The sequence below is a fragment of the Euphorbia lathyris genome, chromosome 2, assembly GCF_963576675.1.
Source record: "Euphorbia lathyris chromosome 2, ddEupLath1.1, whole genome shotgun sequence".
Taxonomy (NCBI): domain Eukaryota; kingdom Viridiplantae; phylum Streptophyta; class Magnoliopsida; order Malpighiales; family Euphorbiaceae; genus Euphorbia; species Euphorbia lathyris.
In genome coordinates, this window is record NC_088911.1 from 115,732,684 (window position 1) to 115,804,772 (window position 72,089).

The following is a 72,089-nucleotide window of genomic DNA, read 5'->3' on the forward strand; positions in this document are numbered from 1 at the left end:
TACTACTTCCAGCTTGTGTTGATGGAATATTTGAATTAGCACGGCCAGCGCTAGTTATTGGTTGACTCGACGGTGTTATTAGTGGTGTTTCAACCCCTGAGGAGGGGTTCTGTTCTTCACCTGTCATACTCTTTTCAACGTGAATAGAAACCCTTTATTTGATTAAGGCTCCACCTTCACCGCACCAATTGATGACAAGCGGAGAAATTCTGATCAGCTTCCGTCCCTGTGGGGGCGTCGTTGGGTTCGACGGGGGGAAGCTCCGATGCCAAAGTCAGTAAGATGGAACAAGAGAGCAAACTGAATTGACAAAGGATAAGTGAATGTGTACCTTGATAGCCTAAGACGTAGGCTATATATAGCTAGAAAGTTGTAACCTACAGTAACTAGAAAGTCTCCATTAATGTTCCATTAATGGCGGTTACAAGTTACCTTTAAGTCGGCGGTTAGCTAATTGATAGCTCATTAATAGTCTTTATGGCCAGGTCGGCCCAGCCGTTCTAATGGCGAATGAGTGTTCAAGGAGATTCGCCTCATAGGTTCTCTGGCGGGTCTCTTTTGATGGGACCTTGGTGATCCCGTGATCCGCCAGCCGGATCTCTTCAATACATGGCGTTCTTTAGGTGAATATCCCTTTTGGTCCTCGGAATAATATCTCAATGTTATCAACCAGATGCCAGGTTTGCCAGTTTCGTCTTCTTGCGCCAGGTTGCTCTTCTTGCCAAAAGTCAGATGGTCCATGCGTCTCGAAAAGGTCCTTAATACGGATTTCCAAGACTTCTGATTTGTGTCATACCTTGTCTGCCAAGTTGACGGATCATTGACGCTGACTTGGTTATTACTGCTTGACTCAGTAGCTTCGCCTTCAAGCTTCTCTGAAGAAGATATTTCTTTTCTTAATGCTGAGTTGCGTTCTTACTCAGCGTCTGCTGTGTGACTTACTTACGCTGACTTTGTTCTGTCTTTCTTTTATAGACTTTCAGTTCCTGTTCTCGTTAGTTAACTTACTCAACATTGAACAAACTCATTAGTACAATTAAATCAAAGCACTTAAATTTAATTGTTTTAATCACGGGAATAATTTTGTCAAATCAAAATCACGTGTTTCAACAAACTCCTCCATTTTGATGTTGGCAAAAATATTCAATTACGGAACTCAGTGTTGAGGTTCCCCATGATAGTTGACCTTTTTCATTCTTCTGAAATTACTCCCCCGTAAGGGTTGCATCTACTGACTTAGTTCAATTCTAAATCTTCTAAGATTTAATCGAAGTGAGCCTAAGGTCAGCTTTCAGAAGTAGGTCAATACTTGGAACCTTCTGTCATTTACTCAGTTTTAATACTCGGTTAAGTTCGGGTGTCAGAGTTGGGTTCAGTTATCAGAGTTGAGGTATACTGAGTATATTTTACTTATTTAATTTTTATGTTCACAAGTCTTAATTGATTGTTGTTCAATGAGTAGTTACATGAGACAGATCGGCATATAAACACAACAAGTAAGCATCGCATATATAAAGACAGTTTGGATAAAAGATGCTTATATATATATAGATAGTCAGCTCATGCCAGATACAGATTACAAGTTTCAAGCTAAGTCTAGTTCTACTTCTTGATATTGACTTGAACTTGGTTAGTTTTGGCTTTGGGCTTGGCAGTTCTTTGTTGCTGACTTTGGTTGCCCGGGACAGCAGAAGTTGAACCAGGCTTCGGTTGAGTTTGACGTTGAGTTCCGTCAGCTGGCTTCTTAGCTTTATCTTTCTCCCCCGTTTTGCTAGCATCATTGGACGGAAGGGGAGGAGCATAGAATGTCCCCTGTTGAACAGCACGAGTCAGCATGGTGGAATACTGTTGCATGTGACTCGAACTTTCCCTTAGACCCGTAAAGACATGCATGCCATCGGCCATACTTGAAGAGGGGATTTTAATGTGGGCGCTGAGCATACTGAGTAAAAACTCAAGAGACTTCCCTATCCAAGTAATGGAGTCCGTCATCTGTGCATAGGATTGATAGTACATCCTGAGCAGTGAAGAATCATACGAATGACGTTGAGCATTGATGTGCCGAACATGCGCAAGTGTTGAGCGAGTGCAGTGCAAAATGTCATTGGTCTTTACTTGGTCAATGTCCATTTCCTCTTTGCTCAGGTTGAGTAGGCGAATGGCTTCACCAATCTGTTCAATAGAGCATTGAGAGGTGGAGGAGATAAGTTCACGAGCTCTGGTTAGCTCGGCGGTCAGCTGGTTGAAATACTGAGTAACTTCAGTAGAAGTTGCAGATGATGAGTTCGCAGCAGATATGGCATTGATCTTCCCTTCAATGGAGTCCATGTGATTTACTATCATCAACTGAAGTTCCGCCAACCTGACCATGAATTCTTGCTTGGGCTACTGAGAGACCAAGGAGGTCATAACACTCATCAGCTCCCTAAGACCTTTGAGTTCGGTCAAAAGTTGCGTGACGGATGAAAATTGAGTAGATTCAGCAGGAGCGGCCCCAGCAGTATTGGCTTGAGACTGATCAATTACTTGAAGAAGAATATGAGATGAGTTGATGATTCGTCGGCCTGACTCAGAGGCATGCAGAAAGTTGTAGGAATCATCTTCAGTCTGTTTTGGCGTGGTCTCAGGGGCCGTTTCGTTGTCCACACCGGATGTTGGAGGATTATGGTGTTGTCCGAAAGTGGAAGTGCCAGCTTGATCAGTGGCTGCACTTGTATTATTGAGGCCAGCAGTAGGAGCTGACTGGCTTACTATCTGCTTGATAGGAGTTGGAAGAGTTTGATCAGCAGAATTATTATCCTGCTCAGTGTCAGTCTGAAGTTGAGTGGAAATTTGAGGTTGAGGCAACTCAGAGCTGTCTTTAGCAGGAGGAGTTTCCTTTGCTAACTCATTGTGTTGAGCAGCTGGAACTTCGAGCACTTGCTCAGTGGAAGGTGGAGCAGAGGTGTCGGCAGAAGTTTGACCCTTAGAGACTTTAGGGTCGGCTTGTTCCTCAGCTTGAGAAATAGAGGCTTGTTTTTCCTTGACTTGATCAGGAGTGGGTTCAGTGATGTCGGTGAAGAATTGGAATTGAAGTCCTGTTAAGTCAGCGATGGGGTCTCTCAGCGGAGATTCATCCAACAAGTCTATGACGTTGGGCTTTTGGGCTTTTCTCTTAAACCGCTTTTCGTACTGCCCTTTTTAGTTATGGTTTGAGGAGAAGGGTCAGCAGCAACAGATTCTGATGACTCAGAAGAGAGATCAAGTCCAAGGTCAGCATAGAGGTGCTCCACAACCTTGTCCTTCACTGGTGACTTAACTCTTTGCTAATCAACTTGCTCAGCAGCAACTGTGTTGCTTGGCTCAGCAGAACCCATCTTATCAGCTTGAGGCTGTTCGGCAGTCCAGCCTTGTTCTTCCTCCTGATCACAATATGTCTTTTCCAGGTCGATCTCTTGAGCTCACAGGAAGTGAGAATCCTTGGTGATGACGAAGTCAATGGGGTCGGCTTCAAAAGGTGTCATCCCAGAGGTCTTCTTCCTCTTTAGGGGTTGCTCAAGAGTCTCCTCACTTTCTTCTTCAGGGTTAGCTCTTTCCTTCCTTTTCTCAGCTGACTCTGCCTTCTTCTGCACTGACTCAGCATGTGCAGTTTTCTTTTCACCAACCACCACCCTGATTTTCTTGACAGTTTTGTTAATATCTTTGGCTAGTGGGGTTGAGGATTGGTCAGCTTTTCTTCTTCTTCTTCAAAGGAGTCGTTTGGTCAATGCGAGGGTTTTCACCGAGGATGATGACCTCGGGCATTGGTTGGTCAACCCGACCATGGGTCTGTTCCTGACACTCGAAGGAAGTCTCGTGATATTCCTGCTCAGCAGGAGATGGAGGATTGATGTCGGAGCAGTTGTCGTCGTATTGTTCACCGGACATATTCTGGGAATCGTTCGACATGGTGTTCTTGAGGATTTTTGAGAGAGTTAGAAGATTATGGAATTGAGAGAGAGAGATCGAGTGCGAGATGTTTCAAGCGTAAAGAGAAGTTAGTGGGAATTCGTCCACTATTTATAGCCGGAGCGTGTTGATCTGATAGGTTAGAATGGCGGTTTGATTTTGAATTAATCAACGGCATTTAATTCTGACATTAATGACACATTCGGCACATGGGTTTCTAATCATTATGCTTACATCATCCTAGGTGGCGACATAAATACGCGTGCAAGTATTCTACTCAGTATCTAAGATACTAAACGTTTGGTGTTCTGAGTTTAGCGTAGAAGGGGTTCTTACCATGTGTAGTAACTCAGCATTTAGCAATCACTCAATATATATATGGCAACTCAGCAAATAGTGATTTTATAGCATTCATATCTACTCAGCATGTGACAGTTACTCAACATGTAATAATCACTCGGCATGGTGTAATCACTCAACATTCAATTTACTCATAATTTTATTGAAGAGGATCAGACATACCGATAGCTTCCCTTAGTATGCTGAACTGCTCACGAGCCAATGACTTCGTGAAGATATCTGCAAGCTGTTCACCTGTTGGAACATAGGTCAGCTTGATCTCACCTTTGAGTACATGATCTCTAATGAAGTGATGCATTATGCTGACATGCTTCATCCTGCTATGTTGGATTGGATTCTTTGACAAGTCAATGGCACTTTTGTTGTCACATTTGACTTCTATTGTTTTTGTTTGAACTCCATAATCATCCAGCTGTTGCTTGATCCATAGGACTTGTGCAACACAGCTACCAGCAGCAATGTACTCAGCTTCAGTTGTTGACAAGGCAACTGACGACTGCTTCTTACTGAACTAAGACACTAGACAGCTTCCAAGGAAATGACATCCTCCTGAAGTGCTTTTCCGCTCAAGCTTGTCTCGTCCATAGTCAGCGTCAGTGTATCCAACGAGTGTGAAATCGTTCGTGTTGGGATACCATAAACCTGCATTCACTGAGCTTTACAAATATCTAAGGATTCTTTTTACAGCTATGTAATGAGATTCCTTAGGGTCAGCTTGATATCTTGCACAGTAACATACTGAGTACTGAATATCTAGCCTACTTGCCATTAGATAGAGTAGAGAGCCAATCATACCTCGATATAATTTGCTATCTACTGACTTACCTTTTTCATCAGTACAGAGCACCGTGTCAGTACCCATTGGGGTAGATATTGGCTTACAATTTTCCATTTCAAATTCCTTCAATATCTCCTTAGCATACTTAGTTTGACTAATGAAGATGCCATTCTTGCCTTGTTTGATTTGAAGTCCAAGGAAGAAGTTGAGTTCTCCCATCATTGACATCTCAAACTCAGTTTGCATCTGCTTGCTAAATTCTTTGCACATAGACTCATTAGTAGCACCAAAAATAATATCATCTACATATATTTGTGCCAACATGGTATCTTTACCCTTTTTCTTAATGAATAAGGTTGTGTCAGCTTTTCCCCTGACATAGTTTCTGGTCAGCAGAAAGCTGGTCAGCCTTTCGTACCAAGCACGTGGTGCTTGCTTCAGGCCGTACAGAGCCTTTTTGAGTTTATAAACATGGTTTGGAAATTTTGGATCCTCAAACCCTGGAGGCTGACTAACATAAACCTCTTCGTTTATAACTCCATTAAGAAATGCACTTTTAACATCCATTTCGAACAATTTAAAGTTCATAAAGCTAGCATACGCACACAATATTCTTATAGCCTCTAATCTAGCTACGGGTGCAAAGGTCTCACCATAGTCAATACCTTCCTGCTGACTGTAACCTTGAGCTTGTGTCTGGCTTTGTTCCTGACTATGTTTCCCTGTTCATCTAGCTTATTACGGAATACCCATTTTGTTCCTATGGTCTTTTGATTCTTTGGTTTATTAGGCACTAAATCCCATACTTCATTTCTCTTGAATTGATCGAGCTCCTCTTGCATCGTATTTATCCAGAATTCGTCATTCTCAGCTTTTGAGAAGTTTCTTGGTTCGAGGACTGACATGAAGGCTATATTGCTGAGATATCTCCTGAGTTGATTTCTAGTCATCAGGGTGTTCTCAGCAGCATCAAGAATGCTACTTTCAGAGTGTCCTCTTGGAACCTTGATCTCCTTTGGTAGTGTAGTGTCTTCAGGGATATGTGTTTCAACATTTTCTGCAAGATTATGTTGGTCAGCAAAGATAATTTCAGGTTCGTTCTTACCTTTGGTCAGCCCTTGAGGTTGTGACTCAGTGGCTCCATTTTGGTTCTCGGAAGCTAAGCATGTGTCATCTTCAGTAGGCTGACTTGTTTTCCCTGCAGGGTCAGTTTCATCGAACTCAACATGTACAGACTCTTCTAAGACATGAGTTCGTTTATTAAACACCCTATATGCTTTGCTGTTTGTTGAGTACCCTAAGAAGATAGCTTCATCAGCTTTTGAATCAAACTTAGCAAGGTTGTCTTTAGTATTTAGGATAAAACATTTGCAACCAAAGGCACGAAAGTATCCAATATTGGGTTTTCGTCCTTTCCAAAGTTCGTAGGGGGTTTTCTTAAGTATAGGTCTGACTAGAGCCCTATTGAGTATATAGCAAGCTGTGTTGACAGCTTCACCCCAGAAATACTTTGGAAGCCTATTCTCACTCAGCATTGTCCTTGATATTTCAACTAAGGTTCTGTTCTTCCTTTCAACTACCCTATTTTGTTGAGGAGTTCTAGGAGCAGAAAAATGATGGTCAATGCCGCTGACTTCACAGAATTCATCAAACTGTTGATTTTTGAATTCTTCACCATTATCACTTCGGATGTGAGCTAATTTTAGGTCTTTATCATTTTCAAGCTTTCTTACCAGTGTTGAGAACATCTCAAACGCTTCATCCTTGCTACTCAGCAGGATGATCCAAGTGTACCGAGAAAAGTCATCTACAATGACCAAGGAAAATCTCTTACCACCCAAGCTCAGCGGCTGGACTGGTCCGAAAAGATCCAAGTGTAGTAACTCTAGTGGACGCTTGGTTGAGTGAAATTTTTTTTTATTTTTTTTTCCTTGCTGACAAGCATTGCATAATTGATCATTCTCAAATCTGAGTTTGGGCAAACCCTCAACCAATTTCTTTCTTGCTAATTTGGCAAGGAGGTCCATGCTTACATGACCAAGTCTCCTATGCCATAGCCAGGAATTATCTTCCTTTGACACTAAGCATATATTCTTTGAAAACTACTTTTCTAGGTTTAGCATGAAAACATTTTCAACACGAGGGGCAGTTAAAATCAACTCATTCGTTTTTCCCTCGAGTATCCAACACTCAGTGGCGTCAAATACAACCTTTCTACTGCTGTCACACAGCTGAGCTACGCTCAGTAGGTTATATTTAAGACCCCTGACTAGGAAGACTGACTCAATAGTAGGATTACCACCAACAGTACCTGACCCTACTATCTTACCCTTTTTGTTGTCTCCAAAACTTACATTTCCTCCTCGTTTATGCACAAGTGTGATGAACTGAGTTTCATCACCAGTCATATGCCTTGAGCATGCGCTGTCAATGTACCATAGCTTTGACTTCTCAGCACACCTCAGGCTCACCTGCAATTGAACTAGTTATCTTTAGGTACCCAATTATTTTTGGGTCCTCGTTTGTTAGAGTCAACAGGTGATGCATCATATTTGATTTTGTCACGGCATACTTTTATAGTGTGGCCATCTTTCCCACAAAAGTCACAATAAACTACCCTTTGGGGGTATTTCCATTTTTGGTCAGCACGATGGTGCTGAGCATACCAACACACTTTTATAGTGTGTCCTTTCTTTCCACAACAGTCACACTGACTGTTCTGCTGAGTGTACCATCTTTGCTGACTAGTACCCGAATACTCAGTCTTTGAATAGAACCTTTTCTCAGCCGATGAACTCAGCTGGTTCTGTATTGATGTGATGTCCTTTCTCAGCTTTTTAGAGTCTGATTGGACTTCAGAGACAAACCCATGCATGATTTTCAAGTTTTCATCTTACCTGGTATTGTCCTGGAGAAGATGTCGGAGGTCACTGAGTTTGACCTCTTCAATCTCATCACACCGCCTGCTGAGTGCTCCTATTTTCTTGTTACACTTTTTGATAAGTGTATAGAGATCACTCAGGGCATTTATCATTTCATTTCTGAGCAAAAGTATAGATGTTACCTCAGTTGTATGTTCCTCATGTTCAGATCCATCAGAGAGGTCAGCTTGCTCAGAGAGACATTGGTCAGCAGATTCGTCAGCCATGAAACAGATATTTGCTGACTCGGTGGCATCAGCTTCTGACGAGGTTGACTCATCACTATCACTCCATGTGGCCACCATTGCCTTTCTGCTTCCCTTCTTGTCTTTCTTTAAGGTAGGACATCTTGATTTGATGTGCCCAGCTTGATGGCATTCAAAGCAAGTAACAGGCTTTGAGCTGTCTTTCTTGTGTCTGCTGTTACTAGACTCAGCTTTGTATTTATCGCTTCTTTTGAATGGCCTTTTGTTGTTCTTGTCATTTTTCCTAAACAGCTTCTTCATCTTCCTGGTGAACATGGCCATTTCCTCATCATCTGATGAGTCAGCTTCGGTTGAGTCAGCTTTCATGACAAGAGATTTTTGCTTCTTGTCCTCAGTTTTTTCTTTAGCCTCAAAGTTTTTCATGGAGATCTCATGGGTCAGCAGAGATCCGATGAGCTCATCATACTTGTACGTGGTAAGGTCCTGAGCTTCTTCAACGGTTGTCTTCTTTGCTTGCCAGCTCTTGGGAAGACTTCTTAGAATCTTCTTCACTTGTTCTTCTTCAGTGAAGTTCTTGCCGAGTCTTTTAAGCTCATTGATAATGTTGGTGAATCTTGCATTCATCTCCGAGATGTCTTCATTATCATTCATCTCAAATAGCTCGTACAATCGCATATGCTGATTCACCTTGGACTCTTTGACCTTGCTGGTTCCTTCATAGGTCACTTCCAGCTTCTTCCAGATTTCTTGTGCTGACTCACAACCTGAAATCTTATTGTACTCTGCAGCATCTAACGCACAGTGAAGCATATTGATAGCCGAAGCATTATTTTGCAATTTTTTAAGGTTATCTTCTGACCACTTAGCCTCACTTTTGACAGTTTTTAACCATCAATGGTTTCACAGGGAACAAATGGGCCTTGGACTATAGCTAGCCATGCACTCATGTTTGTTGCCTGAATGAAGTTTTTCATCATGTTCTTCCAGAATGTATAGTTTGACCCGAAGAACAGTGGAGGCCGACTAATAGATAATCCCTCAGGGAGTATCTGTGTTGTTTGATTTCCTGGAAGAAAACGAGTGCTGTTCTCAGCCATTACAGGGATCAGCTCAAGATAGTTTTATCCTGAATAGTGAGCTACTGAGCTCTGATACCACTTGTTGGTCCCGTGTAACGTAATAGGATTAGTTCCAATGGGGGGGTTAGGAACTAATATAACATTTTCGCTTAATAATGCTGACTTAATTAGATGTTTGATAGTTCAACTCAGTTTTAGGTCAACAAGGCTGAGTGTGATGTGAAACAGCTTTAATCAGATGCTGACTAGAGCTGTTTCAGTTGTGAGTTGGGAAATAACACTTAAGTCAGTTTCCAACTCAGCACTCAGATTACTCAGCTTCAGCTTTTACAGATTATTTACTGAGTAGTTTAAAGCAAGCAACACATACAAATATATATCAAGAGAAAGGGTTAGAGATTACTCAGTAGATTTATCCTGGTTCGGCCTCACCGCCTACGTCCAGTCCCCGAAATCCTTCCGAGCTTTTTCAATCCTCTACTGAGCTCTTTAAAGGTAGAGCACAAACCTTTTACAATAGCAACTGAGTATGCAAGAGTACCGTCCTCTATTCGTCTACTCAATCCTATCTACCACTGAACACTATAACCGAGTACTCAGCTTCACTCTTCTAACCTTATACAAATGATAAGAAATTGTTCTTAATACAACAAAGAACACTTTAGATGACAGAATCAATCTAGGCTTTTACACAATGATTGGAATTTGGTGTAAGAGCTTGCTTTTTCTTTTCAGACAGCTTCTATTTTGGATTATCACTCAGTGGAGATTTTGCTTGTCTGTATGTATATGTCTTGTATGTGTGTTTTGATCCAAGTGATGATTTGGCCTATTTATAACAATCTTTGGGCCTCAATGATTTGAATCCCGAAATAGCCATTGTGGGAACAACGATCTTCTTCGTCATCATGTGGTCAGCTTCCAGAGCTGCAGGCCAATCCTGTCTTCTATTTTTACCAGACGCCAGGTTTGCCAGTTTCGTCTTCTTGCGCTAGGTTTGTCTTCTTACGCTAGGTTTGTCTTCTTGCCAAAAGTCAGATGGTCCATGCGTCTCGAAAAGGTCCTTAATACGGATTTCCAAGACTTCTAATTTGTGTCAGACCTTGTCTGCCAAGTTGACGGATCATTGACGTTGACTTGGTTATTACTCAGCTTGACTCAGCGGCTTCGCCTTCAAGCTTCTCTGAAGAAGACATTCCTTTTCTTAATGCTGAGTTGCATTCTTACTCAGCGTCTGCTGTGTGACTTACTTACGCTGACTTTGTCTGTCTTTCTTTTATAGACTTTCAGTTCCTGTTCTCGTTAGTTAACTTACTCAACATTGAACAAACTCATTAGTACAATTAAATCAAAGAACTTAAATTTAATTGTTTTAATCACGGGAATAATTTTGTCAAATCAAAATCATGTGTTTCAACAGAAGACAATTCTCAAGGAGTGTCATGGGTCTAGTTGGGGAGGACACCCTGGTGTACACCATACTTTAGCCTCATTGGGCGCACTTACTACTAACCTCAAATGCATGATGATACAGAGTTGTATGTGAAGACATTCCTTGTGTGCCAAAAAGACAAGGTGTAATAGAACAAGATAACTAGTTTGTTGCAACCATTTCCAATTCCAGAGAGACCATGAGATAGTATTTTAGTGGATTCCATCACTTGCCTTCCGAAATCTGAGGGATGCAGCAACATTATGATTGTCGTGGACAAATTCAGAAAATAAGGATTTTTCATAACAGTTCAAACAAAGTTCAACACTGAGGATGTAGCCAGGTTGTTCTTCAAGCACATGGTCAAGTATTAGAGAATTCCAAAGATGATTGTGAGAAATTGAGACACACGCTTCACAAGTCATTTTTTTATGGAACTATTCAAATTGTTGGGGTCTGAGCTTAATTTATAAACAAGCTTTCATTCGAAGATTGGTGGGCAGAAGGAATGGGTAAATGCATTATTGGAATTGTTCTTACGACATTATGTTAGTGCCAACTAGAAAGATTAGGTCAAGGTACTTGATATTGCCCAAATTTCCTACGATTTGAGGAAGAATGAATCAATTGGGGCTAAGTCTATTATGATTGCCATAGGATAACAACGTACTACTCTTCAGGACCTTATTGTTGGCTACAAAAGCCAAAATCCTCCTTATTTTAGATTTGCCAAAAGTTGGCATGAAAAGAGAGAGTTTGCACAAACTTCTTTGGCCAAAGTTGGAAAGAGGATGGAGAAATGGGCCAATGCGATGAGGCGTCATCAGGAGTTTGAGGAAGGTGACATGGTTATGGTGAAACTTCTTCGCCATTAGAGCTAGAGAATTGTTAAGCTTCATAAGGGACTAGTGCTGTGATACGAGGGCCATTTTCGGTGGAAAAATGGGTTGGCAAGTTAACCTACCTCATCCAGTTTCCATCTCATTTGGAAGTGCACCCAGTGTTCCATATAAGCTACTTAAAGCTTTACCATGAAGATAAAGAGGATCCAAGCCAGAATGAGTCAAACAGACAGCCAACAGCTATAACGACTTAACATGAGCACGGGGTTGATGAAATTCTAGCACATTGACGGATCAAAACAAGGGGAGCCACCCTAGTTATGTGGAATATTTCGTTAATGGAAGGGAGGTCCGGGCAGTGAGGGTAGTTGGGAGCATGAGCTCACGTTATGAGACATCGGGGAAAATCAAAATTACCCCAAGAAGCAACATGGTCGTTGCTCATTAGAGTGGGGGAGGATGTTACGGTTGGGTATAATTCTCCAACAATGGAAAAATTTAGAGAACCTACATACCTATGCATGCAGGGCAGAGCATACCCATCTCCCACATAGTGTTGCTTATACCAACTTGGGGGCCAGGTGTAAGAGACATTCATATATTCCATTCACCACGAGCCCACTTGTCCATTCTAGAAGTGCACCAATTGTTTAGATGGACTTATGGGAAATTGATAAGCTTACTAACCTTGGGTTGTGTAAGGAAATGTTCATAGGTCTGGAGAATTAGCTAAACAACAAAACCTCAGGCCTAGAGTAGTCTTCCAACATGTAGCCAATAGATTGCGTGTGTGCAACACCGCCCGCAAGCTACTAGATCAGCCTAAAAGTTGTCTAAATCGCACACGAGCTTCTGGCATGCGACAATGGACTGCTAGAAACATCCAAGAGATGCCCACATGTGACCGTGGACTTCCCATGGCATGTAGATGACTCTTTCATGTGACCTTGGACTGCATGCATGTGACTTTCTGATTTAATCTCAAAATTGGATGTGATTTAATATTGACCATCCATTTAGGCCTAGGAGGTGTATAAATAGAGGATAGTAGCTTTGTAAATCACACATAAGAATTGACTATTATTACATAGAGTTGTACTAATATGTACTTGTAAAACATTCTTCGTATTAATAAAAAGAGAGATCAACCTCACTTTCTGTGCTTGTTAATTTATTTTCACTGCATTACCTTTTTTTTTTTTTTTTGCTTTGCTTTACTTAGTGAGCAAGATTTGGAAAGGCTGCCTAGCAATGAGATGTAGTATTGATAGTGTTGCATGATCAACAATTACCGATAAAATTGTGCCCGTGACACTTTTTAAGGGTGGCAGTGAAACGGAACATGGATTGAAGAATATAATAATGTAACTTTGAAAACTAAAGACTATTTTGATGTGTTTTTTGCAACTACGGGGAGAAGTGATGTGTTTTATAAACATACTCATTTTTTTTTATTAAACACGCTCATTAAATGAATGAAAGTTTAGAAATAATATTTTCAGATTTGACAAATACATTATTTTGAAGGCGTTGATTTACCCAACGCAGTAAGAAATAAATAATCTATATCCACAAAATGATTGGTATTTGCCGATCCCTTTAATAGTGACGGGAAACATGTTGAGTCCACCAAGATATTGTCCATCATTGTTAATATAGGGATATGCATTAACTCTTCATTTCCTTCGTGACTCTATTTTTCACTACATGGATGCATGTTCTTTATTTGATCTACATAAAACTTGATCACAAACGGACTATTTATTCGCATATCTCACATATTTGATAACTAAAGTATTACCATTTACAAATTTTAAAAAATTGATCTATGGTATTAGAATGTATCGTCTTAAAGAGTTTCAATAATATTTACGAATAGAGGGTAAGTAATATACTATTTTTCTTTTAACCAAATGTTTTATCCATTTGGTGATCTTTGATACAGTTTCTAATGAAACAATGTGATATTTGCAAGGATAAACATACGAGAGAAAATGTTATAAATCATATATATTTAATGGAGTACCAACAACACTATACAAATAATAACCTGAAAAAATGTAGTTATAACCATTTATTTTGTAAGCCTATTATTATAAATAGATTTAACCCTTTTATTTATAAACGCGCTATTATTAAAGTTGTTATACTTTTATAAGGAATATTTAGCAACGACCGTCATAGAAATTTTAAAAACGTCTCAATAAGATTACCAACATTTATTTTATTTCAATAAAATCACTTACCATTCCTTTTATCCCAATAAAATCACGTTCAACGTTTTCCGATCACTTTCTTGCCATCATCTACTAAAATGTCTCAATGACATGCCATCATCACCGCATATGTGCCATGTAAGCACCACAAGGCATTAAAAAACATTAACAGTGATATATTTTTTTTTTTTTTTGCTCTAATTGGAATCTACAAACTGTTCCAATCAATATTTTTCCAAACAAATAATGTTAACCATTAACGTGGCACCGAGCAACGTGAGTGGATGCCATTTCCGTATTTTTGGTAGGAGAATGACCGGAAACGGTTCGAAATGACTATTAAAACAAAAAAAAAATGATTTTATCAAAGACAAAATGAATATTTATAATCATATTGTTAAAATTTATGACGGTCGATATTAATTACCTTTTTATAAGTTGTTAATTATAGGGGTAAGATATTAAAATAGGCCTAAGGTTTTTAGAGAAGTGCCAATTTAGCCTTAACGTTTAAAATAGCACCAATATAGGCTTAACGTTTACAACATAATATCAATTTAGACTTAACGTTTATAATATAGCATCAATTTAGGCCTCACGTACAAAATAACACTAATATAGGCTTAACGTTTACAAAATAATACGAATTTAAGCTTAACGTTTACAAAATATATCCAATTTAAGCTAAACGTCACAATTAAATTAACCATATTATATTCTTTTCCTATTAACTTTATATGTTGTCTTTTTATTTAGTTCCATTTTCTTATTTATTATAATACAATTAATTAGTATTCTTGCCCATTAAAACCTTATATTTGTTTTTCATCAACATTCCATGACTCCTAAATTCCATGGTTCATGTAATATATGAAAACTAAAAGTAATTGAATATCCACAATATTTCGAACACTAGTTAAAATAATATTGATAAATGTCAGTGTTCGAAATATTGTAGATATTCAATTACTTTTAGTTTGCATATATTCTATGAGCAATGAAATTTATTAGTCATGTAATCATTGATGAAAAACAAATATAAGATCTTAATGGGCAAGAATACTAATTAATTGTATTATAATAAATAAGAATATAGAGATAACATATAAAGTTAATAGGGAAAGAATATAATATGATTAATTTAATTATGACGTTTAGCTTAAATTGTATATATTTTGTAAACGTTAAGCTTAAATTCGTATTATTTTGTAAACGTTAAACCTATATTGGTGTTATTTTGTACGTGAGGCCTAAATTGATGCTATATTGTAAACCTTAAGCCTAAATTAATATTATGCTATAAACGTTAAGCCTATATTGATGCTATTTTGAACGTTGAGCCTAAATTGGTATTTTCCCAAAAACCTTAGACCTATTTTGGTACCTTATCCCTTAATTATATTCTCAATTATGTTAATCTTCATATATATTTGCATATTAATCTCTGTATAGTTATTGAACAAACAATTTGTAATATAATATACCATGATGATGAGAAGAGAAAAGCAAAAATATCTAATCCCTGATCCAAATGTGAATTGGCCCTCACCAACATCAACCACAAGTCGAGATTTTTGCAGGATATACAAATCCACAAAGCCGTGTCCCACATCCCACTCATTCTTCTACCAAGCAATAAATACCAAAAGGAGAAGCTCAGAACAGTTTTAAAATTTGCCTGGATGTTTTATATTAAACAACTCCTACTCGTTTAAGCTTTATTTTATTGATGGCTGCACTCAGCTGTCACTCTTCTTCTTCATCTTCCTTGTACCCCAAATTTCAACCATCGCCTCTCTCCTCTCAAGCCTACTGTTTATCTTTTCTTAGTATCAGAGAAAATGGATCGTCCATAAGAGGAAGATCAAATTCACACTCGACAGTTTCAAGGCTCATGAAATTGACAATCACGAGTGCTGCTACAAAACCTGCAAAAACACCAGGTACTTTGATTTGTTTAATTACTATCAGGAAAATGAAGCATTATTCTTTCTCCGTTGTCGATCCTGAATTGCTTCTCTGCTTCTTTTCGAGTAAGCAGCTGAAGAAGATTGGAAGGTGAAAAGACAGCTCCTTGTGCAGAAAAAGGTAAGGAGTGTAGATGTAAAGGAAGCTCTGCGCCTTCAGCAAGAAAATAATTTTGTAATTCTCGACGTCCGGCCAGTAGCAGAATTCAAAGAGGTTGGTCTGCTTAATCATACCCTGTATAAAAAAGCATTAACCCTTAAGGAATGCATTTCTGATCCTGTATTTTCAATCTCAATAAACAAATGGTTATCCAAGTGCACACATACAATGTTCTGAGGCTGTTAAAATTGAAAGAGATTCTGAGGCTGTTAATAATATATTACTGCTTTGTCTCTGTATTATGCTGCAGGCTCATCCACCAGGTGCCATAAATGCGCAAATATATAGGCTTATAAAAGAGTGGACAGCTTGGGACATTGCTAGGCGAGCTGCATTTGCATTTTTTGGCATTTTCGCTGGCACAGAGGAGAACCCTGAGTTTCTAAAGAGTATGTATGATATATGCTTCTAATTTGTTGCAAAACTGTAAATGACTATTCACACAAATGATGAGATGTTACTATGAAATGGCAGCTGTGGAATCAGAGATAGATAAAAATGCAAAAATAATAGTGGCCTGCTCATCTGGGGGAACTATGAAACCAACTCAAAATCTACCTGAAGGTCAGCAGTCAAGGTATTTACACTACTCTGCTTCAATTAAATGTTTTCTTCAACATATTAACTTCATTACCTAGGCATTACATTACCGAACATTCAGTTAGACACCTAATTCAATGTTTTTGAGTTATGTTATTGGAGTTGTATAATAATGCTGCTGTATTGTGCAAGAATCATGCAGTATCACACTACTAGTAATTCATAAGAGGTTACCATATCATCACCGTGTTAATGTGATCTATATATTTCACATGATTATATATGCTATAAATGACAAAAACAATAATCGTGTCAAACGTCGTGTCAGAAATTGAAAGCTCTAGAGAATGTGAAGCAATGAAGATAGCCACGAAAATAGTTCAAATAGCCCTAAAGTACAACGAGTCAAGCTAGTTCAAATAGCCCTAAAGTACAACAAGTCAAGCTATTTGCGAGGTCAAATACAATGACAGATGCTTAACTTTGCCTATTGTTTCACTATGCTCAATAAACTTTAGTTTGTGCCATTAAACTAATTGAGCATTGATTTTTGTCCACTAAAGCCACTATTATGAATTTCCGACCAAGGCCATACCGGAAATTTAACGTGGCATGATTTGCATCAAAGTCTAAGAGGCACCGTCTCAGGTTCACTAATACCATGTAAGCAATAGAAATACTCTAAAACTTCAGTTATTCATAGGCCGTGATTAATTATTTTTTGTTGTTGACATGGTATTAGTGGAACTGACATGGTGTGGCCTAGTTCATGGTCAAAGTAATGCCACGTCATCTTTCCGGCATAGATTTAGCAACGACTTCAGTAAGAATCAATACTCAATTATTTATATGGCACAAATTGACGTTTAGAGACCGTAGTAAAACAGTAGGCAAAGTTAAACGACCTTTGTTGCATTTACCACACTATTTGCATTCAAATTCCAGACATATGATGAAGATGAAAGAAAACAGAACCTCACATTGCATAACCACTAAATATGATGCAAAGGTAACAAAATTCAAATTATACTTCTCAAGATGTATAATAAGCAAAAATTAAACTAGAAATGAAAGCCAGCAAAGTTTCCCAATCTTACATTTAGTTTTAGGAGGTATATGCAGAATAATCTCTTTCACATATTTCTGTCATGTTGAGATTAATTGTTTGCTTTGCTTGATGCCTCCGCCCCAAAATAGAAATGAATGCTATATATTGTTGCAGATCACTGATAGCAGCCTATCTATTAGTCCTCAACGGTTACAAAAATGTGTTTCACTTAGAAGGAGGCCTTTATACATGGTTCAAAGAGGGATTGCCAGCAGTTTCTGAAGAGGACGCACCATGAGTTTCAAAGATGGTTTCTCCACAGAAGCTCAAGTTTGATCCTTCTGGAGATGGTGTACTTATTTTTTTTATAGAGTGACTCTACTTTGGTCCATAGATTTGAAATAGCTTTTATTAATAGACTTAAATATTTTTTAAAAAAAAGGAGCTTGCATGCGAAATGATAATCATAAAAGTACTCTTAGTAGTTTTTATATGATCAATGAATATGAGATGATAACCAAAGAGCTAAATCGAAAGAGAGTTCAACCACCAACGTCCTGATCTGCTGTGAATGTAGTTTGTACATTGTGTTTTAAAGTTGGTGTTACCGTCACACCATAATAATACATCTTTATGTAACTGAACATTCATGAAGGAAAAAAGAATCAAGGATCCTTTAATTTCAAGATCATTTTCTGTGAATTCTTGCCAGTTTTTCCCTGCTCAAGTTGTCTAAAACGTATAGACAGAAGACAATATAAATGGTACTATTATTCAGACAAGATAAGGATACTATACATCAATGATTCAACAAATATAAGTTAAAAAATGCCTTAGATAGACATTCATGACATCCTCAGTTACTAATTTTAAAAAGGCAGGTCATTCAAGTTCCTAGAGAAAGTTGCCACTAAGATCTGCCTATAGTTCCAGCAACTTGTTCATGAAATTTGCTCGAAACGTGCAGGGAGGAGTAAAAAAGGGGACAACATTAATTAATTCTAGGTTTTGAAATTAGCATCTCACAATGCCCAATTATTCCTATGTCCATTAAGCCTTCAAAGAAGCTCTTGCCATAGCAAGAGCACCTTCATAACTTCGGTTTCCACCAGTGAATCCACTCATATGGACAAAAACACAGCCAGGGATACCTGTCACGTCAGAGAGTTCTTCATCTACTAAACCTCTCCAAGCAACTGGTAGAGGTTTCCTGCTATCAAACTTAACTGGTGAGACTGCGACTGCTTGTAACCTCCAATTCCGAGTCCTATCATCCTGTGGGTAATAGTAGCATCCAGAAACAAATGTGTCATAAAGAGACACAAAATATAGCATGTACATTGCACAAGTATCTCTATGAAATAGGGAAACTGTGGATTGAATCTGTTTGAGAATATTGATTCCAGAAACTTGAGATAAATTGTCTTTTATGAAGACACCAACTGGTCCATTATTCTCTAATGGCAAGCTCTGCATGTGCCAGCAGTAAAATGATTGAGGGCAAGTATGGATACCTGGTAAATAACATATTTGATTGAAGGATCGATCTTCATTTCTTCCTCAAGTTCAAATATGTGGAGCTTCCACTGTCAGAAAGAGTCGTTTCAATTAAAACTATAAAGATGCTACCAAATTCCTGAATTCAAGTTCTATGTCATGTCTACTATGAAATAAAATTGCCAAATCCTAGTTTGATATTCTCTTGAGGGAAAAGAAGCAGCTGTTTAATTAAGTTCCAAATTAGCTTGGGAACTGAGGCTTAACTGCACTCAATTGGATATAAACGATTAAGTGGCTGGAAATATCTATCAATCAAATTGACAAGAAAAATAATAAGGGAATCAGTGAATATATAACATTACTTACTACAGCACAAGATATAGACAGCTTCACAATTTCCCCACTGCAGTCGATACTTTTCCTCGAGGCAAGACATTCCCGCACAATTGATCGTGCTGGTAACCAAGAATTTGCATGAAAAAAAATACTCTGTAGAATTGAAATTGTTAAGAAGATTCAGTTACTAAAATTATGACACATTGGCATAATTTAATTCTGTTTTACAAGTCATAACTATGCTGCCCTTGCAGCCAACTGACAGGTGCATTGACAAGTTATTGTCAGAACATAATATTACCAAGCAAATGTATGCATGGAGCATATTAAAATATCATACCTCCAAAAATTCATTGCCCGCTAGCTCCATTGCATGTCTGAAGGCTTCATTCTCTCTCTCAGATGATTGATCAGAATCCAACCAGTCCAGATTTAATCTTCCCACTCTATGAGATAAACTTGTATTATTCAAGTATCTAGGGGGTTGATCTGTGTCGTATTGATTAGTTCCATTATCAATAGCATCAACTGCCTGAATATGAGCAGCAAGAGAAGGAAACTAGATAAGCACATGATGACGAAATAAAACTTCTAAAATGAATTTCAGGACATTCATTGCCAAATCAAGGGATGAGCCTTTTTCTTTTCAAAATAAACTTCAAGAAAAAGGAATAAACACGAACAGAACCCATGTAACAGAAGGACTAAGATGATGCCGAGATTTATAGGGTTGAAGGGAAGGACTACCTGTTGGGGACCGAAAAAAATACATATTTTACCCTGTAAACGACTCTGATTATGATATAATAATAAAAAAAATAGAACTCTATCAATAGTGTAAGAACCATCAGGAGTTTGAGGATACAAATATTTGAAGTATTCATCCTTGTGAAAAAGAAATACCATACATTTCCAGCTTAGTTCCACTACTTCGGGGTAGCATGTCAACTAGGAAATCGTTGATAACTTGATTCTTTTGCATTTGAATTCTTCTATCACTTGGCTTATCTACAATGCACTTTAACCCTAGTGAAGGATATAATCATTATTCCCATCACCAAATGTATGACTAAGAAAACTACAACTACACACACTGAAGTGCCACCTGTGATCACCTTCAGTAATGTTTTTTCTAGTTTTCAGTCAGGTTTAAAAGGGAATACATTAAATGAACATTTGGTATCGTTGCATATCATTTAATAAAATAACAGATGGATCGGATCATTCATTTTGTTATTCTCATAACTGAATGGTAAATATAATATATAATAAAGACCCCTTGCATCATTGCATTGGATGACTTATAAAAAATATTAATGTAGTAAGAATTTATAATAAAAGTATCGTAAATAAATCCAGCACAACCAATTCCATCAATCACTCTTAAAATATTGACAATATGCAATCATCCTCCTACCTCCACAAAATTTTTATAGACTGCTAGAAATAACCGATGCACATCTGGATGTTCTTCATTCAATTGAAGCTGTTTTGCAATTATCTCTGACCCGTAATGCTGAAGAGGGGAAAAAATCACCAGATTGCGATAAAACAAACATACAGAAGAAAAAACATTGCAGAGCACAACCTGAGAAAACCTATGAACTATTGTTCTTCCATCTATTTGTGTATAAATTGAGGGGAGAAAAAAGAAAATCATCGAGAAGAGTCACCTTGTACACAAGGCCAGCAGTACTAAGTTTAGTGGTGAAGCCATGACCAAAAACCTCGTCGAAACCATTCTGGTGATGGTCAAAACGACATTGAGTTGGATGATAACCGCCTCCAACATCAAGAACGGCATCAAGCTTGTCCAACACCTAACATTTGACAAAAGTTCATCAAATAAACATCGAACAACAAAAGAATGGAGCGCAGAAATTGGAAATGAGAGGAAATCATTGCGGCATTCAGGAAATAAACAGAGAGCAATTGATTGATTTAAACAGAGAAGAATAAGAAGAACCTGAGGATCTCTGGTACGGATGATTTGAGCATTGGAGAAGGAACTGGTGAGTCGAAGGATAAAGCAAGCAAGAGCTTCATCACAGTGAAAGGAACCATCGTGAGTACCCACTAGCTTAGTAATTGCTGATGATGATAACGAACGATGTTCATATGAACTGTACAGCTTCAGAGTTTGGCTTAAACATCGGACTGGCGCCGCAACCATGTTCTTCGTTCTCTTTGATTTTGCTATTCAGTTTTCCCTCTTTGCTAAATTTAATTGACACCAGAATAATTTATTTACGGGACAAAGTAACAAAATGGTCTCAAGTTCTTAGTAAAAGTGTTAATTTAACCAAACTAATAAAAATAGCTCCATTTTAGTCCTGGATTACTATGCTCAGCCACAATTTTCCACACTTACCTCGAGAAAAGGCTAAAATACCCTTTTATCAAATTTTAAAATTTTCAAATTCTCTCAAATAACCTAAGCTCTTTTTAATCTAATTCGGACTAATTTATTAACGAAAAACATGGATCAGGGAAGGAGCGGTCACGGAAAAGGACTCATGGTACGTAATTTGCATCGAAATTTGATTGATTTACGGTTCTATTTACTGAAATCGAATTTTTTTAAAAAAATCTGATTTCTATGTCGGGGCGTATGAACAATACGCCCCTACACAGGTAAGGGCGTAATGTTCATACGCTCCATCTATGGTGGAGGCGTGATACTCATACGCCACCACCACAGATAGGGCGTATGAATAATACGTCTCCACCTGTGTGGGGGCGTGATATTTATACGTCCGGGGTAATTTTTTTTAAAATTATAGTTAGAATGATTTTTTAATTTTTATTTTCTAGTTTAAAATATTTTTATTTAGTTAGAATAATATTTTTTATTTTCATTTACTCATACGCCACCACCATTCTCGCTCCAACAGCGAATGTGTAAGTTTTTTATCATTTATTTATTATTATTTTACCTATTTTTTTCTAACATATAATTTTGTGCAGTGGGTTAGCCGTTTGCAGACGTCGCTCAGCGGGCGATCGCACTCGTGCCCACTGAGCAGGCTCCACCAGTTAGGACTGATCTGGAGCAGATTATAGAGGAATGGAACCGGGCGAATTGACTTGTTGTAATTTTTTAATATTTGGTGAAGCTCTTAGCCTAGTGGTTGAGAGTTTACCTATGACTAGGGAGGTCATGAGTTCGAATCACATGGTAGAGATTTTTCTTTCTTCTTTAATGTAAGTGCATTGTGTGTAAAAAAAAATTTTTAAAAAAAAATTATAATTTAAATTATAATGTTAATAATTAAAATATTTTAAAAAAATTAGAATATTTATAATATTTATAATTGTTTAAAATAATAATAATTAAAATGTAAAATTGAAAAAAAAATCACATGTGGGCATGTGAACAGTCTTTCTTAAATCTATCACACACCGATCCATGGAGGAATGGAACCGGGCGAATTGACTTGTTCTAATTTTTTAATATTTAGAATTCTTTAGAACTTATTGTTTTTAACACATTTTAATACATATTTGATACTTCATTTATATTATTTAATTATAATGTTAATAATTATAATTCAAATTATAATGCTAATAATTATAATATTTACAATTTTTTTAAATAATTATAATATTTATAATTGTTTAGAATAATAATAATTAAAATGTAAAATTGGGAAAAAAATTCACACGTGGGCATGTGATCCATGGAGGAATGGAACCGGGTGAATTGACTTATTGTAATTTTTTAATATTTAGAATTCTTTAGAACTTATTGTTTTTAACACATTTTAATACATATTTGATACTTTTTTTTTATAGAAATTGGGACGAGACAGAACTTGGGCGGGGTGAGCACCTGTGGCCCAAGAACTGACAAACCCGCAATATATTAATAAACGAATGAGTGTTTGAACAAAAGAAGAGGAAGGAGAACAAACAAAAGAAGGGGGAGGAGAAAAGTTTAGGAAAGTAAAAAAAAACGCAAGTGAGAAATACTACAAATGTCATCATTGATAAACCTGTAGCAAAAAGCATGAGCTGAAGGCCATCAATTGATCACTGAGGAAGAGACTCCAAACTTTGCCAGTGCATCAGCAACTCTATTTCCTTCCCTAAAGATGTGTGAAAAAAGAATGTTCATCCTAGAGTAAATGCTGAGACAATGCAACCATTCTTGACGAATACTCCAAGGAACATCCATGGAACGATGTCTAAGCAGATTAACAACGTACATTGAGTCTGACTCCACCCAAAGATGATGCCAATTTTTCTCCCAAACAAATTCAATTGCAAAAAATAACAGCTCTCAATTCAGCCATATAAGCAAAAGAAGGAGGGGTAGAAAAAGCAAAACAGCATTTGGGAAATCCACGATGGTTGTGAAAATTACCTCCCACTCCTGCCTCGCCTGGAGTGCCAAAAGTAGAGTCGTCCACATTGACTTTAACCCAGTCCGGAGGAGGTTTAAGCCAATGGACCGGAATAATGTTGGGAGCCGGAGGCGGCCTAGGAGAAGCCAGAAGACGAGATAAGATAACATCATCTCTCCGTGAAGAGCAAAAACCTTTAGAAGTGGCAAAAGACTCTCGAATCATTCGAAAAAGGGTGATCTTCGAATGCTGAATAGAAGGAGAAACTTCTTTAAAGATTGCTTCATTCCTGCGATGCCAGATTAACCAGATGCAAGTGACATCTGCAACACGCCATCATCGACACCTGTGAGCCAAAATGAATGCTACGAAGAGAGCTGAAGAAGTGCATGAATTGTGAATAACGAGGCAAAGAGCAGTCAAAGTGAAACTCAAGGGCCCTCCAAAGAGAATCTGCAAAAGAACAACTAATGAATAGGTGGTTAATGTACTCAGCATCCCTACCACATAGAACACAACGAGAGGTAAAGGAGAATCCAAGATGCTGCAGGAGGTCGTGAGTCGGAACCCGGCCATGCAATTTTATTATTTAATTATAATGTTAATAATTATAATTCAAATTATAATGTTAATAATTATAATATTTATAATTTTTTAGAATAATTATAATATTTATAATTGCTTAGAATAATAATAATTAAAATATAAAATCCGAAAAAAAAATCACATGTGGGCATGTGAACATCACGCCTCACCACGTGGTGAGGCGTGTGCACCACACACCTCACCATGTGGTGAGGCATGATGGCCACACGCCCGCGTTCCGTAGAGAGAAAAAAATACTTTTTGCAGAGACTAAAATAATAAGAACAGTTCCGTCATTTCTCTAGGCTAAGTGTGTGAAAATGGGGCTGGGAATAACAACACCTTTTTAGTTTAGTGTTTATGAAATTATAAAATTTGGCTTTGGGAAGCGGAACTTGGGTCTCAATATTAGTGAAATTATACCAATTTAGCGACAAATTCCATTATTCAACATTTTTTTAAAAAATTGTGCGCAATGCACTTACATTAAACAAAGGAAAACTACATTAAAGACAAAAGAAAACCCTCAACCCATCCCATCCCATGTGATTCGAATCCATGACCTTTAGAATCATAGATAAGCTCTCAACCAATAGACCAAGAGCTTCACCAATCCATTATTCAACATTAAATTAATATAATTTCACAAATATTAGGTGAATTTACAAAATTAACTGAAACTAGATACTTATAGACACTCATAATCCAGATTGTAAAAATATTAGGCGCTAATCGAACGGACAGAGGACTTAAAGATTAATCGGGGACTAGTCGGAAATTAATTAGGGATTAATCAGCTTTGTATTTTTATGAAGCCCCCAAAATACTTTAGTTTTTAATTACGGTGGGAGCCAATCCCCTTGAACCTCTCATTTGGAGAAAGATGACCTAGGTGCGCCGCCTCTGCCCGCCGCCACAATCAACCACCCCGATTCATGGCAACTCAACACGATTCGATGTTTGAAGAACATGTGGGTATCATAGTTCTCTTCAATCCAAATCTCCGGTTCAAAACGACGGCGGAAACTCCTCCAGGACCCGCTAAGACTTTTTCGAAGGTACTTCAACGCAACATCTTGACAGCACCAACCTCCTCGACCTCAGTTTCTGAAATTGGGGGTTTTCGCTCAGTCAAAATTTCACAATCCGCCTACGAAAAGCGAATCGCTATATGTGCTCACTCCTTGATTGGGCGAATTATCTTAGCAAAAGGAGACAAGCCGTGGAAAGTAGCAGATTTGAAGGAGAAGCTCAGTTCCGAGTGGGGTTTACGGGAGACCTGGAGGCTAATCTCAATTGGAAAAGGCTTCTTCCAAGTTATTCTCAATTCAAAAGAATCGAAATACATGGCGTTAAGCAAGGGTGTTCTCAATTTATAGCCTGGCACGTTTCGACTGCAGCCTTGGAAAGCGGATTTTGATCCTTATGCTGAGAAATCAACCCACGCGCAAGTCTGGGTCCGTCTCTATGCGTTACCTTGGGAGTATTGGGACATTCAAATCCTATCAGATATCGCAAAGGGGCTTGGAGGCCTAATCAAACTCGACAGAGCAACCCTCGATGGTGATTTTGGTCACTTCGCTCGCCTTCTGGTCGACATTGATCTTGCTGCAGAGATTCCGACGCAGCTGGGAATTGAAAGAGAGGGGAAGCAGTTCTGGATAGATGTCTCTTATGAAAACTTACCAAGTTTTTATAAAATTTGCTCTAACATTGGTCATATGGCATACGAATGCAAACGAAATTTGAAGCCGTCTGAGCCAAAAAAGGGAAAACAAGACACAAAGGATAAGTCGGCACCAAAATTGGGATGGACAGAAAAGAAGGTTGGCAATGAAAACACTTCGGTGCCTATAACAGTAGCCACTGGCAGAATTATTACAGCTCTAGCTCCGCAGGCTCAGCCTACAGTCATTGAGGGAACTGGTAATTTACTTGATAAACCACATTGCAGCCCCCCTGAGGAGGAGGAACTATGGGACGATGACTGTGAGAGGGTCGTCTCACTAGGCAACTCGAACATTGAACCTTCAAAGGAGGTTGCCACGCCGAAATCCTCTGCGAACTCATCCAGCAAGAAGAGCATACCTAAACCCCCAATGACTGACAAAACTCCAGCTCGTTCTAAACGGGCCATCAAGCCCCCGGCTCGTTTTAAATGAGCGCTCTCTTCTGGAATTGCAGGGGTATCCTCAACATGGATACTCAGAGGTACGTTTATAATTTATGTGTTACTCATAAGCCTGACTGGCTCTGTATTTCTGAACCAATGGGGAATCTAAATGCTATTGATAATCGTTTCTGGGCAAAGCTGGGAATGGTTTTTGTGGCTCAAAATCAAAGGGAACCATCTTCCCTGTGGCTTTTTAAATCCGTCAATGTAAATTATCCGTTGTCTGTTATAACCTGCAGTGATCAGTTTATTCTTGTTCAGTGTATGCTCATGGGTACGGTTCAGTTTTTCTGTTTTGTTTACGGCAGTATTTGGGCCAACAGGAGGAAAATAATGTTTGAGGAAATAACAGCTCAATATACAGCGGTCCGGGGGAATTGGTTTGTGATAGGAGATTTTAATGCTGTTTTAGGAGCACATGAAAAAACTGGTAGAGCTCTAGCTACACGCCCTTGCAGAGAGTTTCGGGGGTTCATCGATGACGGGGAATGGCGTGATGTGCAAGCATCTGGTTCCTTTCACACTTGGTCAAACGGAAGCCAGAACCAAGCCCGGGTGGAAAGCAGGCTGGATAGAATCATTGTTTCTGGGGAATTTGCGGACTCCTGGTTATATAATGGTACGGTGCTGGTTCGTCACCATTCTGATCATCACCCCTTGCTATTCAAATTCTTTCTCAACCTCACCAGGCCATCACGTTTCAGATTTCAGTCTATGTGGGTGTCTCACCCAAGCCTTAGGGATGTCGTTCGTGATTATTGGATGAGTAATCACCCCAAACTCGGTCCTATGCAGTTGATTTGCCACAAATTGCGTGGCCTAAGGTCGATCCTTCGTAGATGGAATAAAGAAATCTTTGGGGACTTCAACAAAAATATCACTGACAGCGAACTGAAGCTAAATGACATTCAGCTTCAACTTGCTAACTATGGGTTCTCTGATGATCTGCACCGACAAGAACAGATTGCTCATGAAAATCTAGACAGGCACTTACTACAGAAAGAAATTTTCTTGAAAGAGAAGAGCAGAATCACCTGGCTGGAGGCTGGGGATAGAAATAGTGTCTTTTTTCACAGGATGGCTAACCAGAGGAGGGCAACGACTGGTATCTCTGCTCTCCAAATTGAGAATGAGCTATCTACTGAGCCGATCAGATCGCCAGCCACATCACAAGCCACTGCGCGAATTTATTTGCTAATCCATACACGACTCCCGCTAATCTGTCGCGGGTTCAGGAAGTCATTCCCTGTTTAGTAACAAATGATATGAATGAGGAGCTTCTCCGCTGCCCTCTTGACGAGGAAATCAAGCATTCTGTGTTCAGCATGAATCCAGGAAGCGCGCCAGGCCCGGATGGATTTACGGGGAACTTCTTCTAGTCCTTTTGGGACATTGTTGCGCCTGATATCTGTCAAATGGTAAAGTGGTTTTTTCGCACAGGAATCATCTCTACGGGGCTGAACTCCAATATTATGACTCTTTTGCCCAAGACCAAGGATGCAATGCGAATTGAGCAATATAGACCCATTGTGATGAGTAATTTTAGTTTTAAAATTATCTCAAAATTACTGGCTGACAGACTGGCCAAGGTAGCGGATCTTATCACTTCCAAGAATCAGTTCGGTTTTATAAAGGGAAGAAGCATCCACCACTGCATTGCTTTGGCTTCGGAAGGGGTAAACAATTTACAGAAGAAAACCTTTGGTGGCAACATGAGCCTTAAAATTGATATCGCAAAGGCGTTTGACACGCTTGACTAGAACTTCCTATTGTCAGTTTTGGAGGCTTTTGGATTTTCTCTTCAGTTCCGGGATTGGATCCTGAACATTCTGTCGTCGGCTCGTATCTCTACCATGAAAGCCAATGGCACTAAAGGCTATTTTGAATGTTCTAGAGGGGTAAGGCAAGGAGATCCATTATCGCCCATTCTTTTTAGCCTTGTCAAAGATTTTTTAAGTAGGTTCCTGACTCAGCTTGTTGACAGTGGGAAGCTTATACCTTCAACATACACTAGCTCGTGCAACATGCCTACTCACCTCCTCTACGCGGATGACATTCTGCTTTTCTGTAAAGCTTCTGCAGCAAATGTTCAGGCTCTAGACTCGGCTTTTGAGCTTTATGGTAGCCTTTCTGGTCAAAAAGTGAGTTGGGAAAAATCAGAAATTTACTTCGGTAAGCATATCACCCCTCGCCGACAAAGGAGGCTTGCAGAGATCGTGGGTATCAGAATTGGTAAGCTCCCGTTCTAGTACTTGGGGGTACCGCTTTTTGTTGGGGCTCCGAAAGCGTGTTTTCTATCCTCTATAGGTGATAAAGTGTCTGGGAAATTCACTCGCTGGAAGGGCAGTGCGCTATCTATGGCCGAAAGGCTAATTCTTATTAAAGCTGTGATAACTGGTTCTCTAACCCATTCCTTCATGATCTATAAATGGCCTATGAGCTTAATTAAAAAGCTTACGCGTCAAATGAGAAATTTTCTATGGTCGGGATCTATTACTGGGAGGAAATTGATCACTCCGGCTTGGTCTTCTTGCACGCAATCAGTAAAGGAAGGGGGTCTTGGTATCAAGGACCTTGGATTGTGGAACCAAGCTCTAATGGGTAAAATCGCATGGGGGGTTATTACGGATGAGGCCTTCTGTTTTAGGACTCTTCGCTCTCGTTTCCAAGGCATATCAAGAATGACGCGGAATATCCCCGCTCTCTCGTCCATTTGGCCTTCAATTAAAGGACCATACTCCCTGCTTCGTGATAATTGCAAATGGTTGATCGGCAAGGACACCAATCTGTCATTTTGGAACTCTGAATGGATCCTACCGACTTTGGCAAATAGATTGGGTTTATCAAGGAGCGAGAGGGCTAAGCTCCAGGATAGTACAAGAGACTACAAATTTCATGAAAACTGGCAAAATCTTCCGATTTCTGATCATACGCTTGTAGACGAGATTAATGCAGTTAGCGGAAGCAGTGAGGATCGGGATGTCTGTTTATGGAGACCTGCAACGGACGGACAGTTTTCAGTTTCGCTGTTCTACAGATGGCTCCTAAATAGGCCCGTTTTGCACCCTATCAGGTATATTTGGCAGCCTGGCATTCCTCCATCACACTCTTTAATCTTTTGGCGCGCTCATTTGGGTCGACTGCCCACACATGATAAGCTAAAATCGCACGGGATGACCATTGTTTCGCGATGCTGTCTGTGTTTGGCTCAGGAGGAAATGTTTGATCATCTGTTACTAAATTGCAGCTTTACATCACATTTATGGATTGGCATTGAGGGGCTTTTTGGAAGACGAGTGAATTTTAGAAATGGAATCCAGGAACTAATTACTCAGACACTTACAATGAAGTTTAGTTCGCAGATAAGAATGCTATGGCTGAGTGCTGTTGTGAATGTAATCTGGGTCGTCTGGAGAACCAGGAATGGTTGTTTGTTTGAAAACGTTAATCCGAATATTCATGTCTCTCTTAGACTATTGTGGAGGCAGATAAGGCAAACGGATTGGATGGGCAGGGGTTGTGTTTGGAACTCTATCGTGGAAAGACAGATTTTACAATCTCTTAATCTCCACCCTCGGCTGCAGAAGGCTCATCGCCTCCTCACTGTTCGTTGGCAGCAGCTGCCCCAAGGTTGGGTCAAAGCAAACACCGATGCATCGGTGGTCAGCTCGACTGCTGGATGTGGGGGAATTTTCAGGAACCATCAAGGAAAAGGGCTAGGGGCTTTTGCTTTTCCTTCAAATTCTCCTTTCCCGCACATGGCTCAGCTTGAAGCTGCGATGGCAGCAATCAAACATGCCGAAGCACGGGGATGGCACATGCTTTGGTTAGAAAGTGATTCTGTATATGTGGTAAATACGTTGAAATCGAAGACTCGCCTAGTCCCTTGGCAGCTAAGAACGGAGTGGTCGAACTGCCTCCGGATCCTTCAGCATCTGCATATCGTGGTTTCGCATATATATCGCGAGGGAAATCAAGTGGCGGATCAACTTGCAAACCACGGTCGTGTCAGCACTGAGAACCTTTGGTGGGACTCGCCTCCGGACTTCTGTCAGATGTTAGTTAGGGACAATGCTTGGGGACGAGCTTGTTTCCGTTTCAATTAACCTCGTGTTTTACTTTGCTTTACTTTTGTATGAACTTTTTCTATCTTCTATTTAATAAAATGGGCCGGGATAAGAGTGTTTAGGGGGTGCCAACATAGTTGGGATGTCCTATCTTTTATCGCCCTCCCCGCTTCCAATAAAAAAAAAGCTTTGTATTTTTATATTTTTTTTATTAATCAACAAATTATTATATAAATTCAGTTAAAATATATATTATACTATTTAAAAATAATAATATAAAATTATTTAACTTATATTTGCAATATATATCTTTAAAAAGTAGTAAATATCAAAATTTCAACAACAATATCATTGAAACAACTCAAAGTGAATTATAATAAAGAAAAAAATAAATTCATAATAAAAAATAATTTTGTTCATCGTCGTTTAGGCAGCCTAGACGTCGTTCGGACGGTCTAAGCGGAGTCCAAACGGCTAAAAATTGCTTAGGAACCACAAAAATGTCTAGAGATACTAATCAGAACAAAATTGCAGCAGATTCGCAATTTCGAGCGTCTAGCCTAGGCAATCCAGATAGCTTTGGTTTTGAACAGTGCTTATAATATATATTTTCTAAAAATGCCAAAAGTATATATAACTAACAACACAACACAAAATCAAAATCTCAGCTTCATTTCTTTATTTTCTCATATCATTTCATTCAAACTCAACATAAGAGGGAAAAAATCATCAGATTGATTCTTGATCTCAGCTTCATTTCTTTATTTTCTTATCTCATTTCATTTAAACTTCATCTCCAACATTACGTCTGATGATTTTTTTCCCTCTTAAGTTAGTTGACTAACTTATAGTTAATTTCAAACTATACTCCAACATTATATAAAGCACTCAATTTCACGTTGTTTAATATGATGTGATTCGTATAGGAAATTGAGAATGAATTTTGCTCATTTCAGTAGAAGTATCTCCATAGAGTTTGTTATTTATTTGATATCGTGGAATGACCAATGAAAAAAAGTTGTAAATATTATGATGTGTGGATGGTGAATCGAAGTTGTTATAAGTTTCAACAAAAATCAAATTAGAAAAGGTTTGAAGAGAGAATTTACTCTGTAGATGCTGATTCAGCCTCGTTTGACCTACGTATGTCCATGCAAGCATAAGACGGTCCAAACAAAGATCTTGGCAAAGTAATATCTATTATTGATCGCAATTATGTACGATGCTTCCTAGAGTATTACTGGAAGAATCCGACTTATGTGATCCCACTATATGTTGAATTGAAACCACGAATAATAGATACACAAATATCGCGAGGTTGTAAGGAAGCGAATGTTGAGACGAGTAATCCCGCGAGACAATACACGTCCAAATTATATGTGAGATCAATCAACTTATGATCCATTTATTGATAGAGTGACATATGAAGATATATGAGTACTTATAACGTCGACTATGATGTTGTTGGAGATATTTTTGTCCCTGAAACACACCAATTGGTAAAAGTATTCCCGAAACAAATGCATGAGCTGATTATGTATCTTCAACTTAAAAGTGAATATTATGTCTCATAACCTTACATTTTATTAACATAAAGATAATTTTCTATTTCTAAATAACCATTTTTTCTCGTAACCAAATAACACCTAAATGATTTCAAAATTAAAAAGTTGAATAATTAAAATTGTTTAGGATATCATTTTCAACAAATTTACTTACTATTGGAGAGGTTTTCTTATCTTGATTAATATTAAAACAAGTCATTATGTGAGTAAAACGTAAAATTTTGAGATCATAATGAAAGTGCTGACAAAATTGAAGGGCAGTGAATGTAATTTACCCATCATTTTCATGTATCCTATGTTAACTAAGATTTGAGGGAAAAAATTGAGTGAAGCCATGTGGTTTTTAATAATAATTTATTTTCAAAAGAAATGAAACAGGCAGCTAAACCGAAACAGTGACCAAGTCTATTCATCTTCAATTCTTCATGTTATCATCTCCTTTTTCTAGTTGTAAGCAAAGTGGATTTGTTTTAGTCCATAATTACCATCAATTTGTGCGTTTTCTTGGAGAGAATTAATATATGGAGAAATTACCAGCAGATGTTTGCCTTCATATATTTTGTTGGTTGGATCATCAGAATCTTGCGACTGCTCAACAAGGTCTTGTTTTCTTCTATTTCTTTAATTAAGATCCAATCTCTCTTCTTTGATTCTCTGGATAAGATTTCTTTATTTCTGTGGCTGTGGCTGTGGCTGTGGATAAAATTGAAACCTCATGAATTTTCCTAGAACCGATTTCTTTCTCATGTTGGAAATTCGGATAATACCTCAACTGGGTTTCAGATATTACTGATTGTAGATTTCAATTTCATTCGTTTCTCATGAATTGTTCTCTTGAATTCTGAAACTATTTACTGCCAAAATCGATTAATAATGGTGAATAACAGAGAGAATTATGATTTTGTTATGATCGATGATATTGACCACTCATCTATCTCCTAACCTAAATTATGCCTTTTTCTTCTTATGATCTAACTCCAAAATTTTTTGGATCACTTTGTTTATCTGTTCACACTTGCCTCTAATGTTTTATTATGATGATTTAATTTTTAAAGAAGTTGTTGCAGCTAGAAAAGTGACTATATAATGTTCATTGATTAGCATGACATAAATGGACGATGTAAGCATTCATAGTTTGTATTGATTCTGAAATGTTATTGAGATAGTGATTTGTTGTTTGGTTGGAATGAAGTATGCCAGAAGTGGAAGTCATTGGGCTCAAACAACGATCTATGGCGTAATCTGTTCAAGGATAGATGGGGAGAAGACGCTGCTGCATTCTTTGCTCCTATTCCTATTGACTCCAAATCATGGAAACATGTTTATGAGGTGCAAGATCGTTGTGATCGAGTTGGATTGTAAGTTTAAACACTTCCAAATTTCATTACCTCCATTGCTGCATTTTCTGCACTCATATGCTTGCTGATAACATTCTGTTAAATGCTAATTATGTTTGGTAATTGACAAGAAAAGAAAAAGTAGTGCATTTTAAGGCTTAATTAGAGCATCTCCAACCATGTCCATTTACGGAGATGGTGATGCCTTTTGAAGGTGGTTTGGTATGTTATTTATGTTGCACGGACACGGAAATAGACATGGAGAAACGTTATTTTACGGACACGGAGAAACGCAAATAAAGAGGGTATCTGGGCAACATAGTTATTGATTGAATGTATGTGGATGGTGCAGGGGGTTGAAGATAATTAGAGAAGGGAGTGACTATTACCTTGTACACCAAGGACAAATTCAACGATATTTGGGTTCAAAAAATGCAGTTGAAAATGTGAGAGTGGAAGGAGAAAGTTCCATTGGAAATTGCAGCATATATGACAAAATTCTCTTCTTCATTGGGGACTTGGAAACAGATGCTAAACGTGCTCGGACTCACTAACTTAATACAACTCTGTAATTTATATGCTTTTCTTCTTTGTTGTATTTGTGTATATATTCTATTCTATTCATGTATTATTTATGTCAGAGAGTGTTTCCAAACTCTCATGTATAAATTAAGATAGATTTACCACTATATAAAAATCTAGTGCTAAATCAATAAATTAGTTGCATTAGTGTTTTTTGGGTTTTTGTTGAAGAATATAAAGTAGTTGCATTAGTGTTGATTTAGCCATTAAAATTGCTGATAAATTATGTGTCTTAAGTGATTTTATTGACATACAAAACATTATCAATTATTATGGGATGACAACCATATAAAATGTTGTTACAGATGGGCTTGGGCTTAGGGCTCGTAATACAGCTCCCTATAGAGTCGGCCGAATAAGAAGCAAAAACTCATTTTAGCTCACAAAACAACACACAAAGAAAAACTCGGCAAAAGCTTGTAAGATAGCCGCGTCTCTCAATATGAATGTAAGAATAAAAAGCTTTTACACATAATGGCTTATTATTGAAGGTCTAAGTGCTCCGATAGAAGCTTGACACGTAAAAAAGTACTAACAGAAAACGGTCACAAGAGGTTCAACAATCTATAAATACAAGGTCTATGGGAGTCTCACACGTTTGCAAAAAGCTAGCCTCTAGTCTTACTTTACTCTTTTTAGATCTAAGTACAATGCTAATTTGAGCATTGGAATGCTCATGCCGGTGAGCCTGACATCTCTCTTGTTTTGCAGATTTTAACAGGCTTTGAGAGGAGGGTTTGAGAATATCCATACCTAAAATTTCCACGACATATCAATTGGTGCAGTGAGTCTGGAACTGAGATTCAATCGTGAATACATCAGTTGTAGAGACGAACTCGATCAGGGAGACTTGAGCAAAAGCAAAGGAAAACTTCAGGTCGAAGGAATGGTTGAAGATATTATGGTTAGGAGGACTCGGCTATAGTGACGAACACAGTCGATGGAGATTTGGGCATCAACAAAAGAAAACTTCAGATAAAAGAGATAGTTGAAGAAATTACGGCCAGGAGGACTTTGGATGCTTCAGCCAAAGACAAATCTAGTGAATCTACCGAACAATTCTTGAAAAGGATACAAACAAACATAGGACCGAAGGACCACCACCTTCTCGGCGGCAATGGCAAAGTTAAAATCCGAATCAAAAAAGCAGTAGATCCTCAATTAGGATATGTCCATGCTTATCTAAATAGGCAAACCCCCACAAGTTTTGATGTATTTGGTGTTAATCTCCACCCATGAATCTTGTTCCTTAAACATGGGAACGACTAGGTGAAGGTTCATGAGTGAGGATTATTGATACAAAGTAGGAGGGGTGATGAACCATACTCTCATTTCAGTGGGGGAGGGAAGCAAGTAATTTGTGTGCCCACGATGACGCTGAAGGTGTCAGTAGGAAATGGTGAACCAATAAAGGAAGTTGTTGAAGGGGAGTCAAAGGTGATGTTACTCGAGAACCAGTAGTCCAACAACACATACGGATGGAAATAGAGATTCAAGCGTGATCTGGCATCGAATGCTTTCACAAATGAATCCATATATGTATTATCCATGCGGAGGCTTCCTAATGGCACCACCCTCAGGTAATTCTCCCTTTGGTTATAGCCTATATTTTCCTTTTCTTTCACAGGTTGGACATGGACTTGGGGCATGATTTGGATTTGGAGAAGGGTTTGGGCCCAATATAGAGCGTAGGATCGAGATAGAAGTCTAGCCTAAAAAAGAACACAAATCTAATTCAGGTAAGAGACGCGTATTAGATCGACAAGAGAATCACAATGTAGATCAAAAAGAGGGAAATAAGAAAGATCCCAGATTTGAGCGTGGGCAAAGAATTGAGCTTGGAGGGAGAAACAGAGAGTTCGTTAAAAGGCACAAGGCAGAAAAGAGATTAAAAGCTAGAGTCACAAATCTGACTTTAGTCATAGATCGATAAATCAACGAGAATGAGAAGTGTGAACTAAGCATGTCGAAGAAATTGAGCCTGCACAACACCGCATATAGATCTAGGTGGAAGGCAGATGGGAAGCTGAAGAAGTATAAAGAGCAACAAAGGTAGTCATGCATGTACAATCAGTCCTTGAGGCTCAGTGGGACAAGGCAGTCGTAGATACCTTGGAAAGATATAGAGTGTCCATGAATGAGCCATCGTTGACTTGCCACGACTCGCCCTTCACTTTGCACATCCTTAACTCATAAAGAGACAGAAAGTTTAAGCCACCAAATTTGTCGAAATACAAGGGAGATACAAATCTGACTGTTCATATCAGGAATGATAAGGAGATGATGGATGTGTGTAGAGAAAATGAGGCATCATTATGTAGAATCTTTTTAACCACCCTAATTAAGCTAGCATCATATTGGTTTCTAGCTCTAGATGCAGGACCTATCAACAACTATGAGCAATTAAAAGGAGAGTTTTGCACAAAGTTCATGGCCTATATCCCATCGGCCACTACTTGCATGACTCTATATAATCTCCCCATGAGCAAGGCAAATCTCTAAAAGACTATGTGGACATGTTTAACGAGACCTACCCAAATATTTGAAAGGTATATTTTATGATGAAGCTGGAATCCATGATGCGGAACACCACTTATGAGTGTTTGAGGGAAGAGTTGATCGTGAGAAAATCGATAGACATCACATCATTGATGGAAAAGGCCAAAACCTTCATTAAGTTGGACAAGATTGATATGGATGAAGAGTCAGATGTTAAGAAAGAGAGTAAAAATTATGGGTCTAGTAGTGAATCTTCGAAGAAGAACAACAGGAAGACAGAGAAATATAACCAAAAATGGACTCCTTTGAATTCCCCTAAAAGGGATATACTCCTTCGGGTAGAGAAGAGAAACATAAAGCGAAGCATCAAATACCTCATACAATGACCAAGTGAGAACTATGGCAAAAATACCAAGGCTTATTAGAAATTTCACAGCGACAACGGGCATGACACTGAAAGTTGTATAAAATTGGTAAGAGAGATATAAAGGCTAATAAAAAAAGGGAAAATTGGACTATTTTGTCTAGAAGGTGGACAAAATAGGAGAGTGTGATAAGAGGTGATCAAATCAAGACGAAGAAGTTGAAAGGAGTTACTAATGTAATCAATGAGAGACCACACTATGCTCCTTTAAGAAAGGAAACACAAGCGAGAGTTGGACCCCCCCCTCCCCCCAAACATCGGAGAGTATTACTTGACGACCCGTTTTTTCTCTTTGATAAAGGTAGCATGCCACCGGGTAAGGACACATCTTAGTGGACAGAAGAAGTACAACAAGCAGTAAAGAGTAAGCGAGACTTAATCCTATAAAATATTGGGGAAATGCAGGAGTGATAAGAACTACGAAAAGTACAAAAAGGCTAAAAGAGAAGTAAAGAAGGCCATACGAGAAGCTAGAGCAAAGGTAAATTGGGATCTATATACAAGGTTGGATACGAAGGAAGGGGAAAGAGACATATATAGAATTGCTCGGATGAGAGATATGAAGACGCGAGATCTCGGAAAAGTTAAATGTGTGAAGGATGTGGACCAAAAAGTCCTAGTTGGAGATAAGGATATCAAGGAACGATGGAGGTCCTATTTTGATGACTTATTTAATGGAGATCGCGGACAAGATGTTGGAGATATAAGTATCCGTCACGATATAATAAATCGTGACTGCATGCGGAGAATTCAAAAGGGTGAAGTCAAAATGGCATTAAATAAAATGAGATTGAAGAAAGCAGTAGGATCTGATGACATCCCTATTGAGATTTGGAGATGTTTGGGAGAAAGAGGAATCGAATGGTTGACGACGTTCTTCAACAAAATTTGGAGAAACAATAACATGTCATCAGAATGGAGGAAAAGTATCCTAATCCATTTGTATAAGAACAAAGGCGATGTCCAAGATTGTGCCAACTATCGAGGAATCAAATTAATGAGTCACACTATGAAACTTTGGGAGCGAGTGATCGAACAAAGGCTAAGGAGGACAGTGAAGATCTCGGAAAACCAGTTTGGCTTTATGCCGGGAAGATAAACTATGGAAGCCATCCATCTAATGAGACAATTAATGGAGCACTATCGAAATAAGAAGAAAGATTGGCATATGGTTTTCATTGACTTGGAGAAGGCATATGATAAGATACCAAGGGAAGTACTTTGGTGGGCCTTAATAAGGAAAGGCATTTCGCGGAAATATATTGACATCATAAAGGATATGTATGAGGGAGCATGCACGAGTGTACGTACCATTGTTGGGAAGACTGAAGAGTTCCCTATTACGATTGGAGTGCATCAAGGTTCCGCACTAAGCCCATTTCTTTTTGCCATCATTATAGATGAACTAACGAGTTCACTTCAAAATGGTATACCATGGTGCATGTTGTTTGCAGATGATATTGTGTTGATTGATGAGACGAAAGAAGGTGTGGAGAGAAAGTTGAAATTATGGAGACAAACTTTAGAATCTAGAGGCTTTAAGTTAAGCCACTACAAGAAAAATGTTTTTTTGCAACAAGTTTTGGCAACAACAGAAGTAGTTGTTGCTAAAAATGAACTTTAGCAACAAGCATTTTCATGTTGTTACCAAAAGTTGTTGCTGTAAATTTATTATCTTTGCCCAAATAAAAATTTCAGAGGGTGAGATTTGTAGAAAAAATGCAACAACTTTTGCAACAATAGCCTCGTTATTATAAATACTATTATTTACAGCAACAACTACGTGTCATTGCTAAAAATCATAGCATTAATAGCAACGATCGTGTGTTGTTGCTGTAAATAATTTCATTTACCGTAACGACAACGTGATGTTGCTGTATATGATAGCATTTACAGCAATGAGTACCTGTTGTTGCAGTAAATGATAGTTTTTACGGCAACAACTTCGTGTTATTGTGAAAAAATTTAACATTTTGATAACAAAAAAGGTTGTTGCGGAAGAAAAAATTAACTAAAAAATAAATAAATATGTATTTTTTTATAATATAAAATAAATTAAATATTTAAAATAATATAATATATTTAATAAGTTATATAATTATAATATGTTATTATTTTATTTATATATTATAAATGTAAAAAATAATACATATTTAGTTTAAAATATATATATATATATATATATATATTATGAATAATCATTTTTTGCAAGAAAAATTTTTTTGCTGAAAATTTCTTTTCTTTTTCCCTCCATAAATGATTTTGGTGGGAGTTGTGAAATAAGCATTTTTCATAACAGTAATTTTTTACACTGTCTATAACAACAACTAGATGTTGTTATGTTTAAAATAACTTTTTGGGCAACAACATATATTGTTGCTAAAGAAAGTTATTAGAAAAATTAAAAAAAAAGTAAAATACATTAATATATATTAATTATATAAATACATTAATATTAAAATAGTTTTTATTTAATGACTTATTATGAATAATATAAATATAAATAGTTTTTATTTTAGGTTTTAGTATTATTAAATTTCAAGTAGTATTTTTTTTTGAAATTGAAAATTTCAAGTAGTATTTAAAATTTAATATACATACAATAAATTTTAAAAACTTCAAATAAATTATATCATTCGGAACTTTTTTTTTAATTTATTTAATTTAATTTATTTAAAAACCAACGCTTAAGTTATAATTCTATTAGAAACTAAATGTCAGAGAAAAAACACGATGTGCCTCTCGATAAGAAAACGGAACCGACGCCGCCTCCGCCTCCGCTGACCTAGCGCCGCTGCTACCGCCGCCTTCGCTCAGTTCCGAGCCGTCGCCGACCGTTCTTCCTTCCGATGAGAGCGGTCCTCCGTCGCGGTGGGGGTTGTCTCAAGCTACTTTGAGTTCTTCGCGTCTTGGTGAGTTTGTTGTTTCTTTCGCACCTGTGTTATTCGAGTTCCTTGATTTCGATCTGTCTTGGCTTCGAATTTTTGCTGCTTTGGTTGTTTTTCTGCCTACTGTGTCTGTTGTGGTTGTTTGTATCGTGGTTCTTGGTGACTGTATTCTGGTTGCCGGATTAATTTCGATCTGGATTGGTTCGAGTTCTTGCTGTTTTTGGTCGATTTCTGCAGCCGTGTCTGTGTTGGTTGTTTCTGCTGTGGTTCTTGGTGACTGTGGATCTAATTTCCGGAATTTTAGTGGTAATATTCCTCTGGCTGTCGTTTCTTTGCTTGCCGAGCTCGGTCGCTGGGTTTGGTAGAGTCTTTTGCTGTGTGTTCTGGTCACCTGCTTGCTGATTGTTCTTTTATTGTATCTGTTTAAGATCGGCTGGAGCCTGATTTCTGGTTGTGTTGGATAGTCTTGCTGCTGGTTTTTTCTGTAAAGTTGGTTGCCTGGGGAAGATGGAGAGAGGCTTAGAGGGGCTGACATTGGGGGATGGGTAGTCTTGCTGCTGGTTTTTCCTGTAAATTGTATTAGCTACTATTAATGATTAAAATCAATGGTTTGGGTTTTCCAAAGAACTGGAAGAGGTATGGAGGTTCCTAACTTTTCTTGTTTTTTGCAAGTAATTTTTGCCACTTAACTACCCCAAACTTGGTGATAAGATTTGCTTATAAGGTGCTATAAATAGATTAATTGTATTGTATCTTTTCTCAATTGAAAAACAAGGGAGAAATTGATGTATGGTTAATAAATATTTGAGGGTCATACATGGTTTGACCTATTTACTGTATAAAAGGTTTAGGACATCTTATAGGTGTATCTTAAGTTGTTACTTTTATCTTGTTTTTAGTTCAATTTTGAAAACATTGATGTTTTATGGAGTATTTTGGATTTTCATGGTTGTTTGTTGATGCATATTATCCTCACAATGGCTTAAGTTAAGTGCTATCTAACTTGGGAGGTTTCTATTGTCTGTAATTTTTATATTTGAATCATAGTGCAGAGAAGGCATGTATAAGATGTATGTGTTAATTTGAAAACTCATTAATGCAGATTATTAATTAGAGTTGCAATGCAGATTGTTAATAGTTGTAAAACTTATTCTTGTTCCTTTCAAACAATTCCTTGTATTTTAATATTGCTCGATCTGCTCTTTGCAGTTGATTTTGTGTACCCGAATGGCATCAAGGAAAATTACCTCAATGGAAATCTCCAACACTCTTTTTCTTCTTCCTCTGCTTCTATCAAACACGTTATATACAGGTTTTCCCCTTGGAATATATATTTTGATGATGTGTTCAGTGATCATTGCCATATAAATTTGGATCATTCCTTTCATGTAGTCACAGTGAATAGTTAAATGCATTAAGTAATAGTTTCAATTTCACAACTATTATTTTTCAATGTATTTTTCTGTGTTGCAATTTTAAATTATTCTATTTTATCTTTAGTTTCTAGCTTCCTAAGATGAATGGTTCCGGGTACATAACTCTTTTTCTGGCATAGATATTTTGCAATTAGGTACTAGTATCTCAATTGTTGGTGAAAAAAGCAATGGAACTCTCAATAGGCTCTTTATGTTTACTGGTTCTCACCTTTCCAGCAGCTGCAGCAGAAGAACTAGAGAAGTTTGTGGATGCGGAGTTAAGTCGAAATAAAAGAGCAACACCACATAATTTTAGATACATTTAATTTTTGCAATTTTATCTTAGGCTCAGTAAAACTCTTTTATTGAAGAACCTAATATGTGCATAAGTCAGGGATAGACAGTAGCATACAAATCGCTTATATTTTAGAAGCTCGTCTGTGCAAGAGAAAGAAAGAGCTGACATTTAGTTAGGATTGAGTTATATTTGTTAGTTTGTGTTTGATTAGAGAATTTTGTATAGTTTAAGGACCTCATTGGCAATTTATGAAATATGGGGCTAATTGATTTTGGCCTTATAGTTTGGAGGCCGAAGTGAGCTGTATGCCATCTTAAAATTATTAGATAACATTCTTTTATGTTTATTGTTATTTTTCTATAATTATTTGAAAGGTAAAATGCACTCATGTTTAATTATTAATTTTGATAACTTAGGAAAAGTACTTTAGACATCTTTAAGCAAGGAATAAAAACTCCTAAAAAATGAGTAGTAATGTTTGGTGATAATGGTTTGATAATCTACTGCATACAAACCATTTCATATATTCTTTTTTTTACATGAGTTCCCTTCAATCCAAATTTTAATAAAATAAAATATTTTTTTCAAAATGTCAAAATTTATAGCAACGACATGTGTTGTTGTGGAATGTCAAAATCAAAATTTATGGCAACGATAATAATTGTTGCGAAAAAGAAATATATATAGCTATAATATGAGTTGTTGCGAAAATATAAAATATAAAGAAACGTCATAACTTGTTGCAAAATATAAAAAATCTACAGCAATGACACATGTTGCAAATGATAAATTTTATTTTCTAACATGGCGTCCATATTTCGCAACAATAAACATTTTGCAACAACATGTGTTGTTGCCAAACATATATTTTATTGCAACAACAGGATGTTGTTGCAGAAATCTTTAGTAACGGAATGTATCTCAACTACTGAAAGTCGTTGCGAACATGTGTTATTGTTGCTAAAAATATTTTTCGCAACAACATTCTCCGTTGCCAAAAATCTATTTTCTTGTAGTGAGCCGAAGTAAGACAGAATATTTGGAGTGTAAGTTTAGCGACGATAGGAGTAGGGAGGCAGGGACAATCACCCCTAGATGGGAGAGTTGTTCAGGCCTCGGAGTGCTTCCGGTATTTAGGATCTATTATCCAAACGGATGGAGAAGTAGATGGAGATGTTGCTCATAAGATTAAATATGGTTGGGCAAAGTGGAAGACTGCTACGGGTTTCCTTTGTGACCCCGGCATGCCTAATAGATTGAAAGAAAAATTCTACCGCACGGTAATCAGACCAGCACTGTTATATGGTACGGAGTGTTGGGCAGTGAAACACTGTCACATTCATAAGATGTCGGTGGCGGAGATGCGTATGTTGAGATGGATGTGTGGTAATACGAAAAAGGATAGGGTGAGTAATGAAATAATTAGGACAAAAGTAGGGGGTACATCTATTGAGAATAAAATGAGGGAAAACCGACTAATGTGGTTTGACCATGTAAGACGAAGAGCGCTTGATGCGCCGCTTAGGAGGACTAAAGAGTAACAAAGGGATGTAGTGGTGAGGGATATGGGTACACCTAAGCAAACTTGGAGGAGGGTGATCGAGAGTGATATGAGTTTATTAGGGATTGAGGAGAATATGGTAGTGGATAGGACAAATTGGAGGGAGAGAATTTATGTCGCTGATACGACTTGATTGCACGGTTTCATACGATGGTTCATGTTAACCGACCCCGAATCATTTCGGAACTAAGGCTTTGTTGTTGTTGATGATGAGTCTTGCTTCTCTCCCACAAGCAAAAACTATGATCTTGAAAGCATAGACTGAATGGGATAACCAATGGTGTGTTTATCAAGCTACAAATGGATTCGGCTAGACTTGGGCCCATCAATATTAGTTGACACAAGAAGTTCGATGAATGGGATAACCAATGGTGTGTTTATCAAGCTACAAATGGATTCGGCTAGAGTTGGGCCCAATCCATACTCTCCTTGTGGCCCTTACAGGGAACATTGGGATAAGTGGGATTATAGTGTCTATTTGGGGATGAAGAGGTCAAATGGAGAGAAGACTGTTCACGATAATGGAAAGACCACTAGTATATAACATCATTATAGGAAGACCATTTCTCTCGAAAGTTGAGGTCGTGATATCAATCATGCATCTAACACTATAAATCTCAACAAAGGAGTGCACTGCAATTTCTAAAGAAAACTAGAAAATGGCCCAAAAGATGTATATGGCGTCCTTATGGGATGTGCCAAAGGAGAAGCAGATGTAGCGAGATGATGAAGAAATGGAAGTAGTAGTGAGGGTGATGACCAAGGACTAAATCAAAGCAAAATAATTGATAAGATCAAGAACAAAGTTAGAAGTTAACTTGAGTAGTTGTAAAAAAAAATCTGATGTAAAAGTAAAAGTCAATAATATTTTGTTTTTCCATTTTTTTCAACTCTTTCAGTGAAATCATCCAGTAGAGCAATTATTTACAAACTCTTATTTTCTCTCAGATGTGTAAAGAATTTACAAGCTAGAAAGGCTGAAATAATAATGATGACTTCCCAATTGGAAGTAAATGGATCCATAGATAGGTGCATAGATTCCATGAATGGATAGTAAGGATTCTGCAATGAATCTTGTTATGTCGATGCATGTTAAAATGCAACCCGATTCAGGGCAACTCCATCATATGAATGGGAGATTGTTTATGCACAAAAAAATGAGAAAGTCTGTATATGAAGATAGGACAATTTAGTGTAGAGAATATGCAATGTGAAAAAATCCATAAGTCGTGATTATGGTATGGTTTTACTTTCACAATAAAATCAGGTGATTGCAAGCACAAATGATTTATATATTGTGAAAGCCGGGTTGGGGGCATCCCATCATCTCTTGTCAGCAAAACACACAATGCGTGATTTAAAAAGGCCATTTTCATTAATTTTATTAAAAATTACATAAATATTGCAGAAAGAAACAAAACACAAAAACTATGTTGCCCGGACACGGACACGGATACGGATACGATATCCGACACGGATACGGATACGGGAAACGTCATTTCTATAAAACACAGGACACGGATACGTGGGGGACACGTGTAAATATTAAAAATATTGGGGCACATTTATAAATATTAAAAATATATTTTTTATATATGATTTTTTTATAATATAACTAAATAAATACATATAAACGGTTTTGAATTTTTGAATTTTTTTAAATAAATTATTATATAAATACAATTAAAATATAAATTATACTATCTTAAAAATAATAATAATAAATATTTAAGATAAAAAAATAAATATTGTTATATTTTATTATATTAATATCCTTAAAAATAAAAATAACACATAGATAATATTTTAGTATTTTTTCTTACCAAAAAAAAAAATATTTTAGTATTTTAGGTTTTTTAGGATTTAGGAATAGACAGATAATATTTTAGTATATTTCTTTTATATTACTTTTGTTTTAAGGCTCAACTTTTAACTCAATGGAGTGTTTTGATTGGCTAGGCAATTAGGAAAAAAAAAACAAAACAAAACTGTAGGCGGACATAGATAATATTTTAGTATAATTTTTTTTTACTTTTGTTTGAGGGTTCAACTTTTAACTCAATGGACTGTTTTGATTGGTTAGGCAGAAGCTAGGCGCGATTTGCACCGCCTCACTCCGCTTTGCACCGCCTTGATCCGCCTAGGCGGTAATAAAGCGGCCGACCGATTTGATCCCTGGAGTTGAACCGATGTTTTTTTTTCTGGGACACGCGTATCCAACTTTTCGATATTACGCATACGGCCCCGACACCGTGTCCCAGGCGTTTCCGGCCGTTTCCGTGTCGGATACGTATCGGACACGCGATACGTTGGGTGGCCGGCGTGTCCGTGCTTCAGAGCATAAAAATAATATGTCTCATTGGTCGTAGGAGTTGAAGCGTCACCACTTAGATTAGGTAGAGAAGGGGAAATGTCTTCGTCTCAAGCTTGGATGCTCAGGCGAAGAGCGTCCTTCAGGGACACCACTTCTTTTTCCAGCTCCCGAATGCGGGCATCTTCAGCCCTCACAAAGCTTTTCATATGGACAGACACCTTTTCACTCAAAGCCATCACCCGCTCTAACTTGTCATCCTCCATCATGACGACAGTTTAGAGGACTAGAGGCATGACCAATGGTGCTTCTAACATGTTTAATTATGGGTGGAGGAGAGACGAGAAAAGGAAATCCATAATGAGAATGACAGCAGACAAGGAAAGCAGACACTACAAAAAGATAGTCTATTATGATAAACGTGCTTTTTAGTGTCTCTAAATGCTTACCCACGTTTTTCAAAGCGTCGTCACACGCATCATTAAATCGCGTATTGTTAATTTTAAAGACGCATAAAACCTTGTGTGGGTAAATTCAGTCTGATTGACATACCATATACAAGCGTCGGTATGTTTCCAACGCTTAGAATTTTAGCATTGTGATTTATTATATTATTTATTTTCAATTTCCGAAATTTTCACTCCGTTTTAATAAAGTGCCACAAAATGAACGACACATCATTTTTGTTATGTCGTTCTTTCGTTTCAGAAAATATTGATAGCGTCTTGAATGTTGTGACATTTTAATTTAAAAGTGTCTCCAAATTAACAATATTTAATTAAATAAGGCTTAATACATAATGAGCTCCATGAATTTGTCTAAAAAAGTAGATTGACCCCCTAAGCTTATGTAGTATCTCGTTTGCTCCCTGAACTTCCTTAAAGTGACATGATTAACCATCTAAACTTATAAAAAAATCATACAAATCTAAAATATAGAAAGTTAATTTGATTTTTAGATTTAAAATCATGAATTAGACTTTTACTTTAAAAAAATTGAATTTTTTTTACATATTTGGACAAATTGAAATGTATATCACTTTAAGCAAGTTCAAGGGGTTAATAGTCCACTTTAAACAAATTAAAGTGGTTAATAGGTTATTTTAATCAAGTTTAGGGAGCTGATGAGACACATGCTAAGTTTATGATCTTTTTTTTTACAAGTTAGAGGATCTACCGATGTATTAAGCCATTAAAAAAAGCATCTACATTTGGCTACATAATTACATCCCAAATGCAACGAAATTTTGCAGTTGAAGGCGTGTCTAAATTGCGACTCTTATTGTTATGACGTTAGTACAATGACATCTTCATAAATAAGCGTATTAAAGCGACACAAATACAACTACATTTAAGCGCTATCCCAACGAATTCTGTCAAATTTTCTCTAAGTGGTAAGGTATTTACAAAAAAAATAAAAAAAATAAAAAAAAATTGGATTCAACAAATCTCTATAATAAGTATAAATTAAAATTAGAATATTATTAATAATTACACATCCAAAAAATATAGAACAATTATAAAAATAACCGAATTATTATTTATCATGTAGCGCATCATAGAACACAAAAGGAATATGTGATTACATAATTTTACAACTTACAAATCTAAGAAAATAAATTACAAAATACTGAAACGACACACATGCCGTATTTGCAAACTTGAAAAATTACAACCCATCAATTCTTAAGCACAAGTCCATGTCATTCACAAAACATATAACTATAGCACCTTAAAAGTCATTTAGTTTTACCAATTAAAACATACCATGGCTCAGTTTGAAATTGCATAAATTGAATCTCCAAAAATCATCCAATGATTTACTTATCCAGTAAGTGATTCTTTTATGACACTAGAATGTTCCGTGCCTTAGAAATGTTCCTAGTTCAACTTTCCTTTAAAACATATTTCGTATGTTTTACTAAAAACATTTATACAAATCAAAATATTGATTTTAATCTGATAAGTGCAATTTATACATGATTAATTAAGGGAATTTTACTCGTTTAAAAGCCAAAAGAAACTATATTTTATCTTTATTTCTTATAAATTATCTTATCTGTTTAGATTGTTCTGTTTATCATCTGCTTGCTCTCCACCAGGAGAAGAGAACTTCAAACCAGAGTGAGGAAGGGTGTCATAAGAAGGATTCATCTTTTTCAAGATTGGTATAATAAGTTAAAAAAACTAGTGTTCATATGTTGTCTTGTTTTGGTACATTGAAAAGTTGAATATTTGTTTTATTGGAGCAGGCAGTTTGGCTGCTTCTGGTTTTGTCTGCTTCTGACATACTGTTATGTCTTATCTGGCAGACTGTTCTCAACTGTTGTTATTTTATTATTTTAATTGTGCTTTATATAGCTCCTTTTTGGGATGTTAGGAGAACATCTAATCTATCATCTAGTCTTTGGATCTTAATACCTTTGGGATCAAGGATTATTATCGATCAAAATTTCCTTTCCATTTTCAAGTGTTTTTTTTATTTATTATTAATTTCTATTGTGAGCATGAGTGAGTAGCCACTCTACGGACTGAAGCCAGTCGTAGGTTGGTGAGTTTAAGTAACTTCTCCTTTAATTTCGATGAAAATATCGTTAGAAGATTGCTTAATGGGTTCTTAATGCATTATAGGAATAACTAACCTATATCTTAGTCAAATAATTATGAAGAGGCTCGGATTGGGAGATGGAAGTACCATTAAACAATCTGAGCCTCTTCATAATTATTTGACTAAGATATAGGTTAGTTATTCCTATAATGCATTAAGAACCCATTAAGCACATGATTAATAATATGCCAAGGGTTTTTAGCTTATGTTAAAAAAATGCTTTCTTAACCTTAATATTTAGAATATATGTAGATTCAATGAGGCTTAATTTGCATGTTTCTAAAGAATTTTGGGAACAATGAGCACCTGACTCAAGTGAGAATAATAAAAGATATATTGGATCTATGTTCATAATATAATGTATTAGGAAGAAATTTGCTTGCTCGCTATCCGTTTGGCTGCGCTTCCAGCCTGTTCTTTACCATCCTGGTCTAATCTTAATTCACTTTGCATGCTTATAAATAGTTGAGACTCATCAATTTATTTTTATGCTTAATTTAGTTATTTAAACACCAAAGTCAACCAACCTTCATTCTAAGAATCTGAATGTTCTATTTAAATATTAGTGATTTTTGCTTGTTCTATTCTTCCGGGAACGATAATTTACTATCACTTTATTATTTGTACCTAGTGCACTGGCTAGTGTCACACCATAACATAACCTCACCAACTTAATCCAATTAACAAAACTAAACTAGGATTTATGTTGTAACATGTCTAATATGGACTAATTAGATTCGGAATTAGTTGAATCTTTGAGCCTTGAAATAGGCCGAGCCCAATAAATAACATAATATCTAATAATATATATATCACTTTACCAATATAAGTAACCAACCTATTTAAAATATATTATCTAATAATATATTTTAAATAAATATATAATTTTATTTAAAACATATTATCCAAAAATATTTTCAAATAAAATATATTCATACATATATATATATATATATAATTTTCTTAAACTTTTAAGACTTTAATAAAAACGGTATTATTCATTAAATAAAAGTTTAACCTTCTTGATTTTATTTACAATTTTTGTAAAATCCAATTTTATAAACTTGAAGCATAAATAATATCTAATATTATATAGCCTCAACATGTACAAAAATTTATATGTACATTTACATATTATCCAATAGTATATTTTCATTAACATATAATCAATTTATACATTTATTCTTATTCTAAGGATTAGGAAACATATTAAATAGAATAGCTGAAATTATAATTTTTCGAGCAACACTTTCATAAATTTGGTTCTAATAAGCAACCTATAGTGTATTGTAATGTTAATAGCTTCAAACGACAATGTCGATTCCAGATTAATTCAAATAAATAAATAATCATTCTAATTCCGATTCCGATTCCGATGTTTGAATTTTATTAGTTTTACTTATTGATTGTTTTCTCTTGTAATGTAATTATTAACAAATAATTAATTATATTCTTATGTTTTTATTAAATACAACACATGATGTAGTTGTTTTATCGGATTGGAAAGTCAAATAAAGCAATGATAAGTTGTAATTATAGTAATCATTGAATTTTTTTATTCATAAAAATACATGTTAAGCAACACGTTTGTAAAATTTAATGCATTACATGAATAGGAAAAATCATCTAAAATTAGCTAAAATAATGTTTTTCGAGCAACGATTTCTTTATTATAGTTGCAATAGACATTCTACGGTGTAGTGAGAGGAAAAAGAGAATGGACAAGGAGATAGAGAAGGGGCAACACAACAACAAGCGACATGGGAAGGAGGATGATGGCCGTCGGCGTGGGGAGGCGAAATAGAGTAGGTGAAGAGAGGGAGAGAAGGTGGAGATGATTAGGTTTCTTTTGGAATGTGTGTTAACCGTTTAATTATGTACCATATAAAAAAAAGGAAATTTACATAGAAATTTACTTTTAAAACAATTACAATTATGTCAAGTTATAATTTTAAATTATATCAAACTAATAAAATTATTACTTTTAATCTATTTTAAGAAGGCAAAAACTATTTTGAGGCCCCTGATCTTTCATCGTTTGGTGCATTAAGCCCTCGATCTTTTATTTAGACACATTAAACCCTTGATCTTTCATCATTTGGTGCATTAAGCCCTTGATCTTTCATTTAGACACATTGGGCCCTTGATCTTTAATATATGGGTGTATTAGACCCTTCCGTAAATCAATTAATATATATGTTTATTAAGGACATGTTTTGTCACGTCCGTGTCTAAATTTCTAAAGTTTATATTTTAATAGTAGTTTATATTATAATTATTGGGTGTGTGAAGTTAATTTGGTGCTATGAGAAAAGTTTGGAGTTAAATTGATTTAGAATATATATTGAAGAGAAGTTTTGATTATGATCTTTCTATTTCACGCCTGATGCTGATTGAGGTCGTCTAGGGTCGGGTTTGACATGTTTGGTTAGGTTTATATAACTGCAGTGTTTCGCATTTTCTCTGGACACTACAACATTTTGGAGCTTTTCACGAAAAGCTCTTTTCATGAACAATTTTTTGTAGTTACTTGTTATTGATAAAATTATCATCCTTATTAAATGTGCTTCAATTTTAACATTATTTTTATTTTTAGAACATAATTATCAAAAAACAAGGTTTTATTGTGTTCAATAAATTTTTTATTTTTTATTTAAATTATTTTTATTAATTTGTATAATATATTTTTTATTTTAGAATTTGTTATTTTTAGAACATCATTTATTGTCACACCAAACATGCGCTTAATAAATCTATATATTAATTCGTGTATGGAAGGACCTAATACACCCATATATGAAAGATCAAGGGCTCAATGTGTCTAAATAAAAGATCGAAGGCTTAATACACCAAATGGTGAAAGATCAGGGGCTCAATGTGTCTAAATAAAAGATCGAAGGCTTAATGCACCAAATAATGAAAGATCAGGGGTCTCATGATGCTTTTTGCCTTTTAAGAATTAGAAATTATGAATTGGGGATTTAGAATATATTATCTAGGGTTTCAGATTTATGAATTTGAGTTTAGAATTTTTAAATTAGGAGTAAAAGCATACTTTATTTGTTATATATGACATATACAGAATTAAGTTTGATAATCTGATTTAGTTGTAATTTTAAATTTAATTATGATATTCACGTAGGAAGCCCCATAAAAATGCTAATTTTATTTTGCTTTTTCTTATTTTTTTTATGTAATCTATTTTTATAGGCTTAAAGCATTATTTGGCCCCTCATCTATCTAAAATTGTGTCATTTGGCCTCTGGCCTATTATTTGGTCACATTTGACTCTTGATCTATCCTATTTGGTGAAATTTCACCCGATTTGTATGAATATTTAACAGAATCGTTATCTCATTGATAAGTAATGATGTTTTGACATTTAAACTTGAAACGCGATATTTCTTAAAGTTTTTTTCCACATTATGGGAAATAATTAATTAGATTAAAAAAAGAAAAAAAATAAAAAATAAATCCTAAACTAAAATCTATTAAGTTCAAGTGTCAAAATATCATTACTTATTAATGAGATAATGATTCGGTTAAGTTTGAATCCAAATTGGATGAAAGTTCACCAATTTGGGATAGATCAGGAGCCAAATGTGACCAAGTAATAACTCAGGGGCCAAATGATAAAATTTTGGATAGATCAAGAGTCAAATAGTGCTTTAAGCTTTTTTATATGAATAATCAAATGTGTTCTTAAATATATAACAAAATAATATAGAAAAATAACAAAATTATAAAATATATCAATTTCAATGTTTCAAAAATGAGAAATAAAAGCAACACAAATAAAATTTGTGATTGAATTTTTAAATATCGAGATAACAAAAAAAAAGTGTTTTCAAATTAAAAAATATAAAGATATTGTCACACCTGACCCTAGACGACCTCAATCGGCATCGGGCGTGAAAAAGAAAGATCGTAATCAATACTTAGGAGTCTCCAATTTATCCCAATATCATAATATCATATTATATTACAATTGAAATACCAAAATTCTAACTATAATTCTAACAATAAGCAGCCAACTTCCAAACATCGCCTAATCGGTTGGTAACCTTCTCTATATCCTGTACTTTCTCACCTAAAACATTAAAACATTTTAAAACGTGAGACAAAAATCTCAGTAAGAAACTATCAGCCATAAAAACCAACTTTACTTAACATAGCTACATATATACATTTATGAAGGGATTTAATCAAAACTTTATAAAATATACTCAAAACTTAAGTTTATAAGATAGTCATCAAAACCTTATAAAATATACTCAAAACTTAAGTTTATAAGATAAAATTTGTGTATGTGTATTCATCCTCGAATTCCACCCGTGTAGATCATAACATCAATCATAACAATATCGAGATATCTCATTTATATCTCGTTCCTTGCCTAACAGTTAGAACTACCAGCCGTGCACTCTGGCCATACCGCCATTAGGTATGGTCTTACAACTTACAACTCCTACCCCGTGCAATCCTAGATGGACAAAACCATTTTATCTTTCAAAATAGCACAAATCATAAAAAAATCATATTTGGACTTCAATCCAAAAATAATAACAAAAATAACCGCAATAGATTTCTCACTCCAAAAACAATTCGTAAGAAATCATCAAATTCATTTTATTCAATATATATATATATACATTGAAACCAAAAACATATATGTATATATGTATATACTTAAAAATTCCAAAGTTAATCAACCAAATTAAACCTTAAAGCAACATAATCAGATAAAATCTGAAATTCACATAGAAGCATAATCAATAGCTTCATTTGAACCGTAATTTCATAATAAAAAGTAAAATCATGAAAAACCCTAATTTTACAAAATACCTGCATAACCCTAAAATATCAATTTCTGAAAATTCTTTGATATATAGTTATCTATATACATAAAACTCAAAATATAGTTGATAGTTACTTACTTTGGTCACTAATTGAAGAAAACACACCCGTTCAATTCTTCTCTAAATTCTGTCTAAGACGTTTCCCCTCCAAACACTGTCGAAACTCAAAAACTCTTCGATTAGGACTTAGATCTATATATAAGGATGCTATGTTACAAATTTCAAGTGATTCGAACGATCGAATCTCCGTAAATCAAAGAAACGGTTCAGAGAAAACTGATGATAAGAAAAAGAAAATAAAAGAAATGATATATATATCACCACCACCGCGTGATATTTGAGAGATGTATGTCTCAAATTTGTCAAACATCACGTTTGATCCTCCATCTTTCTATAATTTTTTAAAAATTATCTTAAACTTTTAATTTACACATAAAACCATCAAATTAACTCCAAACTTTTTCTATAGCACCAAATTAATATCACATACCCAATAATTATAATATATACTAATATCAAAATATAAAATTTAGAAATTTAGATACGGACGTGACAATTCTTCCCACCTTAAGAAATTTCGTCCTCGAAATTCACATTCTCTAATCTAAATTTTCTTCCTCAAATAATCTCCAAACTCACAAAGTTATTTCTAATTATCAAGATTCTTCATAATCATCATAGGACCACAAATTCTAATGTTTTCTTCCATTAAATTCATCATTTATCCATATCCACATCACTGTAACTATTATTTATACATAACTCTTAGTAACTCTCAATTTCAACCTAGTTAATTCCATAACCATAATCCACATTAAAACTTCAAATATCATTCATATCTTCCTAACATACACCAAATCTCACTTTAATAAATTTAAATCACAATTGATTCCATCAATTGCATATATAATATATTTCACCTATTTCCAAGTTCTACAGACTTCAAAAATATCACTTTTGAACCGCTAATATGTGTGATATTATATTTTTCTTAAACTTCAAATAATTCGAATCAATGATTTGCATCAATATATAATCTTACTTCATCATAATAATAATACTTATATCTATAATTTTTTAGTCCAATCATGATTAATATGAACTCCAAGTCATCATCATCAATCAAATATAAACCTTATATTGATAACATATCCTCAAACCCAATAAAAGCCTAAAAATTTTATAATGTCATTCAATTTCTTTATTTGATATATAACTACTCAATTTGATCTTTATGTAAATTTAGACTATAATCCTCGAAACTTCAATCTTTTCTCCAAACCATATAACCAAGGAAGATATAGTACCTAAATTACGATAATCAATGTTTTTTTTTCCTCCAAACTCCAAATAATCTCTTTACACCCATAAAAGTCAATAAATCTATAATATCATTCGATTTTCTTATTTGACCTATAAACACTCAATTTGATCCTTATATAAACTTAAACCATAATCACACAAACTTCAACTAAAAATAACTTCTATTAACAATATATGTACTACAAAAATTCAATTATCTCTATCCTCTTATATCATATTTATCTCTTAATTTCCTACCTCAAACTGTGTTTAAGATCAGCAACATTTGTCCTCAAAATTCATATCTTAATTATTTCCTCAAACACTATTTAAGCTTACCAAATTTTCATATTTAATCATCAAATCATGAACTCTAATATATTCTCCCACTTTACTTCTCATTGATCACTGACATCGGTATTTCTCTAAACATCATTTATATAACTCTCAATAATCCTAAACCTCAATCTGATAAAGTTCAACAATAAAACGGTAATTTAAATTTCAGATCGCATTTATTCAACTTAAGATTCTATAATACACTAAATTCATGTTATAATCTCTCAATCATTAATCAACTTCCAAACCCATTAAATGAAACCTCCATATTTTATCTTTCTCAATCTCATATCTATTATCTTCAATTGATCACTTTATCATTTCATCAATCTCCTATAGTCCTAAGAAGACCAACTTATCATGTAAACCAGTAGCAATGTAGAAAAATCAAAGCAAAAATCAAATTCTGGTTTAACGCTAAAATGACCAATATATGCCGTTTTCAGCATAACTTTTTCATACGGAGTCCGATTAAGACGATTCAAAAACCCTTGGAAACGTAAGATAATAATAAAGAACTTTCATTTAGGAGTCTATGACAGATTCGGCTTCTATCTAGTCGAAAAATGCATCACAAAATTCAGGTACGAATCTGATTTTCCAGCAGCACCTATATAGACAATTCTCTACATCTCTAGCTCAAAGTTATGACTTACTCATAACCCATATCACCAAATATCAAATAATTTGCTAATTTTCATACACCCAATATGTTCCTAACCATCAAATCTCATTTCTACCCCTCATTAGCTATTTACTCAATCCTCGAAAAATTCCAAATTATTTCTTAGCTTTCACCAAATATTCATATTCCTCCATTACTATCAATTATTTCTTAGCTATCACCAAATATTCATATTCCTCATTTACTATCAACCTTAGGTCCGAAGAATTTAACTTAGAGCTCTGATACCAAACTGTCACACCCGACCCTAGACGACCTCAATCGGCATCGGACATGAAAAAGAAAGATCATAATCAATACTTAGGAGTCTCCAATTTATCCCAATATCATAATATCATATTATATTACAATTGAAATACCAAAATTCTAACTACAATTCTAACAATAAGCAGCCAACTTCCAAACCTCGCCTAATCGGTTGGTAACCTTCTCTATATCCTGTACTTTCTCACCTAAAAACATTAAAACATTTAAAAACGTGAGACAAAAATCTCAGTAAGAAACTATCAGCCATAAAAACCAACTTTACTTAACATAACTACATATATACATTTATAAAGGGATTTAATCAAAACTTTATAAAATATACTCAAAACTTAAGTTTATAAGATAGTCATCAAAACCTTATAAAATATACTCAAAACTTAAGTTTATAAGATAAAATTTGTGTATGTGTATCCATCCTCGAATTCCACCCGTGTAGATCATAACATCAATCATAACAATATCGAGATATCTCATTTATATCTCGTTCCTTGCCTAACAGTTAGAACTACCAGCCGTGCACTCTGGCCATACCACCATTAGGTATGGCCTTACAACTTACAACTCCTACCCCGGGCAATCTTAGATGGACAAAACCATTTTATCTTTCAAAATAGCACAAATCATAAAAATCATATTTGGACTTCAATCCAAAAATAATAACAAAAATAACCGCAACAGATTTCTCACTCCAAAAACAATTCGTAAGAAATCATCAAATTCATTTTATTCAATATATATATACATTGAAACCAAAAACATATATGTATATATGTATATACTTAAAAATTCCAAAGTTAATCAACCAAATTAAACCTTAAAGCAACATAATCAGGTAAAATCTGAAATTCACATAGAAGCATAATCAATAGCTTCATTTGAACCGTAATTTCATAATAAAAAGCAAAATCATGAAAAACCCTAATTTTACAAAATACCTGCATAACCCTAAAATATCAATTTCTGAAAATTCTTTGATATATAGTTATCTATATACATAAAACTCAAAATATAGTTGATAGTTACTTACTTTGGTCACTAATTGAAGAAAACACACTCGTTCAATTCTTCTCTAAATTCTGTCTAAGACGTTTCCCCTCCGAATACTGTCGAAACTCAAAAACTCTTCGATTATGACTTAGATCTATGTATAAGGATGCTATGTTACAAATTTCAAGTGATTCGGACGATCGAATCTCCGTAAATCAAAGAAACGATGAAGAAATGGTTCAGAGAAAACTGATTTTAAAGAGAAAGAAAATAAAAGAAATGATATATATATCACCACCACCGCCTGATATTAGAGAGATGTATATCTCAAATTTGGCAAACATCACGTTTGATCCTCCATCTTTCTATAATCTTTTAAAAATTATCCTAAACTTTTAATTTACACATAAAACCATCAAATTAACTCCAAACTTTTCCTATAGCACCAAATTAATATCACATACCCAATAATTATAATATATACTAATATCAAAATATAAAATTTAGAAATTTAGATACGGACGTGACATATATTCTTTTATCTTATTGATGCAAAATTGAAATTGTCTTTAACTAAAAAAATAATAATGTTTTTTTCTAACGTGTAGTTAAAATTTAAAAAATGCCAACAAAAAATTAAAAGCTATTAAATGATTATAAAATGTGACAAATCAAAAAGTGTGGTGGAATAATAATATATTTAAATGAAAAAATATCATGATACTTTTTCAAGACATAAATTCTAAATCGTTTTTAACTTAAAAAATATCGATGTTTTTCCTAAAATTGTAGTTTTTTTTTTTTTTTTTGGTAGAAAAGGAAAAGAAAAATGAATAACAACAAACTACCCAGGAATTAGTCTAGGGAAGCTAACCCCAATCCTATCTTCTAAGAGAAGATGAGAGATGAAACTAGGGGAAACAGGAAGGGTAGTAACGCCTAAAATTGTAGTTAATTTTATAAAAACACCATCAAATACTAAAAATCATCATTAAGTGACAATAAAAGCCGACATAAATATAAAAATTTGGCTAAATTAAAAAATATAGAGACATACTAAAAAGTATTGTAATAGACATTTTTTTGTAGTGAGATAAAGACAATGATTATCCCAGAATGTCTAATAAGGGCCTAGGTGGATGACCCGGTGACAACCGCGACATTCTCAAAGACCGGCTCCTCTTGGGAAGAAGAGAGACAAATAGTTGACAAGTTACGGGGCTTGCATGTCGCTCTTCTTCTTGCCTCTCGATTTCCGAACCTGGAAAAAAGAAAAACAACAACAACAATTATCACTCTCATCTTCAGACATGACGATAAAGGGAATTATAAAAAAACAAACATAATAAATACCCGACGAAGGGTCGATAAAAAGGTGGGACACACGATTGGATGGACATGTCTTCCCAAGCAATTAAAGGACGGTTAGACAGGTAGGCTCTCAAGATCTCAAAAGAAGTCCAAAGACCTTCTCGCAACTCCAAGTAAGAGGGAACTTAAGAGTAACGCGCAGAAAAAAGTAATATTGCTTCCAGGACTTGGAGAGTGGAATTTTGGCATCCCAAATGACCCGGATGTGACAGCCATAGATGGAAAAAATGTGGTGCAAACCTCCCTGAAGTAGACTAAGTCCACGACAAAGAGCCAAGGAAATTGATGGCGTAGTTGAAAAAAGAAGAAGAACTGAAGCGAATAGAATCTCCATAGTAAATCATTAGGATGATGATCTGAATTTTCGGATTTTTTCCCAAGGACAATGGAGGCTTTCTTCTCTCTAATTTCCTCTATGGAAACAAATTCTCAATCGGAAGGCTCTCCCTTGATGGAAGATGAACTACGGACATTCACTCAACTTTGGACATCCATGAATAAGAGGGAACAAGGGAGGAAAAGCACGAAAAGAACAAATACATAAAGAACAAATGAAGAAATAAGCAAAGTAGATGAGAAGGTGCCAGAAGAAATAAAGAGTACATGACCTGTTATAGGAAAAAATGATTTAAAGAGACACTCGAACATCTCTTGTCATAAACGTACACTTTTCGCAACATTCTATATGGTTGAACCACACTTCATTTAAGATAAAGCCACGAAAAACAGGACAAACGAAAGATCTCTTATCCTTAAAAGATGTTTTTATTCTTACAAAAAGGAAGCTTCTGATGACAACCATATAAAATGCTTTTTTCAGTGGACTTGGGCTTTGGGCTCATAAGGCGGCTCCTTGGAGAGCCGATTGAACAACAATTTAAGAAGAAAAGCTCATTCTTAGCCTAAAAACAACAGAAAAAGAAAGACCTGATGGAGGCTTGTAAGACAGTCGCATCCCCCAGCATGAATGCAATAATGAAGAACTTTTACACGTAATGGCTTACTATTGGAAAGCCTAAGTGCTTCAATAAAGGTTTTACATGTAAAAATATGCTAATAGAAAATAGTTACAAAAGCCTGACAACCTATCATTTTTTGCAAATTCTAGCAAGCTTTGAGATAAGGGTTTGAAACTATCCATATCCAAAATTCCCACAACATATCATTCTACATTAGAAAGAATGGGATGTTCTATATCCTAAAAAACTCATTCACTTGTTGCAATTATAATTACAGCCCACCTAGGATCAAATGCATCTAAGATCACTAAAATTCGAAATATGTGTTGATAGTCACTAGAATTAGTGTTCGGTCAATAAAGTCACTAAAATATTACTCCAGCGTTCATAGTGTCTCTATTATAGTGATGAGAAGTCACCAAGAAGTTGATGTGAGAAGTCAAATTAAAGTTAGACTTTCCATATAAGTATCACAATTGATGACCATTGGTAAAAGAGGAAAAAAAATACAACTATTTTTTGTTTTTCTTTCTGGTAATTGGAAATATCAGGATGCGTGATCAAAATCAAAACTACTACTAGAAAACCAATCTAATTGAAAGCAATCAAAACTACTAGAAAACCAATCTAATTGAAAGCTCCTTATATTGAGATATCAGATTGCTTTCAGGTGGACATTGAGAGGAGAAGAAGAAATCGAGGATTAGATGAGGTACCGAGGCCTTAATAATGGGTTGCTTAAATGGTGAGAAAAAGACATGCAAAGGAAGAAAATCTTATCAAGAAAAAAAATTGGATTTTTAATAAATGCTAGATCAATAGATAACATAAGAGGAACTCTAGTGATTTGAAATAAGAACCAATTTGCAAATTATTGAAATATCAAGAAAAAAGCTTGAATTTTTAATAGATAGATAAAGTAACATAAGAGCAACTCTAGTGGTTTGTAATAAGGAGCAATTTGCAAATTATTGAATAGGTTGGAAGTAACCAACCAGTAGAATGGTAGAGAATCGCCTAAATGCAACAGGCCATCAAATTAGGCGACTTTCTTGGTGCAAATAAGGGACCAAGAAGAGAGAATCGCAGTGAAGGGTGTTTCAATCACGCGCAAAATAAGACAAAATAGGAGAGAAATGTGACCTTTACACCAACTATCATGCGTGTTGCAACGCTTTCTCTCCCAGATTCTCATCAGAAAGGCGGAACCTACCAATACAAAGGTAATTTTAATTTTAAAAAAATTACACCCATGGCCTTTGAACTTTGTCCATTTTCACGATATAACCACTGAACTTCAAAACGTAACATGAAAACTACTCAACTTTACACTAAATTACATCCATAGCCATTATTACCGTTGACCCACCTTTTTAACCTTTGACTCCATCTTCAACAGATTAACGTTTCTCTGTATCCTTTTTCACCCCTCATTTCCTACTTTCAAAACTTCATCTCTTTCTCTCTCTTTTGTCTCTTTCTCTCTCTTCTTCTGGCCATTAACACCACAAAGCTTAGGTTACTAGTTGCATTATTTTCTAATATCAAAAACTAAAATATGTTTTCGAACTTAGCTTATGGGGATATATATATAAGATTTTTGAGGTGGATAATGAAAGGCATTCTTCATTTCGAGGGGCGAAGCCAGTCCAGAACCAGGGGGGCTGGAGCCCCTCCAATCTCCAACACCACCCCTAAAGAAGAGTGGTGTCGTCCTAGATAACCCCCTTAAAAGAGTTATATCCTTACTTACAAAATTGGACATGATGGTATAACAAAAAATTAAGTTGGCATACTTAATCTAAATAGTAGCTAAGTACTCCTCTATACATAAGAGGTACTTGGTTTGAACCTAAAGATCCTCATTTTTTTCATAAAATTGAATTTTTTTTCCTTCAATCAAAACTCTTTTCATTGTAATACAAATTGGGGGATGTTGTTTCCTGAAGCCTTAGTGTTTCACGTTTTGGCGATCAGGGATGCCTAAAGTCTTATTCCTGGTGGCTTGAGCATACAGTAGAAAAGTTACGATTTGAAGCTTGATACACAGGCAATGAAAGAATGCATTTCATTTTACTGAAAGAGTAAATAAATAGAGATTCTAAAAGAACTATGTAAACGGAGCGAAGTTCTGTTCAAAAACCTCGTCCGAGAACTTGTATAGAGAAGGATTTCCTCAAAATGTTTTATCTAATTTTAAATTTTTTTGTCATTGTTATTAACTAATTTTAATTTTTTCTGTACCTAGTTTGCACCTAAGGCTCCTCATTTTTTTATCCAATTATATTTTATTTCCTTAAATCAAAAAGTTTTATCTAATTTTAATTTTTTCCTTAAATCAAAATGTTAATATTATTATCTATTTTTTTTCCATCATTGTTATCAACTAATTTTAATTTTTTTCTTTAATCAAAATATGAGGTACTTAGTTTGAACCTAAAGCTCCTTATTCTTTTTATCCAATTATATTGTTTTCCTTAAATTAAAATGTTTGAACCTAAAGCTCCTTATTCTTTTTATCCAATTATATTGTTTTCCTTAAATTAAAATGTTTGAACCTAAAGCTCCTCATACCAATATTATTATTATTTTTCATTATTGTTATTAAGTAATTTTAATTTTTGCCTTTAATCAAAATGTCAGATACCTCGTTCGAACCTAAAGGCTCTTCATTTTTTTATCCAATTATAAATTTTTTTCCTTTGTATCAAATTTAATTTTTTTTTTCTTTAATCAAATTGTCAATCTATATATTTAATATATAACTTCTCTCAATCTCACGTACCACAGATAATTACTATTTTAGTACACAATTAATTCTACTTCTCCCAATCTCACCTATCACATGTAAATTATTATCTTAGTAGACAATTAAATCTAGCTCGTACATTCATACTACTACACTACTTAGAATTATAAAAAATAAATAAGTAAAATTCTCCTCGTTGAAATATATATTACAATAACTCTTCATTTCTTTAGGGGTTTGAATTTGGATTTTTTTTTTAATTTAGGAGTTTTGATTTTGGGATTTAATTTAAGGGCTCTAATTTAGAAATTAGCGTTGAACTTATACAAAATTAAATATGTCTACATTTTTAATTTTTTTAGTCAACACACTAAAAAGAAACAATTTTATCATGTTGGAAGCTAAATTTTTTTACCCAATGCGTTGGATTTTGAAAAATCATGCAGGCTAAAATGAGTTCCCGATATGAAATTCTCGGTCCGCCACCGTTGATTTCTAGATGGGGAATTAAGTGGTTATGGTTGGAGGAGTAAGGGAAGCCGTGATTATGCCAAGTTCCATCCACTATAGTAGACAATAGCTAGAAGCTATTAAGTTTTATTTTACCATTTCTCTTTATTTATTTATTTTAAAAAATAGATGTAAATATAATGATAGATAAACTTACTTACCCATTTAAGGAGTCGAGGGATAGCCAAACGAAAACCAAATTTAGCTTTTGTGTTATCCCTCTGCAAAATGAAATAATTGAAATTGAAATAAAAGAAAAAATAAAAAGAAGTAGAAAAAAATAAGCCATTAAAGAAGAGATAAAACTATTAGCTTATTGTTGTACTAGTTTTCACATGGACTCTGATAGTGAATGACCAAATTCACATGATCATCAGGGTCTATGTGAAAAATTTTGTTGAATCTCCACCTTAGGATTTAAATCAGTCTACATCTAACAGTGAATGATCAAATTCACCGTGGTCATTAGGGTCCATATGATCACTACTGGCATTGTACATCTGATTTGACTAATTATATAAAATGATAAATAAATACATTGATATTTTATGGTTATTATTATTTTTTTAAGAGATAAGATGCAAAAATACTCCAAACGTTTCCAACCCGGAGAAATTTTATTCCTAACGTTTAAAATGGTGCAATTTTACCCCCCTAACGTTGGCAGTCAAGAGCAATTTTACTCATTGGCGTTGACAAGTTGGATCAATTTCAGACATTATTGTACAATGCAAACATTTTATTCCTTATTCTGCACCAATTGCACGTGTGTTGATTCTAAAAAAAAAATTCATATTTTTTTATGATTTAATAATAGAATTGAAAATTAAAATTTTTAAATTTGGTGAAATATTAATTTTTTTTGTCCATCTCATATAAAATACAGTATATATTTTTAACTTTTTTCCGTTTAATCATATGTTTGTAACATATTACTAATTAGTGATAAAATGACACACATGTGAACTGTAGATGACAAAATTCAATGAGCGAGAGAGACAATTTGATGAATTATTTCTCAAATTGACCTAACTTTTCAACGTTAGGGCTAAAATTGTTTTTGGTTGCCAACGTTAGAGGTAAAATTGCACCATTTCAGACGTTAGAGGTAAAATTGCCACTGACAATAAATGTTAGGGGTAGTTTTACACTTTATCACCTTTTTTAATAATTTATATTCTTAAGCACCTTAAAAAAAAGACCATATATATATATATATATATGCTATAACTTTATTCTTTATAATACATAAAAATATATCTAAAAAATGAAATTATTCTTAAGTTTTTTATTAATAAAAATAAGATTTTCATCTTATGATTTTAAATGTTGGATCAAGAACTGTAGACTTAGATTGTTAATAGTATCTTAGATCTTATATAATATACTATATAATACATTTTCTAATATACACTAATTAATTTATAATTTAACATTTTACTAAAACAAAAACATAATATTTTATATTCTTCTCAAAGTTTCTAATAATATTCATTAGTTTAATTATTAATTTTAATCTATATAATTTCCAAAAGCATAATAGTAAATTTAAATTTATTAATTGACATTTACCACTGAAATGCAGTTAGCTGAATATATTTACCATGTTAATAGTTTATTATTTTAAATAAACAAAAATAACATTTATTTTTTAATTTTTCCCTCAAAAAATAATTTTCATCAAATTTTAGTTTTTAATTTTTGATTTTCATTTTGACCCTTATACTGTTTGTTTTATCATACTATTCGGTTTTACTATTTATTTTTAATTATTTTATTTTTAAAATACGTCTTTTGATTTTAATTCTTATATTTACATGTGATATTTATTAATGCAAACACATATATGTATAAAAATTGTTGTTAAAAACAATTTACGACTCTGGTTTATTATTTCATTCAAACCAAATAGTCACAAAAAGAATATTCTCTTTCTGAAATTAAAACAAACAAATAATGGCATTCAAAATAATTTTATTCATTTTTCTTTGCTTCCCTTTTTTTATTCCATTTTGTTATCTTTGTATGAACCAAACGCCATGCAAGCGCCTCTTGAATGTAGTCAATCTCATTAGGTTAAAAGCATGCAAGATCATTAGAGTTCGAGGTATGTGTGTCGAAAGTTTTTTTAATGGTAAAAAAGAAAATTATTTTAATTGGACTTTTATTTATTTAGTGAGAGCAATTTTAATGGTTGGAGAGTGAACTCTCTAACCATGCCAACTCACACATTTCTAACAACTTTTTATTCAAAACATCCATCCACTAAAAATCTATTTCTAATGGTCAGTCACAATCTCATTTCGGGACTAAGGCTTTGTTGTTGTAGTAGTGGTTAGTCACAATCATCACTATTTAATGGATTTTATATGTCATAATATTTTATTTTTTATTATTTTTAATCAAGCAACTTATTTTGTATTAATTTTAGTAATATATATATATATATATATATATATATACTACTTTTATATATAAATATAAAAGCAATTACTTTGTATAAATTTTAGTAAATCTTCTATTTATTTCAGATCTTTTATATAAATTATGGGTAAAAAGATACATATAGGAAGCAGAGCAGTGTTATGGATAAAAAACATAAATAAAAATCATACAAACAAGGCAAATAACTAGCATTTCTTTTGGGTCAAGATTAGCCATTAAGGCACTGTGCCAACGCCTTATCAGTGTCATTCTCGTACATGAGTAAAGCTTCTGCTACTTTCTTAGATGAGAATCCCATTTCTTTCAACAGGCTATACCCTTTCGCAAATTCTTCAACCTGATTGATTTTTAACCATTATCATCATGATTCAATACTTATTCAATCCCTATTTCCCACTAATATAATTACCCTTTTTTCTTGTCTTTATACTTAACCCAGACAATTCTTTCTTATTCTTAAGGAGACTTTGCACTGAGAAATTACCTTAGTTGGATTGTCTCCGTAGTTACCGACTGCAAGGGAAACAGCTTCTCGATTCAGTCCTGAGGCAATGTATTTGCTTATTACAGGATCTACACCTGCACCCTGCATTAAAAGCACCAGAAAGATAGTGTAATGGAGTTTAAGACAACCAAATATACTCTAAAGGTGAACCAAATATGCTGCATTGGATACCAATATCCATCCCAAATGTAATGTAATGGAGTTTAAGACAACCAACCAAATGTGCAAACATGATAGTCGCAAGATTACAAGGTTTGTACAGAGCATTGTAATCCATGCACACAGATAACATACCAGTGAAGAAGTCGACTCTGCTGTTTTTGATGGATGATTTTCCAAACCAAGTCTGCTGAAGTTATGGCCTCCCTTCTCTACTTCAGCTAATATTTTTCTCTCCAGCTCAAAATCAAATTCAAAGTTGCTCCTTGGAATATCTCTAACTTGTGGAGCCAGTTGAGGCTACAACACAAGCAATTGCATTATCAAACATGGTGAAATAACAATTCAAGTTGAACATGCACTTGATTATCCAAAACCAGCAAAACAAAGTGGTCAATCAACACATTTATTATTAAAATTGAACCACAAAAGTGTAAACATACGACAGATTATGTATTAGCCCACTCATCACCACAACTCAAGCGGGGAAAAATATCACATCTAAAGGAAATAGAGGAATAAGCACTTAACAAAGGGGAAACTTGTAAACTGAACGAATACACAAGAATACAGAACTCTTTTGTTTCATTTCTACCATCATATACAGCCAAAGTTCTTACTCGAGGATGACAAATTTGAATGTGATCAATGTCAAAGAAGTGATTTTCTTTCCCATAGACCACACACTCATACACCAACAAAATACTAAAGCGTGGTCCAAGAACCATAATAAGCAACTCCAAGCTAAATGAAATTCCAATAATAATCATACCAGGGGAGTTAAGCGATATTCTGGCTTCAAAGCAATGCGAATACCTAATCCTGCTGTAAAAATGATGCAATTAACAATGGTTACATTTAGACTTAATCAAGAAAAAAGGATGGAAAATTAAATTAATTGTAAAACAAATATTAGAAATTCTCATCAATAGCAAATATGTCATGACTCACAACCCATCTCGCGGATCGTGATGGGTGCTAGGGAACGAGTAAGCTTAGGCTACCGGAACCCATAGCAAGCCTTAATTACCATAATATCAACATCCTAATAACCAACAATATCCATGCGCATAAGAACCTAATGCCGCTCAATAGGAAGCACGTCCATAACACATTTAGGCCACGAATAAAAATACATAAATAAATAAATGTAAACATAGAACATGCTTTTGTAAAAACAAAACAACATTTAAATTGACGTACTTATGAATGCAGAAGATCTTTTATGTTCAGTCAAATTACTTTGCAATCATAAATAGATAGGAAATTTCGAACAAGAAGTTTAAAAATAAAAACAAATTATAACATCTTTGTTATTGAAGAAGTCAAGGCTAAGCACTAAAATGCATAGAAAATAGTTGAATAATATGGACTGACTCACAAGAAGAAGGTGCAGGAGCAGAAGTTTGATGATAGGAGTTGCGGCTAACAGGAGGCACCGCTGCCTGACCCTGCTGACCGATTCTTGGATAGAGAGACGGTCCATACATTGGGTGGCTCGAGGGAGCTGTAGATGATGAATTGGTCCTGTACATAGGAACATGTTCATCATATGGTGAAGCTGCTCTGTTCCTGAAATCGTAATCCATTGATATCGAAGAGACAGAAATGACCTGTGCAGCAGAATCAAACCTATAAATCACATGATTCAGAAAGTTGTTAAAATTAAAGTTATTAGAAGAAATATGCTCTAGAGCCTTCATGAAATTACATCAGTACAATTTGGCCTCTAGAAACCTCAATACAGACTTAGATTAAATGTTGCTCGTGTTCTTCAAATATGATATAGGTTAAAAGAGAAAAGGCGACAACAGCCTCGCGATGTGGGATATCATGTAATTGATCAAATTTTCTTCTTCATAACAGGTAAAATAATCCACGGTCTAGATTCTTCACAAGATCTCACTTTGGCCAGACTATACTCACAACTTTCTTCCTTCCAATTTAGGATCTCCAATAGATGAGACCATTGGATTTCATTCAATCATCCTCGTAGATGAGACTAGCAGCAACTCTCTCTCTCTCTCTCTCTCTCTCTCTCTCACACACACACACACACACAAGACACGCACCAAACAGACTAACAAAACCACAATCTCCTAACTACTGCATGTTGCTAGTCCGGCACCCGAAGTGTCAGTCTGCCAGATCATATAGAAGTGGAGTACATCCAATCCCTAGGGTTACGTTACCTACTTCAAATATCATACTTATATGAGTCGAATCAGTAGAATACAGCAATTCATATCCCTTCACCATCACTAGTTGAAACAAAATAACAGATTCTTGTTTATACATCATTTTCTATTCTTCTGCAAAGTAGACTACAATCCCTTATCACAAGTGAATTCACATAATAACAATTCCACTGTCACCTCAGATTACGGCAGCAGAATAGCCGCCGGTATCTGAACTGGAGTGACCTAGAATTATATGATCATATACAAATGTAAATTCATCTCAACCAATAACAATAAAATCAAACCAATCTAAAAGACACAACAAAATCATATAACACACGAAAGAAAGGACAGAGAGACAAAGAAATAGTGGCAATGCATCCCTTAATGATTGAGAAAAACCTAGAGAGATCAAATCCAGAAAAAAGGAAAAAGAAAAGTGTACCTGGGCAGAGCGAATTGAACTGAGATAACTAGAATATCAAATGAAAAGAGAGAAAAGTTGGTAGTTTATGGGATTTTCGGTTCTTAAATATCTCGTGAAATTTCTTCAACATCCAGTCGTATCCCTCTTTTCTTACCCTTCTCTTCTCTCTCTCTCTTTTAATTATTTCTTATTTCTATTATCGGAGTCGCCTTCGTTTTTTTACAAGGTAATTTTACGCGTAATATTTAAAATTATGCAATTTTAACGTTAAAAAGGTTTAGCCGAGACTTTATTTAAAAAGTACTCCGTATCTTGTACAATTTGTATATTATTGAGTTTTAAATAATATTTAAATTTGAAATTAGTTCAAATTTTTTAAAATTTGAAATTTGTGAATATTAAGAAGTAAATTTTGTTTTTTTGCACGTTGAAAATAAAATTTCTCACCAATATTAAAAGTATTTTTAACAGTTATTTAATTTGCCTTTTAAATTAAAATTGGCTTAAAACACTTTTTGGCCCTTGACCTATCCAAAATTTATGCATTTGACCATTGACTTATTATTTGGTCATCTTTGGCCCCTAACCTATCAAATTAGATAAAATCCAACCCATATTGAATGAAAAATTAACTGTGTTGGAAAATTAACAGCAGTAACCAATACAAAAATGACACATGACACATAAATAAAATTAATTTTCACTCTATCGGAATACTAGAAAAATTTTTTAGGTTTTTTTTACTGTGTAAAATAGTTACTGTTGTCATCTCTACTTGAAAATTAATTTTATTTATGTGTCATGTGTGGTTTTTGTATTGGTGACTGCTGTTAATTTTCCAAGAAAGTTAATTTTTCATTCAATATGAGTTGAATTGTATCTAATGTGATAGGTCAGGGGCCAAATATGACCAAATAATAGATCAGTGGGCAAATGCACAAATTTTGGATAGATCAAGGACCAAAAAGTGCTTTAAGCCATTAAAATTTGATGAGTCAACAGTCTTAATGACTCCTTAAATTACTAAGAGTTTCTCTCTTCATTCTTAATGTCCTCCTTATTTTATTTTTTATTAATAATTTATTATGTTTTTTTTTTGAATCAAAAGAAAGTTTATTATTCAATATCAGCACTTAAGTCATTACAAATGAACTGGGGGGATTATGTTTCCATAACCCATGATCAGACACAGAATTAGACGCTCTTGCAAGTATATGAGCAACCTTATTCGCTGACCTCCTAATGAAAGAAACAGATAAAATATTTAGCTCTCTAATCAAAGCTTTACAATCATCAACAATAATACCAAAAGGGAAAACTAGCTCTGTAGTTCCAGAAATTGCAAGAACCAAGAGCTGAGAATCCATTTCCAGATGAACATTCGGAACACCTTCCGTTTTCAACCAACTAAGGGCTTCACGACAACTCATTCCTTCTGCCAATAGCGGGTCCTGACAATTATTAATCACACCATTACCAGCAGATATGAAACACCCCTCATGATTCCTTAACACAAAGCCAAAACCAGCATTACTTGTATCCTGGAACAGTGCAGTATCAACATTGAGTTTCAAGTTATCTTGTGTCGGGCACAACCACTTCGAGTTGACCTCTTTTTCACCAGGCACTGCGATCACCGTCTGGGCATGCTGCCAATTGTTCAGGAACACCGATGCATTGTTATAAGAAATAGCAGGAGGCTGTCGATTCTCTTCCCACAACAGTCTATTTCTATCGTTCCAAATTGTCCAGCATAGCGTAGCAGCAATCTCAACAGATAAATGATCATGGTTGTTTATAATAAAAGCCCAAAAATCACAAAAACTACTAACCAGAGAGCTCAGATCTCCTACCTTTGATAGCATCCAAACATGTCTTGCTTCCGGACAAGTGACAAGCGCATGTAGGATAGTTTCATCATGGATATTACATCGTGGACAAAGTTTTGGGGTATTGATTCGTTTCCTTACTAGTTCAGATCTTGTTGGCAGACACAGAGTGCTTGCTCTCCACATAAGATGTCGAACTTTAGGAGGGACTTTAATTCTCCAAATGTTGTTCAGAACCCCACCCATCCCAACCTCTTGACTACTAACAATATTATTTTGCAGGAAGCTATAGCCACTTTTAACCGAGTAGGCCCCATTTCGTTCTAACCTCCACCACCATCGATCCCGTGTCTCTCTCTGACTAAGAGTGATCTTAGAAATAAGTAATATATCCCTTACCGAAAATAAACTCTGCAAAATTGATTGATCCCACTCCCCATTCTTATCAGATCGCAACATATCCACTGTAATCGATTCATCACCAGGTGGCGCAATACTATCAACATATGGGTTAACTTCATCAGGTAGCCAGGGATCAGTCCATATATTCACCTCCTCCTCAGAGCCGTTAAGAATACGAATTTGTGATTTCAACAGTGGGAGACCAGCAAGGATACTACGCCAAATATAACTTGGATTAGCGCTAACCACAGCATCGAGAATTGAAGAATGTGGAAAGTATCGAGCCTTAAAAACTTTAGCTACCAGAGAGGATGGTCTTACCAACATACGCCAGGCCTGCTTTGCTAAGAGTGCAATGTTAAATATATGGAAATTTTTAAAACCCATGCCACCTTGATTTTTAGGCTCACAAAGCTTCACCCAAGACTTCCAATGAATCTTTTTCCCATTACCTTCTTCTGACCCCCACCAGAACGAATTAAGCAACTTTTCCAGATCCTCACATAGTGTCTTTGGAACAAGAAACAAGCTCATAACATAGGAAGGAAGTGATTGTAACACAGCCTTGATAAGAACTTCCTTCCCGGCTTTTGATAAGAACCTGACTTTCCAGCTGTTAATTCGTTTTCTGATCATAATCTCCAGATATCCAAACACTTCCCTTTTGTTTCTGCCTATAAGTGACGGGAGACCAAGATATTTGCCCGGGTTAGAAACAACTCCCACACCCAGACATGCACTAATAAGTGAGCAAGTCTCAGTCGATACATTTTTGCTAAAATGTAGGGAAGATTTTGAAAGATTTATTTTCTGCCCCGAAGCTTGCTCATATTGTTGAAGACATTGCTTGATTGCATTACATTCCTCCATGTTTGCCCTGAAAAACAAGTAACTATCGTCAGTAAAAAACAAGTGAGTTATTGCCGGAGCCTGTGCTGCAACTGCACATCCATGAATGCTACCCCTTGCTTCAAGAGCAGATAATGAAGCAGATAGTCCTTCAGCACAGATTAAGAACAGATATGGTGAAATTGGATCTCCTTGTCTTAGACCTCTCTGTAGGATAATTGGACCAACTTCATGAGACCCATTGATGATATTGTACTTTGCTTTGGAGACACACTGCATCAACAACTGGATCCATTGTGGGGCGAAACCCAATTTGAGCATAATTTCCTCAAGAAATTTCCATTCCACTCTGTCATAAGCCTTAGCCATATCTAATTTTAACGAAGCATAACCTGTTTTTCCTTGCGTTTTCCTGTTAAGATAGTGATTTACCTCAAAAGCTAGCATCACATTGTCAGATATCATCCTTCTTGGGATAAAGGCACTTTGCTGTTCTGAAATGATTCTAGGAAGTACCACTTTGAGCCTATTTGCCAGAACTTTCGAAAGAATTTTGTAAATCACATTACATAAAGCAATGGGACGCAGATCAGACGCATATTCAGGATTGGATTTTTTTGGAATTAGTACCAGCGTTGTTTCATTAATTTCAGCAGGGAATATACCAGTATTAAGCCAATGAAGACATGACTCAGTTACCTTTGGACCAACAACACCCTAGAATTTTTGGTAGAAACCTGGGTTGAAACCGTCCGGCCCAGGACTCTTGTCCGGGTGCATAGAAAAAATCGCAGCTTTAACCTCCTCCAGGACAAATGGCCTTAATAACTCATCATTATCTGTGGCATTTAACTTACAGGAGATATTAGCTAAAATAGGACTAGTCAAACACGGGCTAGCTGCAAAGATATCATTATAATAGTTTGGTAGAATCTGATCCAGTCCCCCCTCCCAATCATGCCAATCCCTATCTGACCCCTTCAATCTAGTAAGAACATTCTTCTTTCTGGGCGCAGTTGCAGCTTTATGAAAGAATTTCGAATTTTGGTCACCACCCCTAAGCCACAGTTGTTTTGCACGTTGACCCCAGTAACTTTCCTTTTGAATCAGCAACGTTTCTAGTTCATTTTTTGCCGTTTTGTAAGCCTGAACCGAATCGACATCATTTCTTCGCTTAGTTCTACTAATCTGCACTTTACACTCTTCAATTTTCTGTTTGAACTGGCTCCTAAGTTCATCGCCCACCGCAACAGAGAGGAACCACACTGCTTTAATCGTTCCGGGAGTGGTAAGTC

The 72,089-nt window shown here is 35.4% G+C and overlaps 4 protein-coding genes and 2 long non-coding RNA genes across 9 annotated transcripts; 3 read left to right on the top strand and 3 right to left on the bottom strand.

Moving 5' to 3' along the window:
• Positions 1-15,426: 15,426 nt before the first annotated feature.
• Positions 15,427-17,685, bottom strand: LOC136219592 (uncharacterized). Of its 2 annotated transcripts, none has more exons than XR_010684201.1 (2): positions 17,526-17,685; positions 15,427-15,963 (listed from the first exon to the last, which is right to left on the bottom strand). It is a non-coding gene; the product is annotated as an uncharacterized lncRNA (long non-coding RNA). The 2 variants fall into 2 exon arrangements; XR_010684200.1 differs by lacking the exon at positions 17,526-17,685 and adding an exon at positions 16,056-16,149.
• LOC136219591 (rhodanese-like domain-containing protein 14, chloroplastic) lies at positions 15,491-17,969 on the top strand. The gene is made up of 5 exons (XM_066007052.1): positions 15,491-15,704; positions 15,803-15,942; positions 16,139-16,277; positions 16,363-16,465; positions 17,651-17,969. Exons 1-5 carry the CDS (start codon positions 15,491-15,493, stop codon positions 17,772-17,774), a joined length of 720 nt encoding a protein of 239 aa, XP_065863124.1. The 3' UTR covers positions 17,775-17,969.
• Positions 17,970-18,231: 262 nt separating this feature from the next.
• LOC136219590 (uncharacterized) lies at positions 18,232-21,539 on the bottom strand. Of its 2 annotated transcripts, XM_066007050.1 has the most exons (7): positions 21,279-21,539; positions 20,986-21,132; positions 20,730-20,828; positions 19,653-19,844; positions 19,343-19,465; positions 18,991-19,062; positions 18,232-18,751 (listed from the first exon to the last, which is right to left on the bottom strand). In XM_066007050.1, the coding sequence occupies exons 1-7, from the start codon at positions 21,483-21,485 to the stop codon at positions 18,527-18,529; spliced, it is 1,065 nt and encodes a 354-aa protein (XP_065863122.1). In that variant the 5' UTR covers positions 21,486-21,539; the 3' UTR covers positions 18,232-18,526. The 2 variants fall into 2 exon arrangements, with proteins under 2 accessions (XP_065863122.1, XP_065863123.1); XM_066007051.1 differs by lacking the exon at positions 20,730-20,828.
• Positions 21,540-32,383: 10,844 nt separating this feature from the next.
• On the top strand, positions 32,384-34,111 carry LOC136216532 (uncharacterized). Its single transcript, XM_066003071.1, has 3 exons — positions 32,384-32,648; positions 33,241-33,406; positions 33,738-34,111. Exons 1-3 carry the CDS (start codon positions 32,570-32,572, stop codon positions 33,937-33,939), a joined length of 447 nt encoding a protein of 148 aa, XP_065859143.1. The 5' UTR covers positions 32,384-32,569; the 3' UTR covers positions 33,940-34,111.
• Positions 34,112-39,605: 5,494 nt separating this feature from the next.
• On the top strand, positions 39,606-41,277 carry LOC136216533 (uncharacterized). The gene is made up of 2 exons (XR_010683327.1): positions 39,606-39,802; positions 40,988-41,277. It is a non-coding gene; the product is annotated as an uncharacterized lncRNA (long non-coding RNA).
• Positions 41,278-64,492: 23,215 nt separating this feature from the next.
• LOC136219593 (uncharacterized) lies at positions 64,493-67,902 on the bottom strand. 2 transcript variants are annotated; one of them, XM_066007054.1, is made up of 6 exons: positions 67,733-67,902; positions 66,489-66,739; positions 65,880-65,932; positions 65,243-65,407; positions 64,928-65,029; positions 64,493-64,780 (listed from the first exon to the last, which is right to left on the bottom strand). In XM_066007054.1, exons 2-6 carry the CDS (start codon positions 66,694-66,696, stop codon positions 64,652-64,654), a joined length of 657 nt encoding a protein of 218 aa, XP_065863126.1. In that variant the 5' UTR covers positions 66,697-66,739; positions 67,733-67,902; the 3' UTR covers positions 64,493-64,651. The 2 variants fall into 2 exon arrangements, with proteins under 2 accessions (XP_065863126.1, XP_065863125.1); XM_066007053.1 differs by having other exon boundaries at positions 66,489-66,720; positions 67,733-67,900.
• Between the last annotated feature and the right edge of the window lie 4,187 nt (positions 67,903-72,089).

Excerpts from the sequence above, each read along its gene's own strand:
- LOC136219591 (XM_066007052.1), top strand. The coding sequence starts at position 15,491 with ATGGCTGCACTCAGCTGTCACTCTTCTTCTTCATCTTCCTTGTACCCC. Across the intron at positions 16,278-16,362 it reads GAACCCTGAGTTTCTAAAGA|CTGTGGAATCAGAGATAGAT; the intron begins GTATGTATGATA and ends ATGAAATGGCAG. Across the intron at positions 16,466-17,650 it reads CCTGAAGGTCAGCAGTCAAG|ATCACTGATAGCAGCCTATC; the intron begins GTATTTACACTA and ends ATATTGTTGCAG.
- LOC136219593 (XM_066007054.1), bottom strand. The coding sequence starts at position 66,696 with ATGGATTACGATTTCAGGAACAGAGCAGCTTCACCATATGATGAACAT. Across the intron at positions 65,933-66,488 it reads TGCTCCTGCACCTTCTTCTT|CAGGATTAGGTATTCGCATT; the intron begins GTGAGTCAGTCC and ends TCATTTTTACAG. Across the intron at positions 64,781-64,927 it reads ACGGAGACAATCCAACTAAG|GTTGAAGAATTTGCGAAAGG; the intron begins GTAATTTCTCAG and ends AAAATCAATCAG.
- LOC136216532 (XM_066003071.1), top strand. The coding sequence starts at position 32,570 with ATGGAGAAATTACCAGCAGATGTTTGCCTTCATATATTTTGTTGGTTG. Across the intron at positions 32,649-33,240 it reads TCTTGCGACTGCTCAACAAG|TATGCCAGAAGTGGAAGTCA; the intron begins GTCTTGTTTTCT and ends GTTGGAATGAAG. Across the intron at positions 33,407-33,737 it reads CGTTGTGATCGAGTTGGATT|GGGGTTGAAGATAATTAGAG; the intron begins GTAAGTTTAAAC and ends TGGATGGTGCAG.
- LOC136219590 (XM_066007050.1), bottom strand. The coding sequence starts at position 21,485 with ATGGTTGCGGCGCCAGTCCGATGTTTAAGCCAAACTCTGAAGCTGTAC. Across the intron at positions 20,829-20,985 it reads CTGCTGGCCTTGTGTACAAG|CATTACGGGTCAGAGATAAT; the intron begins GTGACTCTTCTC and ends TCCCCTCTTCAG. Across the intron at positions 19,466-19,652 it reads CGGGCAATGAATTTTTGGAG|AGTATTTTTTTTCATGCAAA; the intron begins GTATGATATTTT and ends TCAATTCTACAG.